The sequence below is a fragment of the Daucus carota genome, chromosome 2 (genome assembly GCF_001625215.2).
Source record: "Daucus carota subsp. sativus chromosome 2, DH1 v3.0, whole genome shotgun sequence".
Lineage (NCBI taxonomy): Eukaryota > Viridiplantae > Streptophyta > Magnoliopsida > Apiales > Apiaceae > Daucus > Daucus carota.
In genome coordinates, this window is record NC_030382.2 from 54,446,357 (window position 1) to 54,517,893 (window position 71,537).

General features: G+C 34.0%; 9 protein-coding genes across 12 annotated transcripts; 7 read left to right on the top strand and 2 right to left on the bottom strand.

Moving 5' to 3' along the window:
* The first annotated feature begins 3,806 nt into the window (after positions 1–3,806).
* On the top strand, positions 3,807–7,041 carry LOC108206955 (cold-responsive protein kinase 1). Of its 3 annotated transcripts, XR_010289246.1 has the most exons (6): positions 3,807–4,139; positions 5,118–5,328; positions 5,409–5,646; positions 6,233–6,383; positions 6,471–6,538; positions 6,662–6,753. XR_010289246.1 is itself a non-coding variant. In XM_017377408.2 (5 exons), exons 1-5 carry the CDS (start codon positions 3,885–3,887, stop codon positions 6,869–6,871), a joined length of 1,065 nt encoding a protein of 354 aa, XP_017232897.1. In that variant the 5' UTR covers positions 3,808–3,884; the 3' UTR covers positions 6,872–7,041. The 3 variants fall into 3 exon arrangements, 2 of the variants coding, with proteins under 2 accessions (XP_017232897.1, XP_017232898.1); XM_017377408.2 differs by lacking the exon at positions 6,471–6,538 and having other exon boundaries at positions 3,808–4,139; positions 6,662–7,041; XM_017377409.2 differs by having other exon boundaries at positions 3,808–4,139; positions 6,471–6,805.
* A 419-nt stretch (positions 7,042–7,460) lies between these two features.
* On the bottom strand, positions 7,461–9,563 carry LOC108206362 (clathrin light chain 1). The gene is made up of 3 exons (XM_017376635.2): positions 9,131–9,563; positions 8,080–8,233; positions 7,461–7,974 (listed from the first exon to the last, which is right to left on the bottom strand). Exons 1-3 carry the CDS (start codon positions 9,442–9,444, stop codon positions 7,633–7,635), a joined length of 810 nt encoding a protein of 269 aa, XP_017232124.1. The 5' UTR covers positions 9,445–9,563; the 3' UTR covers positions 7,461–7,632.
* Positions 9,564–11,039: 1,476 nt separating this feature from the next.
* On the top strand, positions 11,040–22,615 carry LOC108209460 (wings apart-like protein 2). Its single transcript, XM_017380377.2, has 13 exons — positions 11,040–11,930; positions 12,412–12,511; positions 12,754–13,090; positions 13,491–13,603; positions 14,111–14,242; positions 14,351–14,444; positions 14,583–14,678; positions 17,631–18,244; positions 18,730–18,977; positions 19,804–19,951; positions 21,013–21,110; positions 21,198–21,279; positions 22,079–22,615. The coding sequence occupies exons 1-13, from the start codon at positions 11,206–11,208 to the stop codon at positions 22,160–22,162; spliced, it is 2,871 nt and encodes a 956-aa protein (XP_017235866.1). The 5' UTR covers positions 11,040–11,205; the 3' UTR covers positions 22,163–22,615.
* A 651-nt stretch (positions 22,616–23,266) lies between these two features.
* LOC108209541 (protein RTF1 homolog) lies at positions 23,267–27,375 on the top strand. 2 transcript variants are annotated; one of them, XM_017380500.2, is made up of 3 exons: positions 23,267–23,427; positions 24,391–26,413; positions 26,919–27,375. In XM_017380500.2, exon 2 carries the CDS (start codon positions 24,425–24,427, stop codon positions 26,387–26,389), a length of 1,965 nt encoding a protein of 654 aa, XP_017235989.1. In that variant the 5' UTR covers positions 23,267–23,427; positions 24,391–24,424; the 3' UTR covers positions 26,390–26,413; positions 26,919–27,375. The 2 variants fall into 2 exon arrangements, with proteins under 2 accessions (XP_017235989.1, XP_063944362.1); XM_064088292.1 differs by lacking the exon at positions 23,267–23,427 and adding an exon at positions 23,484–24,308.
* A 997-nt stretch (positions 27,376–28,372) lies between these two features.
* LOC108206582 (uncharacterized) lies at positions 28,373–30,218 on the top strand. Its single transcript, XM_017376928.2, has one exon. The coding sequence runs from the start codon at positions 28,584–28,586 to the stop codon at positions 29,949–29,951; it is 1,368 nt and encodes a 455-aa protein (XP_017232417.1). The 5' UTR covers positions 28,373–28,583; the 3' UTR covers positions 29,952–30,218.
* A 7,207-nt stretch (positions 30,219–37,425) lies between these two features.
* On the top strand, positions 37,426–39,505 carry LOC108206527 (polyphenol oxidase, chloroplastic-like). The gene has a single exon (XM_017376857.2). The coding sequence runs from the start codon at positions 37,501–37,503 to the stop codon at positions 39,286–39,288; it is 1,788 nt and encodes a 595-aa protein (XP_017232346.1). The 5' UTR covers positions 37,426–37,500; the 3' UTR covers positions 39,289–39,505.
* Positions 39,506–42,666: 3,161 nt separating this feature from the next.
* LOC108207793 (putative F-box protein At5g62660) lies at positions 42,667–43,872 on the top strand. The gene has a single exon (XM_017378223.1). The coding sequence runs from the start codon at positions 42,667–42,669 to the stop codon at positions 43,870–43,872; it is 1,206 nt and encodes a 401-aa protein (XP_017233712.1).
* Positions 43,873–51,272: 7,400 nt separating this feature from the next.
* LOC108206452 (polyphenol oxidase, chloroplastic) lies at positions 51,273–53,245 on the top strand. Its single transcript, XM_017376755.2, has one exon. The coding sequence runs from the start codon at positions 51,333–51,335 to the stop codon at positions 53,082–53,084; it is 1,752 nt and encodes a 583-aa protein (XP_017232244.1). The 5' UTR covers positions 51,273–51,332; the 3' UTR covers positions 53,085–53,245.
* A 4,463-nt stretch (positions 53,246–57,708) lies between these two features.
* On the bottom strand, positions 57,709–64,477 carry LOC108206836 (serine carboxypeptidase-like 31). Its single transcript, XM_017377251.2, is given in 11 exon segments — positions 57,709–57,978; positions 59,179–59,284; positions 59,375–59,402; positions 59,405–59,475; positions 59,625–59,755; positions 60,333–60,617; positions 60,858–60,940; positions 61,026–61,118; positions 61,284–61,379; positions 61,565–61,672; positions 61,928–64,477. Coding segments are annotated over 11 exon segments (1,422 nt in total). The 5' UTR covers positions 62,211–64,477; the 3' UTR covers positions 57,709–57,840.
* Between the last annotated feature and the right edge of the window lie 7,060 nt (positions 64,478–71,537).

Below are 71,537 nucleotides of genomic sequence, written 5' to 3' on the forward strand. Positions count from 1 at the left end.
TAGGCAGTAAGATTTGCATTCTTCTGTAAACTACCTTTAGAAGAAATTGACATCCTTAATTGTATCACGATCAAGTTAATCTGTTTAATCAATTTTTATAAACCGGATCCAAAAACATTAATCCATGTTTTTTAAAAGACAAGTAGTACAACTACAAGTCAGTATCGTCATTCGTCAGTGCTGACGGTGCAAAGAGCCAAACCCCTCCATACCGTTACATACAAAACAAGCGCATCGCAATAAATATTTATTCATAAAACAATCCGCGTATTCGCCGCGTTTGATTTTCTAGGAATTCTCAGCGATACCAGACCGATATATCTAACCTGCATGAATATGACAAATATAATAATCCACCCTTCTTGTCTTTTGTTATTATTATATACCAAACAATGCCTTATCCGTACATGTGCCCGATTCATCCGGTTATCTTATCTGTCTCTGCCAAGTGCCAACATCGCCTTTCACATGCTCTTGATATTTTGTTCATGGCTATCATTTCTTCGATTTTTTTAAATATTTTTTTATGGGAATATTATTTTTTGTTCGATAAGAAAGCTCGGCTCGGTTCGATAGAAAAAAATTTAAAGCTCAGCTCGGCTCGATAAAAAATCGGTTCGGCTCTGTTCGTGAACAGCTCTAAATTATTCATTTCTTTAGTTTTTTTAAATATTTTTTTATGAAACCACGAATTCAACTCTTTCACGTCTCGATTCTTCACGGCCAGATCCGTCGAAACGGAGCTGAAAAATATTAGTCAACCATGCTGCATCGGACCCAAATTAGAAATATATTTAAAATGTTGAATTAAGATTAACTTTTTTATCGTGTACATAAAAATTGCAGTCTTGGTTATAAGGTCCTGCCACTTGACAGAGTCGCCGTCGCGAAAAATATAGAATGACCGGAGACTTGTAAGTTCTAACTACCCAAAAAACTACAGTACATTCCAACTACATATAAATAAAAAGTTAATAGTAACGTGAGATTACTGAGAGATGACTTGATTAACGATGTGAAGTGGGGAGGTGACTCCATTTGCATGTCCAATTTTTCCGCGACAAACGTATCCACCTAACCTTAAATATTTGCAATTTGCATATGTATTTATAATGTGAACAAACCTCAAGCGTCATTTTCATATTATATTCTTATGTGAGGGTTGTTTATCGAACTCTAAAACTTTTCATATCGATGCTTATATAAAACTTTTCATATCAATGCATATGGTGTGTCCAAAAATGGGTTTTAAAATTTGGTCTCCTAAAATCGGATCACGTATAATTTTATTTTGTTTCAACATGTATCATTTCGGTAATTTAAAATACATAAATGTCACGTTGACATGTTTTAAGTTTAAAAAAGCATATATAAAATCACACTAAAAGATATCGAAATTTGAAAAAAAAATATATGGGCATTCAAATAAGTTTAATTTCTAGATGGCATCGTGCAAAAAAAAAAAAGTTTTTTGCTAGGTTTGATATTTTGATATTAATCAAATAAAATAAATATAAAAACAAATAGCAAATTAATTTTTAAATAAGAATGTGTTATCTTAAAGACCACAATTTTTCTATTTATTTGTGTTAGTATGTTAAAGATAACGTAAAACTCGACAGAACTATTTTTACTTCCAAAATATATTTTGACACACCAGTATAATATTTTTTATGACGTTTGTAATATCTCGCTAAAATTGATGATACCAATTTAATATATAAAATTGATAATTTAATTTTTTTTTCTATTCTTGAAATAACCATCATGTTATCTGATAAGCTTTCGTCAGTGGAAAAATCCAATCATTTTTTCTTTTCATTAATTTTACTTAATCTCTTGTTTTTCTTTAATAAAATCTTAATTTATTTAGATTTGTTTTGCACACCTTATGAAAATTTGGTTTGTGTTTTGGTATTCGTGTTCATGATTACAAATTTGCACAATTTTTATGATGTTAATTTAAAAATAAAAATATATATGACGATCTATTTACAAATCGATTATTCAAAACACTACTAGAACAATCGAGTAATGCAATGGAATTTAACAACACAAATACATCCGTCGTTAAACGGAAAAACGAGGCTTTGTGAGAGGCAATTCGACCATGCATACTATTTATAATTGTAATATTAACTTAACGTAGCAGACTACTTGTAACTTGTAACCTTAAGGAATTCATCGACAATATTGTGTTTGGTTCAATTATTTCCAAAGACTTGTATTGGTCTGTTGTTATTAATTAGTGTTATATTTTGTTGTTAAACTGTTGCTGATTCGTCGCAACTATTGTAGATGGGGAAAAAATCGTCGTAATACATTTCCTACCGCGATTTATGTGACGGAATTATCCGTCGCAAAGTGTGCGAAAATTGTTGTAGTGAAATAATAGTTGTAGAATTACAACATGTACATATTTTTTCAAAAAATTATTAAGTATTATATAATTATAAAGAATTCAACAACAATATGATTATATGTTTGTTCAATTTTCGATATACATACATGTATCATCGTATTATTTTTCACTAATGAATTATTTTATTTTTTGAAAAGACATTCAGAATTCAATATTTAACCTGAGACGAGAAAATGTGCACCTGGTGACCACGTTGATGCCTTATGTATTTATTTATAGTATTTTTTTTTTTTGGTTACGTGTTAAGTTAAAATTTCGGAAACCTATTTTACATGTGTGGTAATAGCACCCACAATGGGGTGCCCATTTCTACCTCGGGACAGGAGAAAGTGACCCGGACTCTTGTGTTTTTTAGAATTGAACGTTGGAGCAATAAAGGTGGACTGGCCGTGGCCACCAAGCCGGGCTGCCCAGTTGATGCAGCTTTTCATTTTTTTTTCATTGTTTTAATATTTCTTTTATGTGCAGTCACCTACATGGGAAGGGTAACTACTTGAGAAGCTGCAGAGGCGGATCTTAGAAGGGGCAAGAGGGGGCAACTGACCCCCCTTAAATTTTATTTTTTTTAATATTATACATATTTTTAGGTTGTAAAATTGAAATTGACCCCCCTTAATTTTTTCGTGACCCTTCTTAGTATTTTTTACAAAAAAATTGACCCCCCTTAACTTTATAGTCAGATCCGCCACTGAGAAGCTGGGTACTTGGATGGAGTAGGTTGGCCAATTTATTTCCAAGCCCAGTTACATCTACGTGGCCTGACAGTTTTGGCAGTAAAATGGAAAGTGGCCATCGCTGCACTAGAGGTGCTCTAAGAGTTGACGGTTTTAATACCTGCCATTGAGAAATAATAGGTGTAATAATATGTTTAAAAGCAATCATCCGTTAAAGAACTTTCGAGATCTCAGCTCATTACACTTAAGCATATAATATCGTAATATTAGTAATAACGCATGTCAACTACTTTGGGAAGGTTCTAGAAATCCATCTATTAGTCTCTGATTAATTTATTATATGATATTTTTTTATTTAAATTATAAAATCTGATTAATTACTCCAAATTATTTCTAAATAATATTTCATATATAATAAGCTAATGATATTTATAATTATAATTATAACATATTCAATTTTCAATCTGATTAATCCTCCCAGCTAATCCTCCAAGGTTTTTAACAACCATGCTGGGGAGGACATATTCTAATATGCAAGCGGTACAAGGAAAAAAAAGAGTTGACACTTGACATACGGTGTGTTAAGTTGAAGACATATTTTTGATATTAAACGTCTTGGTCTCCCATGGGCCAGGCTGAAAAAGGCCCAACAGTATCTTGTCCAAAAACGTGCACTCCCCGACTTGTTTGAATATGATAGCTCGCGCTGTGGAATTCTTGGCGCTCATGAGTCTCACCTACCCAATTAATGCCTCAAAACTAAGTTTTGCTTTTTTACACACACTTGCATGTGTGTTTCTGTGTGTAATATATATAAACTTAGTTCGTATGTGTGGCTTTGTGTCTTACACGCTGTGGATATTTCAACTGATGAAATGAGGTGCAGTTGCTTTGGTGGTTCATCAGGGAGCAGAGAAAAAGATGATGAAATCGTTGTGTCTGGAAATATAAAGCAGCTGTCATACAAAGAACTCAAAACAGCTACTGATGATTTTAATCCAGATAATAAGATTGGCCGAGGAGGTTTTGGTATTGTTTACAAGGTACTACTTGTATTTGCTTATTTTGACTTATAAGTCAGCTTGATTTTTTGTTTTTTGGTTTTAGATACTGTACACTAAGTTGTTGTTTTATGCATGTATCTTATGAATACTTGTTGGAGAATGAATATATGTCATATGTGTATATATCTGAATATGAATTGATGTCGAAAATTGACTATGAACAATCTAAGAAAAGCATATATGTTTGGTTTTCGGAGTGTATAGTTTGATGAATATTGATGGAAGTTTATACCTGATGATGAGGGTATTCTTGGATAGCTTGTTTAAGTATCTTGAAATATATTGATTTCAATTTTCAATACATGGACGGTAGAATTACACATAGCAGCTCAGATTTCAGCTTAAGAATTCGTGTCGGTAGATGCTAAATTGAATTTCTACGACACTGCCTAAACAATTAGACAGTCACAAAACAAAGGCCGTGAATCTGGTGTTGTACTGGAGTCTCTACAAGTGATGTTCAATAATTGTGTAGCTTAATTATGAACTTTTTTTTTTTGTTTTCTTGTCAAGTAGACGAAGGGATGAGTTGAAATGCATTAATTACTACCCTAATGCATAGGCTACATTTGGGGGCCAAGCTTTTCTACCACAAAATTTAGCTACCTCGATCCTTAATACTGGCCCAAATTATCATATTAGATGTGAATGTGAGGCATATGTATGGATGCGCGAGTCTGACATGTGTATATTTTGATTATCTTTTTTTCAAAAAATCTATGTCTTAAACACGCATGTGGTAAATGTGTTTCCCCTCTCTTTTGCACCAGACACATAAGTTACTTCCTACTTGTTGTGTTCCTCAGCATTCTTTCCTCACAGAATATACTGAATGGTGCGGTGAATTAAGCTTTTGTTGTCGTAACAAGTATTTCAGGATTATTGCTGTAATCATCCGGTTTACTTATCCAGCTTTACAATATTTTGCCCGATATAAATTTTTTTGCTCTTCATTAGGGAGTCCTCAGAAACGGAACACAAGTGGCTGTAAAAACACTTTCCACTGAATCAAAGCAGGGTCTGCATGAATTTTTGACTGAGATTGAGATTATATCCAATGTCAAACATGTAAACCTTGTCAAGTTGATTGGATGCTGTGTTCAAGGAACAAATCGGATTTTGGTGTATGAATATCTTGAGAACAACTCTCTTGATACTGTTCTGTTAGGTATATAGAAAAGTTGGTATAAGCACTTGAATTATGTGAGGATCTCCATACAGAGAATGATAATCAGTATGGTTTTGCAGGTTCAAACAGCAAGACCGTTAAATTGAACTGGGAAAAAAGATCTGCTATCTGCAAGGGTACTGCAAGAGGTCTTGCATATCTTCATGAAGATATCGTGCCACCTATAGTGCATAGAGATATCAAAGCTAGTAACGTTCTTCTTGATAAAGACTTCACTCCAAAAATTGGAGACTTTGGGTTGGCCAAACTTTTTCCAGACAATATCACTCACATTACCACTGAAATAAGAGGAACCACGTATGCCTTTTACACTCTCTTCTTATGGCTAGTACTGCTTGAAGCAACATCTTCCTTCTTTGATAATTCAAAAAAGGGTTGTCTTGGTTGGGCAACAGTCTGATTCTCAAGAACCATGAATTATCATGTTTTTCCCTTGAGGGGCTACTTCCAGTAGTAATGAATTGGCAAATTAGCTCTGGGATTATAAAAACATAAAATACAGTAAGTTCTAAAATTGTTTTCTAAGTCTGTCAATACCTCACTGGTTGCTGTCAGTAGTGGAGTTAGTCGTTTTCACTCAGAGGTATTGTTCTCTGTTTAAAACATTGATATGCAAACGATAACATCCAGCATAGGGTGAACACCGAGGCACTAGACTAGTTTTCAGTCCAGCACTGTGAATCCGTGGCCCGTGTTCAAATTTATAACCTCTATAGCAGTGTATATGTGTCTACTGAACTTGTGCCTGCAAGAGCTAAATTATGTGTTGTACATTAAATTAAAAGCTATTTCTGACAAGTTAGGCTATGTGACATTCAATAGATCCTTCATCTGCTATTATATAGAGGAAAATTTTTGAACTTATTCCTTTGTTTATATCCAGAGGTTATTTGGCACCTGAGTATATGTTGGGCGGAAAGTTGACAAAAAAGGCAGATATTTTCAGCTTTGGGGTTCTCATACTAGAGATAGTAAGTGGCAGAAGCAGCGGAAAAGCAAGCTGGGGAGAAATTCAGAAGCTCTTGTTGGAATGGGTTAGTCTGTACTTCCCTAAAAATTAAAATGGCACAAAACTGTGCATGTTCAAGTTATAACTCACCCAATACCATAAATATATACAGAGACATCTATAGCAGGAATTTTGATGGTAGTTTCTCATAAACAAATCTGAGGTGCCTCTACATGTGAGGTTGTACTCTTCATGACAGAATCAATATGTCACCAGACGGAATTATATATCTGAAGATATATATTATATATTCCGAGTAATACTTCCCTGCACCGGATATATGACCATATTTTGCTTACCTAGGCAAGGCAGCTCTACGAGGAGGGCCAACTCTTAGAGATGGTAGATCCTCAACTCGAAGGATTTTCCGAGGACGAAGTCACTAGATACATAAAAATAGCTCTTTTCTGTACACAACCAACAGCAAGCAGGAGGCCGATGATGAGCCAGGTTGTTGACATGCTCTCAAGAAACACACGTCTCAATGAGAAGGAACTCAAGGTAGCGGGCTAGTCGCCTAGTCCCAGTAGAAAGGGGCTTTCATGTCATAACCTCTATTACTACTGGATGAGCTTTGTCACCGAGTTTCCAGGAGATTAAAGTTAAGGTTCTTCCAAAAAGTTGATGGCATCTTCATACTGGACAAGAGAAGAATTTTATGTGATTATTATTTTTTATTATAATTTATTTTTGGCGGGGGGGTTTGTTTGAGAATCGGAACAAGGTTTTAGCAAACAGAAACTCTTGCAATTTATTTACAAATTAAACCTTACCAAGAAGCATAACTAAATTTTGAAACAACTATGAACTATTGAACTAGCAGAGTTAAATGCCAGAAGTCCAGAACATTTATTTCTGCAGTCCTGGATTAAGGATCATATATATTCATTCTTTAAACAAATATTTCTGATGACTAAACCAGCAGTTAAGAGACCAGCTACTTGACATTGAGAAGCAAAAATAAAAATTGCCTGTTAATTAATTTTAACATCCAAATGGGCGATAGAATGATCATTCGAGAATTAGATTTTTGCAGATATGCTTTCTAGTTGGCAAACCAGAAAAACCAACTGTAACTAAAATGACAAGGAAACGGCAATGGTTTGATAAAAATGATATATTTCATACCAAACATTAAAACAATAATAATATAAAAACCTAAACCAAAATCCATGTCCAGGTGTGATGTATGAGCAGGTTTCTAGAACAGAGTTAGATATAAAGAAACAATCACAGGGTAACTTAAAGAAAATTGGAAAGTAAAAGCCCAGCTGTCAAACTAGTATAGCAGTTTGGCCAGCAACTGCAGCAGGAGGTGCAATTCCAGTTGCATTAGCTGATACACCTTCTTCCTTGGCTGGAGCAGTTGGAGGTGATATCATGTGAGGTGGGGGAGTGTGCTTTAGCTTTAGCAATAAATGTCGCATCCTAGCAAGATCAGTAGGTTTCCCAGGCTTGGGACCCTGGACGACCACAATAGACGGCTTCTTGTCTTGATCTTTCTTGCCTCTTTTCTTCTCTAAATTCGGCACCTCACGGGGAATGATATCTCCAATTGTTTTCCAGTACTCTTTGTCGGCCTCTTTGTGGAATTTCTCTTGATTGGCCACATACAGCTGCTCCAAACCAAGCAGGTCATTATGTGACAGTCATCAAAACAATATGAAAGTGTTAATAGAATGCGGCGTAATCACTTTAAGGTAAGCAAATGAGGACATTACCTTCTCTTTCTCTCTGTTAGCACTTTTGCTAGTCTCAATATGAATCTTTCTTTTCTCATAGAAAGCATTCTTGAAGTCTATGGCTTCTTCAATAATCTGGTTACGCACTTCCTTTTCCTTTTCTTCTTTTTCTCCGATTCTAATTGCATTCTCCCTGAAAGCAATATTTGCCCAAGGGTTAAACATTGTCTTGCACAGTAACCTCGTCTGAAGTTAAAAGGAAATGACAACCATTAAAGTAAAATATTTTATATTGATCGACAAAAGAAGAAAATATGAAATTCGCTCAACCTACCAGGTTAAATCTGTCATCTTTTTCTTTATCAGGTGATGATATGGGAGTCACTGAGTCATTTCAGGCTAACACATCCCCCTACCATTTTTTCAAAATAATGGAACATAACATGCAACTAAAAGTCGGAAGATCAAAAGTAAAAAAGTTTACTGTCTTGCTCCCTTTACGGGATGTCGAGGGTGCGTGAGTGTGTTTAACTATCAACAAGAAAAAAGTTTACATGAGTCTGTTTACTAAAATCTTGAGTTTGGTGCACAGATCTTCAATATCAAAATACATAGTTCGATTCCATCATCAACCTAGATCGAAGTAGAATTGTGATTAACTTGCAATAGTTAATAAATCAATCATCATCCTAGATCATAATAAAAGGTTCAATGTAGCCTACTAATGCTGTATATTCCGAAGGCCTATTCAACACGCAAAGACTAGACAAACACTACCTACCCATCATTAAACTACCTCTTCGGCTCTTCCCACATCAATACACAATGTTACAACAATGAGCAACAGAAATCATAACTCTATTGTGGAGATTTAACGAGGCAGATATTACAGCTTAACGGATCAAAACACGATAAAGCTTTAAAAAATCGAACACAGCAGAGAATGCAAAGAAATTAAAATGCCTATACACACACATTCAATCAATGCCATCACTGCAATCAGCTGTGGTAAATTACATAAAAACACATATAACACTAACTGAAAGATATATATAAACACACACAAAATTGTAAGTATAAAAAGGCTCACCGGCGCCACTCACGAAGTGCGGAACCTTCCTCCCGCATATCTCCCGGCGGCGGGAGCACCGGACCGTCGGAACTGAAAATTCCGGCGTCTTCTTCCTCAATTCCGGGCGCTGTGCCATTGCCGTTGGACTCCGAGAAGCTCGGGTTCGGATCCGCCCCGAATCCGAAAAGATCGGATCCGTTCACTGAGTGAGAGACGTGATCGGCGGTGATCTCGTCGTCCGGGAATGATTCGACGGGAGCGGTGGATGATGAGAAAGTGGAGTATGCTGAGTTGTCGAAATCTTCGGCGAATGCATCAAACGACGACGACATTTTCGGTGAAATCTTTGCGTCGTGGATTTGATGTTCAGACTGTTATACTGCCCTCGCCCCTCTGCGTCGCTTCAATTTATCAAATACTCCTACTACTGTATATTACAATTAAAAGTTGCCATATATAAAATATAAAACATTTTAATAAATATTATATCTATAATAAAATAATATAATAATATAATAATAATCTGTAACACAGAAATGGCGATGATGCATATGATAATTGTTTTTTGTTGCTTTGGTAAAACAAATAATCTATAATCTCCCGTTGTGTTCATTTGGATGGGATGGAATGGAATGAGGGGAGAATGGAATGAAAAATTATACAGAAATTTTATGGAGAAAGAAGAAAGTATGAGCTAACAGTGATTAAATATGAATGAGTTAAATTTTTTTGTTATTAAGATTTGATTAAATATGAATGAGTTAAATTTTTTTGTTATTAAGATTGTAAAGAAATATGATGTAGAGATGGAAAGAGCATTCCTTCCAAAACATGTGGGATAGATATTTAGTTAAAATAGTAGGAATAGAATGATTGAAAGAATGAAAATTGTATATATTTTCTTTGATCAACACTACTTTTGAGTACAAAATTCATTCCATTCTCCCTCCATTCCATTCACTCCAAGTGAACACAATCAAAGTATCAAGCTAACACCTTATGTTTATTTTATTTTAAAAACTATCTTGTTCCGGAACCGAACAATCACCAGCATGATTTTTAAATTTTTTTAAAAAAATACTTTAAATCAAAGTAAAAAAAATAATCAGAAAGAGTTAAATGCATCCGATCCGTGATCCTAATGAACCCGGATATGAATCACCTGTAAAAAATTCGGTCTTAATCTGACTTGAATCCGAATATGATAAAATAAATGGATACTATGTATTTAGGCTGATCCGATTTGAACCCGATCTATTGACAGCACAGAGAGTGCTATCCCCGTCCCCGATCCCAAATATTTATACCGCTCCTTGAACCCGCCCCAAATCTCGAAGGGGAGATTTTTCCCCTAATCTCGGTCCCGAACGGGGAAATGGGATCCCGTCGGGTTTTAGGAAATTTTATTTTTAATAAAAGAATAATAATTTATAATATATGATATAATAAAAAAAAATCTACTAATTCGGATGCCCCTGCAACAGCCCAACGTCAAGCTTGAAGTCGGATTTTCGCGATGTACGGGCCTGTTTGGCCAAGAGAAGCGGAAGCTACTTCTGGCTTCTGCTTCTCTTGATCCCAAAGAAGTAGAAGCACTTTTAAGAAGCCGAGAACAGCTTCTGCTTCTTTTCCAAACACTTTATTAACTTATTTATTTCTCACTTCTACTCCACTTCTTTACCATAAGCAAGAAGTCACTTCTCCACTTCTTTACTATAAGCAAGAAGTCACTTCTTTTGAGTTAACCCAAATGACCCCTACGTCTCATCAGTAATTATGGATAAAAAAAATGAAAAACTGTCATTCACGCAAAGTATTTTTAGATAAATAAATAAAATTAAACACAACATTTAAAATAATAATAACTGCATTGACATATATACCCCTCACCGGTTATCCTTGAAATTACCAACCCCAAAACAATCGTACTCGTTCTAGGTCTCTTTGTCTTTGTTTCAGCTCACAATCTTCACTTCTCAATTCAAATCTTCAGCAATCCCGAACCTTGATTCAGTTTTCCAATTTTACCCCTGCACTATATTTTAATTACCAGAGTAGACAGCTCTTTGATGAGAAAGATTTGAATTGGTAAAATGATCGTTAGAAAGTACAATCGGCGGAATAGAAGCTTGACGCGAAACTGTTCTGATGAGTACGACGCCGTTTCGGATGAGTACGACACTGTTCTGTCGCAAGAGAATAGTCAGGACGTGTTTGGCGTTCCGTTTTCTTCACAGGGGTCGTCTTCGCGGTGGAGCTTCGAGTCGGATCTGTTCGGGTCGAATTGTTCCCAAGATTCGGGTCAATTGGGGATCCGGACACGGGGGGAGATAGGGGTGAGTGGAATTGAGGGGGGTGATTTGGGTGGGAGTAGGGTTTTGAAGAAGCCGAGAAATGAGTTTGATTTCGAGGCCTATGGGTTGGATTTCTCGCAAGAATCGCAGGAATTGGCGATTTTGCCGCCCAAGATTGGTGGGGATTTGGAGATTGGTGGTGGGGTTTTCGGGAAATCGAAGAAAGTGGGGAATGGTGGGGAATTGGGGATTGATGGTGGGGTTTTTGGAAAATCAAAGAAAGTGGGGAAGAAGGGGGGGAAAGTGAAGGAGAAGAGGGAGGTTTACATGCCCGTGGTGGAGCAGACGAAGACGTTGATGGAGACTCAGGAGTTTGGGGAAATGATGGAGCATGAGGATGAGGTTTATTTTGCGTTGGATGGGTTGAGAAAAGGGCAGCAAGCAAGGATTAGGCGCGCGAGTTTGTTGTCTTTGTTGGCGATTAGTAAGACTGCTCAACAGCGTCGGCATTTGAGAACTAATGGGTATGTTGATTTTCAAGATTTTGTGTAACTTAGTATTGGGGCAAAGTATAATGTGCAAGCATCTTCAGCTGCTGATATTTTGATGCTATATATTTTTCAAGATTTTGTTTGATTGGTTAATCCATTTTGGGCTGTTCGTAATTTGATGTTTTCTGTTTTAATTGTCGTTTACGAGCTGATTATAGGGAGGCATGCCTATTACAAGTTCAATGTTTGAATGGACGTCCAAGAGAGCTCATCTCTTGTAGTTTACATATATTACTTTACTACTGGTACAATTCAAGTTACATGGTTATGAAGGATTCTTGATTTTATATTTTTGCGTCTTCTAAGAGAAATAAGAACTACTATTTCAGTAACTATTGCCACTTTTAACAAAAAATTAGAAAGCCAGTCAAGTATCCTATTGCTAGAACTTATCAGCTCAGTGTATGAATTGTTATCCTTTCATATTCTATAACGTGTTCTTATTTATTTTCAGGACAGCAAAAACAATTCTAGATGCTGTCATGGGACTCAGTTTGGATGATCCACCTAGCAACCTTGCTGCTGCAGCTCTTTTTTACATCCTTACCAGTGATGTAAGTTTTCGGTGCATTAACATGGTGATATCCTCCATTTCCTAATTACCATGGATAGTTTTTTCCTTCAGAATATATTTAAAGAGGTTTTTTGGCACTGGACTTCATAATTTTCTGATATTTATGGCCTATTGATTAGATTACATAAGATTCTGGATATCTAGGATCATACTTTCCGAAAAGAGTTTGCATGCATACTATTATTGTAAACTCTTGTCATAACCGAAGCTCACTGGTCACAGGGTCAAGAGGATCGGCTTATTGATTCACCCAGTTGCATTCGTTTTTTAATGAAAATGGTGAAGCCACTCTCCACTAACACTTCTAAAGTCAAAGCTCCATCCATTGGCTCCAAACTTTTAGCATTGAGGAAGGATTCCTCCTGCTCACAAGGTATTAATGATGTAGAATCGACATCTAGTGCCATCTTTCTAAAGGTTCAGGAGCTTCTTATCAGTTGCAAGCAAATGAAGCCTAGAGATGGGAAAGATAATGTAAAAGAAAAGCCAGAATTGAGTCCAAAATGGATATCTTTACTAACAATGGAGAAAGCTTGCTTATCTACCATATCTTTTGAAGGTATGCGATTCCCTCTCAGGGACCCTATAATATATTTTCAAAATCTTCAATTACATCTTGTTATCATCCGGAAGATCTTGTAGTATATGTTACTGGACAAATTTATATCCCAGGGAGTCTGTATAACAGCACAAGCTTCCTCATTTTAAATTTTTTGTTGTTTTAATTTACTTGCAAGTGATGGCTTAGCAGATTCTAAAATATATATTTGCATCGATGTACAAACCCTTGTCTATTTAAATTTGTGATTAGATATACAATATATACAGCATGTGTTTACTGATACTAGGGTGTTTCTCTGCTCAGTGTGCTAATCACATTTTGTTTACTTGTGAAATATTTCCTTCTTATTTCCATGGGTTGCTCACTCTGTCGGCTTGTCAAATTTCTATGTATGCAGAGACCTCAGGGAATGTGCGAAAGGCCGGGGGAAACTTTAAGGAAAAATTCAGAGAGCATGGGGGACTTGATGCAGTATTTGATGTGACCAGACAGTGTCATTTGAATATGAAGGTGCAAGCCTGCCATGACCTTAATTGTGTTATATAGTATTTACTTACCTATCTGCATCTGGGAACTTTTACATAGATGATATAAAAACAGGAGCAATGGGCATAAGGTTTAGAGTTTTCATTTGTAGAGGGTCACCTGAAATGGGCAAGCGGCTTGCATTCTGTCATCTATTAATCTATTAATAAAAGCTCTAACTTATTGGTCAAGTTCTAATTTTTTTACTTGTTTGTTTTAGCTAAATACGTGTGTATATAAATTCACCCTTCTAGAAAAGATTTGTAACATAATTCATGGTGTAGGACAGAGCCAGTAAGGGGAAATAGAAGCTATATTCAGAGTCCCAAACTTCACTCTGTAACTCTGTTCCTTTTGTTACTAACTATAAATATAATTAGCTAATCCTAAGGTGATGCATAGTGCATACAGATGATTCCTGTGGAGTCTTGTCTTTCTCTTCTGGCTGGAATACCTGGTCGATGAAATAATAAACTAATGTCTGAAATGCAGAGATGGTTATCAGATCTTGCATGTCAAGTTCTTGAAGAATCTAAAGATGATGTGAACTTAGAAAGTTTGATGCTGCTCTTGAAGTGTCTGAAGATTATGGAAAATGCTACGTTTCTTAGTCAGGATAATCAGGTGAAGAGAATAATAAGACGTATATAAGACAGCAATGGCACATGTATAAACACAAATGATAATCACCTTTGTCTATTGAAATTGCTAATATTTTTGTACAACTTCTAGAGCCATTTACTTGGGATGAGGAGTAAACCTAACTCTGAACATCAACCACAATCTTTCACAAAACTTATGCTAAGCATTATTCAGATTTTATCAGGTATCTCATTTAATTAGTTTTTAATTTCTTTGAAATTTTTGCCTGAATGTACAACTCTATAATTGCAGGCTGCTGACTGCAGTTTCCGTCTTTAAACATATACTTTAGAAACTAATGATTGCTGGTGTTGCTTTTCAGGAATTTCTTTGCATTTAAACACTTCAGATAGTGCTGATGATGAAATGTTGTGCAGTTCTTCAGGAAGACCTGCAGCAGAAAAGCACAATGATAGCAGTAAGTTCATAGCAATATGATATCGATTTGGCAAATAAATGGTTTTTGTTCATTTAATCAATTGTTCAGTTGTGGTCTTGTGGAAATATGTTAATTCATAATTTCCAAAAACAGAAGCCTCAATACGTGGTATATATAATCAACATGCTTGTTCATTGAAGTAGTGTTATATCTGGCTAGGTCTGTCTATAATCTCAATATTATGCTTTGAACCTGTATATAAAAAAAGGTAGTTTTTCATTTGGCTTGTGTCCTATGCTTCTTGCACTCCTCAAGCTAACAATATCTAATATTGCCATGTACAAGTATATGTGTATGTGTATATATATAGGGTCGTTTTTAGTGAGAACCAGTACCGGGTAACCTAGTAACTTACATTTTAACTATCCACAACGTGTCAGATTTGCATGTGTATGTATTGTGGACAAGACGTATACTAATTAGCTCCAGGCAGTTAACACAAGTGCACATCGCCATTTGAATTTTAAAACATGAAACTTAACTCAATTACTAACATAGTGTTCCACTTTTTTTCCATTATGTAATCTAATTTTTGTACCTTACTACCTGCAATTTATTTATTTTATTTTTGTTCTGTATTTATCTTTACTTGTGTTATGTATTTTTTATCACCTACAAAACGTAGTACATATTTTTTACCTTTTGATAATATAATTTTTTTCCAAATATTAAAAATAAAATAATTCTAAATTTAAAATAAAATATATAACATATTCGGGAACATGTCATCTTATAATTTTTTATTTTTTTATATTACAGAACATAGAATTTTTTCAATAAAAGAGAACAAAAAGTTAATTTTATTTTATTTTCCATCTTTTTGAATTTAATAAATGTAAGGTTCTGTATTTTTGTGTTCTATACTTGTGTTATGTACCTTGATTAACAAAACACCAAACATATATTTTTTAATCCTGTTTTTATAATATAATTTTATTATCATTTTTTAAATATATAATTTTTCTAAATGTATTTTTCATATTCCAGAAATTCATGTTATGTATTTTATTTGTTATATATTTTATTTGTTATATAATGTAATCTTGTTGTATGTTTTTAAATATATAACAGTTTTTATATTTTGTATTTTCTTGTATGAAATATGTTTAGATGTTTGGAATGACCTGATTTTGTTAAAAAAGATACTATGTATATTTGTTACATGTTCAATACTTTATTTGCCTTTGTTTATATGTGATTTTTTTTATTGTAGTTTGTTTTTAATTTTCAACATGTTTCATATTTTTAACTGTGGCTATATTAAATTTTATATTTTTCTCCCAGTAGTTTTGTTTTTGTATAATTTATTTTTTTTGTTTGTTCTTTTGCTTTGAACTTTTTAATTTTCTAGTATTTTCATGTTTGAAATATGTTCTCAGTTTCGTAAATGCATCATATTATTTCTATTTTGTAGACTCTGTTATTTTAATAGAGCACTTAAAATTATATGAAGTACATAACGTAAGTTTCTTAAATATGAAAAATAAGACAAATGAGTAATAAATTTCTGTAACTTTAAAGTATGTCTGTCTCGTTTTTCATGTATTTTAATAGAAGTAACATAAATCAAGAATTGAACAAAAAAAATGAAAAATTAGAGCATAATTATATTGTAGTAAAATAAATTAAAATCAAGGAAAATAAATTTTATGAAAAATAAAAGCAAAACTAGTGTGGGCCACGTGTCTAGGGATTATCAACATCAAGTCCAGTGTGTAATATCATTTAACAACTTTAATCATCCTGCGGATGAGATTACAAGTTACCGAGTTCCCCGTTGAACTCTCCCCTATATACATACATACATGCGCGCGCGCGCGCACACACACATATATGTTTATATATATATAGGCTCATGATCAAATAGAAACCAATCTTAAAATAAAAACTAGAAACTAGTTTCCCTACCACTATTTATAACTACGGGTATCACTAATTTATACTGCACTAATCACTGTTTTTATACAGTATGCAAACAACGATTTTCATTATCAAAATTGAGAATATCTACTTATCTAAATTATTGATAATCGATTATAGATGATAAATTTCATCCGTGGGAAGGTTCTTGGTGGTAGGAATCCGCAAGAGAAGTTGTATGATGATGGTAAGTAGTCGTTAGTTTTATAAGTTATAATGGAAAGTGTATGTGACTATTGGTGATGATAGACAATGGTGGCAAGTCATAGAAACGTTTGGTAATGGTGGTAAGAGGTCCATTATTACAATTTGGGTGAAGATGATGGTCATATACGTTGCTTATATGTGTATATATATATTTATATTCGCGAGATATGCTATATATAAATTAGTAATATGTTATGTACAAATTAGTGATTTCTGTAGTTAAAAATAGTGATAAAAAACTGTCCAGAAACTGGTTTTTAGTTTATAGGCTAATTTGGTTTCTATTGGAGGAGGACTATATATATATATATATATTCATCTATGCTTGTACTGGTCATTTACAGATTTTTCAATATCCAAACACCATACCTCTCAGTTTGAACCCTCGACTGGTATCCGGTTGGCTGCAAGCCAAAGGATGTATATTTTATCTATAATAGTTATTGTATGTTGATATTCAAATTTAATTTAGAGGGATGTATATTTATATTATAGATAATGGTCATTGCCTGTTGAATTATTCAAATTTAATTAAGACCTGCAGGCATTGAAGGCAATTTCGTGGTAGTGACCTTGTTAACTGAATTATTTTCTGTAAATGGGAATTGTGATAGTTTTCGAGCTATTAAAAAAGTGGTTACAACTTACAAGACTTGAGTTAAATTTTTTTTTTTTGCTTAAAGCGCATCTAAATTCTGAAAGCAATACAGTATTAAGCAATTTGTTCTTTCAAATACTTACTTTTTCTGGGTTTTAATTGGCATTAGCTTCCCATAAAACTATATACGTTTATCCAATCTGCAGACGGGAACAATGAAATTGTTTATATCAGCTCTTCTACGGAGTTTCCTAGCACGCAGTGGACTTCTTCTCAAACCAGCTCCAATTTATCCCAAAACAGTAGACAGTTGGCTTCCATTCAATTAGGGAGTTCCAAATCCATTTCTGATACCACCACTAAGTGTCCAGCGGAAGCTACAATGTTGAAGATTAGATCTGATTCTTCTGCAAATAACTCATGCAGTGGTGCGGTAGGATGTTCAAATGGGCAAAATCGGCCAAGTAATAGCTCATGGCTAAAATTTGCCATCTCCAAGACATCTGACGCCTCCGAAGGTACCCGAATTGAACTCCTGGAGGAAAGCCAAGATCCTTTTGCTTTTGATGAAGGTGATTTTGAGCCATCTAAGTGGGATTTACTATACGGGAAAGAAAGTGTCTCTCAGAATGAGAAAACAAATTTAGCAGATGAAGAACATAAAAGTGTATGCCAACCTCACCTGAGTTTAGGCCATGAAGAATTGAGTAGCATGGAAAATCAACATTCCTCTCAAAGCTCTCCTCAGGCCTCTTGTTCTTCTGCTGTGGATGAAGAGAAGTCCAGCCTTCTGTCAAATTGCCTTCTTACAGCTGTTAAAGTAAAGTTCTGCTCCTAAATTTTCATAGTTTTAGCCTTTGTTTTCTTTTAATTATTGTACATCATACAAATTTGAAACTCCTGAAAGTTTCCCTTCCCATTTTATGTTATATTAGTTCGCTTCTTATAGGCTATCCCTCCTGGAAAGGTGTTTGGTAAATATTTTTCTCCTAATGTTTATTTAATTATGACTGTTGAACCTTAAGAAATCTTATAGGTTAGTGATGTTAATACCATTTAAGGAGATGTACTTGAATCCCAAACGTACTAAGGGTATTGATGGCGTAAGTGATATTAATAGTCCATGAGAGTATTTGATGGGTTAAGTTGGAGATAATTCATAAATTGTCCAGTTTTGTATTGAAATGGTTTAATTGTCCTATTACGCTCTTATTTGTATCCGTCACTGGTGTTTTAAGTAAATATATGCTTTATTTAGTTTGATGAAATACGAACACTTGAAAACTCATGAAACTTTGTCTGCAGGTTCTGATGAATTTGACAAATGATAATTCTGTTGGCTGTCGGCAAATTGCTTCCTGTGGAGGCCTAGAAACGTTGTCATCATTGATAGCTGGACATTTTCCAACATATAGCTCACATTTCTCTCCTTCCACTAATCCACAAAAGCATAGCTTGTTGTCGAACAAAATTCTAACAGATGATGAGTTAGATTTTCTTGTTGCTCTCTTGGGCTTGCTTGTGAACTTGGTGGAAAAAAATGGCGAGAACAGGTATCGTATCATCTTCTGATCTTCCCTTTTGGTTTTTGAAATAACAAATTTACAACAATTTTTTCAACTTTAATCCTCGGACTTCATGAGCAATATATCTATAAAGATCGCTATCATCATTTTGCATTGTCCGGAAATAGTGAAAACTCTTGTACTCTGGTTGGAAGGAATGAATGAAATACAATTCAAGTTGTGGACAGTTCATCGATGCTTAAATATCATGCCATCGTCCATTTCGGTTCACAAGTTTGAACTAGTGGTCTTTTTACCCCATATCCGAATTTACGATCAGTTCCTAGCTCTCATGTCCTTTACCAGTCTTTTTATAGTGTAGTTACACTACTGTTATTTCTTTCACAATGACCTCTTCCACATCTGAGTTCTTTTCCATATCTATCTCAAAATTCATTATTGCCTCCGTTTTAGTCAACCAACAAGATGAATCACAGTTACATGTAAGGAAGAGATGACCTACAAACTTGGACTTGATTTATGTTGAACTCTTATATGGAAGACAGCATCTGCATTTAAAGACAAGGCTATATGGACAAGCAATAAAGTCATCTGATTGTTAGGTGTCAGCTCTGAAGATATAGAGTATAGTTTGATCAAATCTTTAAAGTTATGCTTCACGTTAATGTGATGAAACCCTTGCGTTTTTGCTCTGATTCTTGATTGTTAAATTCAGGCTTATCTTTATTATGGTCCTTTTAATAATTAAAATTGCTATGCTGACTTTATTTAATATACATTTGTTTGTGACAATTTGTAGTTTATCTGCTATGTCAGTCTGAAAGATGATGCCTGAAAATTTTTATTTTTGCAGATCACGGCTTGCAGCAACTAGTGTTTCATGTCCTGCCTTAAAAGGATTTGAAAGTGAAAGTAGGGATGTGATTCCACTATTATGCTCCATATTTTTGGCCAACCAAGGTGCTGGAGAGGCAGCGGAAGAAGGGAGAAATATGCCTTCGGTAAGTTTACAACTCGTACAAATGTACAGCTGGTTTACATTAATTTTTTGTTAAGTTCCATATTGGTTGCTGAGATTCTTTGTAATATGAGTGCGAATAAACCTTGTAGTCTTGATATATGGTCCTTTACTCCTTTTACTTGAATTATGTTAGTAATTGTCTTTCCTTTTGCTATGGTATGTCATTTTTTTTAGTTGGGCATCAAGAATCAAGATTATGAATTGTATGGAAGATGCTTGTAAGGCTGTAAATTGTGTGCTGTTAATGGCCAGACTGCATACTATTTCAAGTTGAAAGAAATGTATAATTATATCTATGAGGCATGAGAATATGAAAAATAATCCTTTACTTGGGAAGGGAAAAAAGAATTAAGGGCCAATCGTTTCTCACTGAGATCCAATTTTAAACTTTTTTGATATTTACAAAATAACTTAAAAGTTAAATGAGCTGGTTCGAGATGAGCTTCAGTTTCTTTCGTACTTGGCTTATCAACTGAATATGTGTGCTCCTCTGTGCTGTGTCAAGCTGGAGCCAACTTGGACTTTACATTGGTTATATTTTTTTTGTACTTGCAACTTTTGTGCAAGTTGTTTATTTAGAAGCGTAAATAGATCAATGAGCTTGATCGGTATGTACTTAAAACGTGTTAAATCTGGCTTATTAAGCTTTATTGGATCATTGGTTCTCGCCAGTCGATCCCAAAGGAAGATAATTGCTGGCTGCTTGGCTCGGAGATGATCAGCCTTGAAGATATATGTCCATATCACTACAAAGATTTTTTTTTTTGGATTGGATTTTGAAAGTGGACTGTTTAAACACTCTTTCATGTGAATTTATCATTATGTGCACCGTCTTTGAAAATTCAAAAATGTAAAAGATACTTCTTGTCTAATTGCTGGGTGATGCCAAGGTACTTTGGAGTTTGGGTCCCATGTTTATTTTGAACTGTAGATTATCACATTTTGAGATAGCTGTAAACAGAAAGTCGAGAAGAGGATGCTAAACAAATAATTTTGTTATATTAGAATTCCAAGAATTTTAATTAAATTCACAATATGCAGGATGAAGAGGATGTGCTATTACAGGGGGAGAAAGAGGCGGAGAAAATGATTGTTGAAGCTTATTCAGCCCTTCTTCTGGCATTCCTTTCGACCGAAAGGTTTTGTACTCTTATGATGCTTGTGATATCTCAGTCAATTGATTTTATTTTTTTTCAATTGTTAATATTTCTTTGTTTGTCTTTCAGTACGGACATACGCAGTGCAATCTCTAATTGTCTCCCAGATCACAAGCTGTCCATTCTGGTTCCTGTGTTGGAGAGATTTGTGGTAAGTAGACTGTCTGTAAAAATTTTGTTAGTATGGCATAAATATTACAGAATTACTATCAAGTCTATCATGATTCTCTTTCTTTGACCCTACAGACAGGGACTGAGTTCGTTTATCTAAAAGATAGTAATTGGCTTTGTTAGAATTTCGAGGCAATAATCTGCTTCATTTTTTTATGGACTTCTGAAGACTTTTAGTATTTTTTTTCCTTTCTCTATGCCTTTGCCAGAGCCAGATACTCTTAATGTTCCTTCTTGTCTTTATATTGATAACAGCCATTTTTACAAGTAAACTTGCACCCGTTATTAGACATCAATAAACAGTTATGTTACCAGGAGTAGGCTAAAAGTGTCTAGTATGGATATGTGTCTGAGTTTCGGATTAGGCAATATTTTGAAAATTTTACAAGCCCAAAATAAGTGTCGGAGTGTCCTTATTGATGTACGAGTATCGAGTGTCCGACACAGGTACTCAAGGCTAAATGAAGAGTCGGGGTGACATATATAAACGGTACCCCTATTAGCATAGCTTCTAATATTACCTGTGCTACTGCTTGATAGGGAAGTCAAAGCTCTTATATATGAACTTGGGTGTCATATTTAATTTGATTCAGTTAACATAACAGGTGCCCATCTTAAGATGCATCTAGGTGAAGGGCTAAAGCTATATGGTGCTGTATATAGATATATATTAATTATGATAACATTAATATCAAATCTCCTTCCCCCATTGCAACTGTATAAAAAAATGTTTGAATGATCCGATTATCACATCTACTTGATAACAATTTGGTCTGCAGGAATTTCATTTGACACTTAACATGATTTCTCCGGAGACCCACACAACAGTGCTTGAAGTTATTGAATCATGTAGAATGCCTTGAATGATCAATACTTGGATGAGGAGAGGTCCGCCCCTCTCAAACACAACCATACTCTGAGATTGAATCATTAGAGTGATTGTAAACCAAGATGGGACATTACACCAGCTTCAAAAAGTCGGGAATGCTTTACCTGGCTCCATCACAGCGAAACTGACCACAGGCTTACAGTAGTCTTAATAGTTTCTTCATCTACATTGTGTTTAGATAGGAAGACTGGCACATTTTGTTTGTATCCTTGTCTCTGTATCTTTTATATATGTTTTTGTTTTCCCCCCCATTATTTTCTTCAAGTTCTTTCACCATCTCCTGTGAAGGTCTGGAGGCTTATTCTTGTATACCGAACAACAGTAGCGAAATTTAGTTGCTTATGATGCATGTGCTGTGTAATTTGTAATCTGACCCTTATATGAGTGATTTCTAGATTGTATATATATAATCCTCTCCTTTCTTTTCCTCGTGTGAGTTCTCATATGGATCAGGTCATGTAGTCATTTTCATATTTCTGATTGATAAATTCATCAAAACAAATATTAAGTGACAAGGATAAAATGAATTGATTTTGTTTTTTCGACCCTCTGCTTTTTGCACTTGTTTTTGTTGTATTGTTGTACATTCGTGCCTCTGCCTCTGTAGTGTTTGTATAAATAAAAACAGTTCCATGGCTGTTCATGGGCCGAAGAAGCACCAACATTTTTAAATCTTTCCGGGCGAAACTCGCCAAAACCCCGGCCAAATCTGACTGAATATATTAGAATAATATTTTAATGATTTAATTTCTCTTTTTAAATTGAATATATTTATTCCAACAATTAACAAAACACATCATATTAGATATTAAACCTTAAACTCATGCTAATTTAAATTGGTTACTTCTTCGAATCTCATATCGCTAATCCAACTATTCCTAAAAATATCAATGATATATAAAAAAATACAGATTTTAAAAATCAATTTTAAATGATAGATTCTATTTACAATAATCGAAAATAATAATAAGTTATTTTATTTATAAAATATAACGGATATTATTTCAAAGATCTGACCACTTGTGATCGATTGTAAATTAGAGATATATCCTATCAATTCATACTGAACATAATATTTTACCTATTGGGCCTATCTGTGGAAACCCCCGGACGGCTAGCGAAGCCCAATCGGGTCTTTTTTTCGGGTCGCACAGCAGTTTCTGACAAATATATAGCATCTTCCGTCTACATCTCGAGACAATCAGACGAGGTTGTAAGTGGAAAAGCATCTAATCAGAGGTACACTGGTTTTCTTCTCTTCACTCTGTCAATAAACATATGTATCTGTTCAGATTGAATTAATCATACAATGTTCTTTATGCTAGACTATACCCAAGATTCATACTATTCTTTTGCTGAATTTGTTATATTTAAGTTTTTGATTTGATTGTTAAGCCTAGTCTTTTTGGTTCTTGGTATAAAGATGTGAATTGAATTCTTTTGGTTTGAATTCTGGTTGTTTCTTGCTAGTGATAATCTAGGGTTCATCTTTTCAACTCAATATTCTTTCTTTTTTTTTTGCTAATTCAAAGTTTTCGTGTTTATAATATATGGTTCAATACAGTCTTTTGATGCTTCCACAGTTCCACTCGATGAAAAATGCTTCAATATTAGGCTACATATGCAAGTGAAAATTAGGTATTAGGTTTTTTTTTAACAAGCTTGTACCTGTGAACTTTTATTTCTTGGTAGTGATAATCTAGGGTTCATCTTTTCGAATCTCTTTTTTTTTTTTTTTTTTTGTGAATTCAAAGATTTCATGTTTATAATATATGGTTCATTACAGTCTTTTGATGCTTCCACTTGTTGAACTTTTTCTTCAATTTTAGGCTACATGTGCAAGTGAAAATTAGGTATTGGGTTTTTTTTGTAACAAGTTTGTAGCTGTGATCTTTTATTGGCCAATTCTTTTGCCCTGGAGACCGAGATCTTCTGGTGGTCAGCTCAGGTCTCACCGTGCTTTCGTTATAGGAACGATTTTCTTCGCAATGATTAGTGATTACTTCTTATGCATATATTAATATTAATAACGCAGATGTACCTTCCTGCTTGCTGTCCTTGGTGAAACTTGGTGCATGCCATGATTTACCTGCTGAGAAATTAATTTCTGTGTCTTTTGAGTACTAAACCTGCTAACTTTTGCTCTCCTCAGTTGTCGCATTCTCTGGAATTTATTGTAATAACACTTTGATATTGAGGCAGATTGAAGTCAAGTTTGTACCTGTAATCATTGAAAATGGCGGACCTTGAGAAATTACTACTTGAGGCAGCTGGAAGAACAGGCGGATCTGGGAGGAAGAGGCATTCACCGCCATCACCCCGAAGACGACGCGGGGGTTCATACTCGGACAATGGAAGTGACTCAAGGGAAGATGACTCGGATGATGACCGTGGGTATGGAAGCAGGAAGCGTACTTCATCACAGGTTCCTTTGAAAAAAAGGTTGGATCCCTTAGAAAGAGAAGAGCATAGCAGCCAAGAAGAAGGTAATGATGGTTATGGTCGGGAAGGTGATAGCGATGATGACTCTATCGGAAGTGATCTTTACAAGGATGACGATGACAGACAAAAGCTGGCACAAATGACAGAACTTGAAAGAGAGATGATATTGTCAGAGAGATCGACAAAGATAACTGATAAGAAGATGCAGGAGAAGTTGAGAAAGCAGAAAGAGAAGATGAACCAATCCAGAAAAGACAGCCGTCCTCACCTGTCATCTCGCACAAGTGTACGATCTTCTGCCAGATCTGCTGACAGGGCAACTGCCAAAGATGATGCCTTAAATGAGTTAAGAGCAAAAAGATTGAGGCAACAGGATCCTGATGCTCATAGAAGACTTGGAGATTCAAGTAGGGGAGGCTCTGGAAGTCGTAGGTATTCTCCTGTTAAGCGGAGATCTTTTGCTCCAGAAGCTGTCAGTAGCTCAAGCCAAAGTGGCAGTGGCTCCGGAAGTGAAGATGAAGAGTCAACTGGTGATGGTAGAAGAGGTGATAGTGATTATGACAAGACTTCACCAGAGTCAACTATTCCAACATTTGAGGATATAAAGGCCATAACTATTAAAAGGTCAAAGTTGGCTAAATGGCTAATGGAGCCCTTTTTTGATGACTTAATTGTAGGCTGCTTTGTGAGGGTTGGAATTGGGAAGTCGAGGACTGGACCAATCTACAGGCTCTGTGTTGTCAGGAATGTTGATTCACAGGACCCAGACAAACCATATAAGCTGGATAACAAAATGACACACAAATATTTAAACTGTGTATGGGGAAATGAAAACTCTGCTGCTAGGTGGCAGATGGCTATGGTTTCAGACTCCCCTCCACTCGAGAAAGAATTTGAGCAGTGGGTTAAGGAGGTGGAGCGTAGTGGTGGGCGGATGCTTCACAAACAGGATGTGCTAGACAAGAAAGATGCAATTGAAAAAACCAGCACATTTGTCTACTCAGCTGCCACTGTGAAGCAGATGCTCCAGGAGAAAAAGTCAGCCACGTGGAAGCCACTAAATGTTGCAGCTGAGAAGGACCGTTTGAGAAGGGGACTGGAAGTGGCCTCGAGTACGAATGATGAGGCAGAAGTTGAGAGGATTAAAGCAAGACTTTCAGAACTGGAGGCTTCCCAACAAACTCAAGGGAACGATAAAAAGGCTATCAAGTTGGCAGAAATGAACAGAAAGAACAGGGTTGATAATTTTAAAAATGCATCTGGTCTGAAATCAGCTGGTGGCTTAAAGGCTGGTGATGCTGGTTATGATCCATTTTCAAGGAGATGGACGAGGTCGAGAAATTACTATGTTGCAAAGTCAGGTGGAGGAGATGAGGCAGCAGTGGCAGGAAATAGTGATCAGGTTGCTGCTTTGGTAGGTCCTGGTAGCAGTGGAGCAGTAGGCGTGGTTACAACTGAAGCCGGTGCAGTAGCTACTGCTGCAGCATTGGAAGCTGCAGCTGATGCTGGGAAATTGGTAGATACAAGTGCTCCTGTGGATCAGGGAACAGAATCAAATATGTTGCACGACTTTGAACTACCAATTTCATTAACTATGTTGCATAAGTTTGGTGGCGCACAAGGAGCCCAAGCGGGATTCATGGCAAGGAAACAGAGGATAGAAGCAACAATAGGATGTCAGGTCCCAGAGAATGATGGAAGGAGACATGCTCTAACACTCACTGTTAGCGACTACAAGAGGCGTAGAGGACTGCTTTAAGAGATGATGCTATACGAAGTCCTGGTAAACATTATTTTGTGCTTTTTTAGTAGTTTCAAATAGTGTTACTTCTTAAGGTTAGGTTAGATGTTGAATGGTTTAGGGGTTTTGGTTGAAACATTCTGCTTAATTAGTAGATGCAGCATGTTTGTTTAGATTAAAACCATTTTGTTATCATCTGCATGATTTTGCTTGGGTGAACAATACCTGATCCAATTACAATGAACCTAGAAGGAATCAGGGAGTAAACCTCGTTCTTTGTGGGGATCTTGATGTGATATGGGTTTGCTATATAGGTGTAAATTGACATTCACGAGTTAGTTTAGTTCGTGATCCTAATGTTTTCTTCTCCAGAAAGCTTGCAGCATATGTTGTGTGTGTGACTGTGTGTGCATGTGATTGTTTTTGGAAATAGCTATTTCTCTGCCTAATAGATCTCGCATGTCATCATTTTTCCTTTCTCCTTCCATTTGAACCAAATTGTTATTTGACCTGCATCTTTAAGTATAATGCTGTGTTTTCTGATCAGGTATTATAACTTGCACATTGTCTTGACACAAGGGAGGATCTGTGAAAGCGAAAATCGATATGGGTTGTGCTGTAGCTGATATCCGAGATGCGTACATCTTGATGGACAAACAGCTGGAATGTTAGCCTGAATAAAGTAATATGAACCAAGTGGAGTACACTTTTGTATTCAGTTGCATTAAAACATGTTATGGAAAAAAAATGATGGAAGCAATTGCCTTTTTCCCTTCGACTTGGCTCTTTACAGTTTAATCTTGGCAAGCTGTCACTACATTATATTTTCTATGGAGAACATGAGCTATTTGCTGTAACTGTTAGGTTGACTATGGATGAACTTGAATTGTCAGGGTCGGGTCCTACCCCCAGTATCCAACTTGGCTAGTAATCAAAGTGGCATTCATATGTTTGTGTACTTTATCCCTGGCTTTTCAGAATAATAACGATCTTTTCTTTGTGTATATGATTAGTGATGACAGATAGATTGTCACTTAATCGTGAATTAGCGATATTTTATCTACTAATAAATTCAAAAGTTTGAAGAATTTGGTGGTTTGAGAGGTTTATAGATATAGTGCCTGTTTGTTTTGCAGAAGCAGCTCTGTTTGTTTTGCAGAAGCAGTCTGATTTCTGCTTTTCTTGACCCGTTTGTGTAAACAAGTAGAAACATTTTTAAGACGTCGAGAATGTTAGTTTTTTTGTTTCAGAGCTTCTACTTCTTTTTCAAATACTTTATCAATCTATTTACTTCTCACTTCTACTTCACTTCTTATTTTAGCACAAGTCACTTCTTTTTAAAAAATATAAAATGGAAATTTGAGATTGGGAGTTGGGAGAGCAATTTATGAGAGCTGGTTAGAAGGAGCTACCCATTCATATGTAAAGTTCATAAAGTAGAGGAGAAGTAGGTGTGGTGTAATTACTGATATTGGCACCAGAGAACACTTTTGTATGCTTGTATCCTTCTCTTTTAGGCTTTTAGCTGATATTCCTGATTTGCCGGTGCTTACTAATGTTCATCAATATAGTTTGGAGTTTGGTCAGTATTTTATTAAATGGAGTTTAGTTAGTTTATTCTTGTAATAAAAATCGAATCATTCCATGACGATTATGTTTGTCGGAAGATGACTTTTTAAAGTTTGTAAAATTCTGAATAAGTGTAGTTTTCACTTTTTACCTGTATTCAAAATATAAAAAAACATGTTCTTATATATTATCTTTTAAATATTTTTTCTGAATAAAAATGTAGATGTTAAATTTTTTATTTAAAAAAAATGAAAAATAATATGTCGAGCTTTTTCTTACACTTTAAATTAAGTGTGTAAAGTCAGAATAATAATAATTTTTAAAAATATAAGAAAATAACATTAATTTACCAACTTTAACCAGACGAAAACTTGCATACACAAAAATCAGACCTTCTATTTCTATTATTTATTCTTCAATCATTCACTTTAATTTTGCCTGTCAGTGGCACTTTGAATATACAACCAGCCAATCTCTCTCTCCCCCGTCTCTCTCGAGTAAGCCCAAAAGCTAACAAAAAACAAAAACACTTTTTTGATTTTTCACCATTTTTTGCCGCCATCAAACCTCCCTCAATCAAATTTCTCTGCAACTCACTATCTTCTTCTCAAATTCAAGAACAGCCCAATCCAAATCCAAATCTATGTACACAAGTTTACATATATTTAAGCTTATGGGCAGTTCCAAGAGCATTTTTAGTTCAATTCAGTTTCACCATTTTCTCTCTCTAAACCAATTTCAAAAACTGAAAAGATCCATCTATGCTCTGCTCTCCTTGTTCTTGCTTCTCCTCTTAGCTTGCCATGTAACTTCCATCTTCTTATTAAACCTACCCCTTACCGCCAAAACCCCTTCAGGCACCTCGCCGGAAAATGCTGCCGGAAAATCAAGAAAATGGGAATACTCAAATTCCGTCAAGCTCACTTCTTTTATGGTTTACGCGATAAAGGAAGAAAACCCAGTTTCGAAATTGCAAAAAGAACCACCCCTTTTGCATAAATCTCGAAATTTGGTGTCTTTGAGTGAAAATCATACGGAAGCTGTATCAAGAACACAAGGAGGAAATGTATGGAATGTGGTCAAGATTTTGAGTGCCAGGAAAAACCCGAAAAGGTTTTCGAATAAAGTGAAGAAGTTTTTTGGTGAAAGATCATGTAAGTTTCGATTTTTCATGACTTGGATTTCTTCATTTGATTCATTTGGTAATAGAGAATTATTTGCAGTAGAGGCTTTGTTTAAGTCACACCCTAATGGCTGTTTGATAATTGTATCGAATTCTTTGGATTCGATTAGAGGAAAACATATTTTGAGGCCTTTTGTGGATAAGGGGTTTTGGGTAACTGCAATTTCACCAGATTTCAGTTATTTATTTGAGAATACTGTGGCTGAATCATGGATAAGTCGGTTGCGTAGGGGAAATATGAATACTGGGGAAATTTCCTTGGGTCAAAACCTTTCGAATTTGCTTAGGCTTGGTTTGTTGTATAAGTTTGGTGGAATTTATATAGACACTGATATTGTAGTTTTGAAAAGTTTTAAGAAGCTAAGAAATGTGATAGGGGCACAAACTATTGATGTTGAAACAAGAAACTGGAGTCGGTTGAATAATGCTGTAATGATTTTTGATAAAGGGCATCCATTGCTGTACAAATTCATTGAAGAGTTTGCACTTACATTTGATGGGAATAAATGGGGTCATAATGGTCCGTACTTGGTTTCTAGGGTTGTGTCAAGGGTTACTGGTAGGCCTGGTTATAATTTTACAGTTCTACCGCCAATAGCATTTTATCCAGTTGATTGGAGTAGGATCGGCGAATTCTTTCAAAGGCGTAGATATGATAGTAATTCGACATGGTTAGATGCTAAGGTGAGGCATATTCATAAACAGAGCTATGCTATGCATCTTTGGAATAAGCAGAGCAGAGGGCTTAAAGTTGAAGAAGGGAGCATCATTAAACAGATTATGTCAGAAAATTGTGTCTTCTGCAATGACATTGTTAGAGTAGAATAGAGATGTCAAACATATGCATCAGCTCATTGCAGCCTCGCAGGTGCTCATGTAAAAAAAATTCAAACCTTTACTGTGTGTGCTTATGAATCCACTCAATTCATTGCACGAGTAGTCTAAAACCAAATTGTACATTCTCCATTTCTATTAGAAATTTCAGTTAGCTGTTGTTTGAATATTGGACATCTTCTAATTATGTTCCATTTGTACTTTCTTTGAGATCAGACCATTGAAATAGCAATATAAAAAGTTGAGCATATTTGTATTCTATCTGTATGATATGTTGATAATTTGTTCATTCGATGCTGCACGAATTTCTTCCCTTACACTCACTGCTAAGCATGTGTTCTTTACCTGATAGATCACATTAATTAGGAAGTTCCGAGCTCATTTCTATCTTTCTTTATACATTATGGTTAGCGGTAAAAGAATTATCATGTACATGGTATTAGTATGAGGCACGGCATAACTTATAATGCTTTAGCCTTTACGATTGCATATGATGACCTTTAAGTGAGTCTGTTTGGTTTCATCGTACCTTATCCTCTATATCCTGATAGAAGTATCTATCATCATAGTCCTCACCATGGCATGAGAATCTAGACATGATAAACTAGTCAACCAATAACAGAATGATCACTCAGAATTGCAAGTACTAGAATGATTCCACTTCATCTATAGTTTCTGAGTCATCTTGATATCTATAAATTCGTTACTCTACTGGCAATTAAGTGGATATTCAGATCAGGTGGAAGATTGGAACCAACTCCCAGCTCACTTGATATCTATCTGTTTATTAACAATATTACGAGGTAAGGAGCCTGAAGCCCTTACATGAGAGTAGCTGAGATGGCGGAGATGGCAGCGGGCCCTTGTGCCTAGGTTTTCCATCAGTGCACGAGACTTGTTACTTTAAACTGGTGATTGTTGTGATGACTGTATGAACCTACTAACCAAGAATCAGATGCTTCAAGGCCTACAAGAATGTAAGGAAAAGGGAATGTGATCAACTACCAGGTAGTGATGTTTGGTGGGTATAGTATAAAACCTTTATGACTTTTTATTTAATTATTGCAATGCCCTTTAGTGCATGTGCATGTGAAATGTTTCTTCATTCTGCTGAGGAATCAACAGTTGGCAACTTGGCAGGACCGCTTTCTTGTGAATATTTACCAGAAGAATCCTCTGAAATAACATCCTCCATAACCATCCATAACCATTGAACCTCGTATTGAGAAATCTGATCTCGATTTAGAAGGGAGGGGATAGGAGGCCTCCATCCGAGCCCAAAGAAGAATCGGATGAATCAGGTGAAGATAATGTAATAAGATGGGAAGGTCTCATGTTTAAAATGAGTAAAATTGTGTGATTATGAAGAATAGATGGCAGCTAGGACTGCAGATGTTAAGATGGGAAGGTCTCATGTTAAGATGAGTAGAAATGTTAAGATGTTAAGTTCACTCTGTTAATTTCACAGTCTATAGCCAAAAACAAAACTCACAATACTGTACGGAAGACTTATGCAAGACTTATTTCATTATTATTCAATCTTTCTTTCTTTTTTTTTTTTCCACGGAAGTAAAGATTTTATTAACGAATCAAATCTTTACAAGGAACAAAATTAAATTCCGGGTGGACATCTCCCACCCTCCATTTACGATCAGCTATTGAACAGCTGTATCTCGCTAAATAGTGAGCTACTCTATTCGGCATTCGCAGATCGCTTAACAAACCTTAACATAATGTTTTGATTTTTCAAACCTGACAATAGATCTTTGCATTCTTTAATCACTCTCCCTAGATAAGAATGGAATCTTTAATGAGAACATCTAGTAACAGGCCCATCAGATTACACAGTATTTATATCAATGAACCCCAAGCTAATCGCCCAAGGCCCGAGTGTTTCAAATAATAAAAAATACTTTTAATTATTGGCATGCTTTCGCTCTTCTTTCTTCTCTCAGCTTCGCCATTATATCATCATCAACCTCGATTTGAATCCAAGAAATAATAATCACACGCGCAACTATGACGCCAGCTATCCAACACCACGTCTCACCGCGTCGGCGGAATTTATGTTATGTACACTACTACTGTTACTTTTAATAGCGTGGTTACTGAGGTTCAACTCTTTATCAGTTATTGTAATGTCATTCTATATCTGTTGTAAGCTGTTTCTGTATCTCTAATGTGAGAAAAAATTAATGTGAGAAAATATTAAAATTTTGTCTGATTGGAAGTTTTAGAGCCATACAATGTGTGTTCTATCACATTCCATAATCTTGCAATACTTTTACTTTCAACTTAATGCGCTTATTGTGTATATAATTTGGATTGAATTGGATTGAATATAAGAAGCAAAGAATGAAATATAAAAAATTATAAAATAATTTATAAGAAAAAAAGAGAGGACGAGAAATAATGACTGAAAATGAGTTGGAAATGAAGAAGGAAGAAAAACTACGATATTACAATGAAATGAGTATCAGTTTTAAAATATGTGTGTTATATTTTTAATTTAAATAGAAATTAACTAATTAGAAAAATCAAAACTATTATCACTTTCTTAAATCACCCCAATTCAAACGATATATCTCATTTTATTACTTCAAATTTTATTTCATTGACCGTAGTTTCACAATTATATTATATTTTAATTAATATATAATCTAAACCGTTATTTTTGATTTGTTTTGATAGTTGTAAAAATAAACTAGAAATGACCCATTAGCATAGTATTTCGCTATACAGTTTTTGAACAATATTTTTATATATTTTTTTGACCTCATATTTATAGGGAGGCAGCCTAAGTCTTGGATTAAACAGGAAATGAAATGTGTATGATTGTAGTAATGCGGGTTGCATGATATATCATTATATCTTCGTATATAATATAAATTTTAGTTACGATTTGTGGAAAGGTACCCGAATTTGTGTTTGAGTGAAATACCTTTGTCAAAGTATATATCTTAAGAAACTAGAGTAAACTAAATTCTATTTATATATCTATGTTGCAAATTGATAATGTATAATCAAAAAAATTATATAAAGCAAATAAAATGATTATATAAGATCTATAAAAAGATATGGTTGTTAATGTCTCTAAAAATATGGTTGTTAATGTCTCTAAAAATGTCTCTGAAGAGTTATTGACAAATTGGAGTCGGACCATTTTTATGATTCTCTTAAAATATCCATCAAAATTGAGATAAACATGAATTCTAAATAATATTTTTTATAAGAAAATTTTCAGATAAATATTTTCTTAAAATATATTTTCCTATAAAATGTTTTGCATGGAGTATATATATGTCTAGAATTACTTTTCTCTATTTCTCATTATTTCCTGAAAAAAAGTTACAAGAAGTATTCGAGGGAAGTTTTTCGAAAAATATCCCGAAAAGTTTCCAAAAAATTCCCGAGAAAATTTTCTGGAATTTCTTCAAAAGGTTTTTGCCTACAATTTTTTCATATATTTTTCTGAACCATGGAATCCAAAATAAATTCATAACTATATTCAGGTTTAAAAGTGGTTTTTTGTTAGAAGCAAAATTAACTCATTACAAGTTTAATATTCCCTCTGTTAAAGGAATTATCTACAAATATTTAAAATAAAAATAAATCTAACACTTAAAAATATTATAGTAACAATAATTTTTTTCAATATTTTAAAGTGATTAAAGCTAATAACTTAATTTTCTAAAAAAACTAAATATATTTATTTCAACACTAAATAAAAATATGATATTAAATATTATAACTCAAATCCAAACCCTTAACCTGAATTCATTCCAACCCATATAACTCAACAAATCAGACCATTCCTAGTATTTTTGGAATTTTTCTGGAACCAAGCTATTCCTAAAGTTTTTCTAAGTAGTAATAAAATAATTGTTGGTTCAGAAAATAATTACAGAGACTACTAGAACCTGGGATCCCTCACGTTACCTCCGCGGCTACGTAGTTTCATATTATTCTTACGGGTCTCGTTCGATTCACTGAGGGAAAATTCAGTACACTTACGTACCAAGTATCAACTACAAGTTTGCTGGACTTTCTTTATACACTTCTATTTCTACACATTATCGCTTTGTTCTTGTCAAAGATTTTGATCAATCTTCTTAAAATCTAATCATTCATAAAACCTTACCGGTCACGAATTGGCGCACTGAGTCTCGCTACTTTATAATAACTTATATAGATAGTAGGGTTGTTGCAATGTTAGACCTACTTTTTTAGGAAATAATCTTATTTTCAAATTCATTTCTCTTCATATATAATATCTTGTAAATTTCTTGATGAAAAATATCTTTTTAATTGCTAGCATAAGTCACATGAGGTGTTACGATATTCTCCTTGGTCCTTCCATCTTATTTGGTATCATCCCTTTCTTTACTTTCTTTAAAATTGTTCGTAATTACCTAATAATTAATATGATACATGATATGTTAAACATGTCAGATTGATTCAAAAAATTACAAGAATAATAAATATTACTGATAATATATAATATATTTATTTATTATAGTTTAATTGGACAAGAAAAACGTGATAAGAGAAGTTTATGATTACTTAGTAGGGTCGCGCTCATAGAACCAATGTTAAAAATTGAAGGAGAGAACTATTAAAATTCTGCTGTAGAATCCTATATTTTACATAGATTTTTAAAGTCTATTATATGTATATATATTCTTCATCTTCAGAAGTAATTTCAAAATATAATACATAAATAAAGTATTTTTTTATATAAAAGTGTGCTGCAAAATCCCAACTAATAATAAAAAAATTTTGGATTCACTGTCTAATCGTTCCTCTCTTAACATGACCCTTGCATAGTACTGTGTATATCTTCTCAAATGATTTAGAGAAACAAACATTTTAGCTTATGAAATCAATAATTTCATGGCTAGCCGTAATTTTCTGCTCCTAAATTCGATGCGTCCCACTAGGCGACATTAACTCTGAAACCAAAGAATGATCATCATTATCCTCGAAATATGATATTGTATCAAGTGGAGAGCAACATTAGCTTTAATTCTGAACATGTTCGGAAACGACTAGAGCTCTAAGTTCCAAGCCTCAGATAATCTTGCTAGATTCGTCTTTAGCGTAGCCTAATACGATGTAAATGTATTCTAAGTGTTGATTTATCTAACGTGTCCTAGATGTAAATGTAAATCGTAGCACTTTTCGTGTTTTTATTATTTATTTATTTTTAGTTGACTAAAAGAAATGGTGAAAGTTGAATATTCAACTTAGTTCCGTTAAGAAGATGTATATAAAATTATGTAAGTTGGTAAGATTGGTATGAAATAGCAACGACAGATGGATACCACCGCACGAGTTTTGAGTTTGACGAAGAGGATAATTTTGTTTAATCAAATTTTCCAATCTTCAAACCAGGCGTTCACATATATAATCACTCAAATTTAGGAAATCTGGATCTATCAAGTCTCAGAGTGGAGTAGTTTTAAATAATGCTACTTATAACGTTCTCTACTGGTGTGTTGGTGCATGCACGCATAAGTAGTTGTCGTACTTTTGTTTTTAGAATGATTATATATAAAATATATGTTGCAGTTCAGCAAGCTAATGACGATGATCCTTCAAAAAAAAAAAAAAAAAACGCTAATGACGATGAGAAAGGTAATAATATAATTGAATTGCTATCTTTGTGGGTTTGGTTTCACCAAACCACCACATGTTGTCACGGGATGTATTATTGGAGCGACTTGATAGGTTTCTCTTGCATGAAAATTGCAAAATACGGCTATTCCCACCGGTTTCAACATGTTCTTAACATTTTTTATGATATTTAAACATGAAAAAATTATATATATAAAATGATGAAATAATTAATTTAAAATAATATGGACATACACATTTATTTAGTGAACTTAAAACATAAGTTCCCTCGCTTAGGGGTGTGCATTCGGTTAACCGAAACCGAAACCGAATTTTTTTTCGGTTAACCGAAACCGAATTTCAATAAAAAACTCTACCGAAAACCGAACCGAATTAAATTCGGTTTTTAACCGAACCGAAATTTAAATTTCGGTTAATACCGAAAACCGAAATTATTAACCGAAAATTTCAAAAAATATCCAAAAAGTGAAAATTATAAAAATAATCTGAAATAAACATCAAGCTAATTGAGTCTCTGAGAGTCTGAGACTGAGTCACCAATTTGCGATTGAAGACAGCAGACCAGAGAGTAGTTAAATGCTTGTTACATTCCTAGTTGATAGAAAAATGATGGCACGCAAAGAAACAATACCAGAAATCGATTCAAGAATATACTGGATACATGGAGGCTGGACACTGAAATACATCAGTGTGTTTGAAGCTTTGAGCAGTAGCCAGCAGGGAGGGGTATTTAGGTTTAGGTGATATATACTCTTAGTAGTTAGTAGATACACACTTATAAATTATAAGAATATGTATATTATTAACTGAAAATACTATTTTTTTTTCATAAAATATATAAAATTCGGTTAACCATTCGGTTTTCGGTTAACCGAGGTTTAAAAACCGAATAACCGAATAACCGAAATATCAAAATTTGGCTACCGAAAACCGAACCGAAATTTAAAATTCGGTTAACCGAACCGAAATTATTTCGGTTATTCGGTTCGGTTTTCGGTTAACCGAACCGAATGCACACCCCTACCCTCGCTCACCGAAAGTCTATTCCCTATTATTCAAAGATCAAACCCTTTGGACAAACCATACTTGATTTTCATCAAACTAACTAAAATGATAAGAATCGATATTAATCATCCCTCCATCCCATTTTAAGTGTCCTATTTGACTTTTGAATAGTTAAATTGATCAAATTTTAACTGAGATTTACACAAATAATATAAGTTTTAATAGTGAAAAAAATTATGTCATTATAAAATACATGCAATATACTATAAAATGTAATTTTTAGTTTTTTAAAATAATAACGAATTTGTTTTTTATGCTTGGTCAAAAATTGATCAATTTGACCGCTGAAAGTTAAAACAGGACACTTAAAATGGGATGAAGGGAGTATAAGAGGGAATGTAGCTTATAAGCTTTGTACTCAGTACATGCAACTTTCATTGTAGATAAATATAACTTCATAAATACCTAATTAGTGGTCGTCGCTGCGCACTTTCAACTTTTGTGTTATAATATTGCACGTCTCGCTTAAAAGTACGTACATTAAGATATGATGTTAGAGCCGCCTTCATATACTATGCCAGGAGGGAGGGTGCCACTTGTATCATATTCAAGATTATCCCCCTGCTGCTGCTTCCATAATTCATTGTACTAATCAGTGATATAAATATTAAATTAGTAAATATAAATATATTATCAGCTAAAATAAAATGACTTGTTGACAAAGAGCTTAAGTTTCTCACGTGGGTGATTGTACATTTGACAATTGACATTATTTAACGTTTCAAACTTTTGGTGGTAACTTGGAACAACCCTCCCTTCGTGCTGAAAAGTCTTGACCACCTTTGCATTATATAAACACTCCTCTCCACCCTCATATTTTATACCCGAAACCATCACATAAATGGCTTCTTTGTCTCTTCCAACTTCCACCACCACCGCCACCACGGCCTACTCATCTCCCTCCTCCCCTTTTCTTGCTAAACCATCTCAGATCACCGTCACCAAAAGGTCATCTCAAGGCCTCAAATTCACATGCAAAGCCGCAAATGGTGATAAAAACTCCGAAGACAACTCAAGAAAGGAGCAATATAATGCTACTAGGTTCGATAGGAGAGATTTGCTTATTGGCTTAGGTGGACTCTATGGAGCTACAAGCCTTGGCTCTAATCCTTCCGCATTCGCTTCTCCTATCAAGGCCCCGGATCTCGCAAAATGTGGGGAGGCTGATCTGCCAGCCGGGGCAGCTCACACCAACTGTTGCCCTCCCTTTTCGGGCACTGTACTGGACTACAAACTCCCCGTACCACCAAAGACTCTGCGTGTTAGGCCCGCAGCACATTTGGCTGATAAGGCCTACGAGGCTAAGTTCAAGAGAGCTCTGGAGCTCATGAAAGCACTGCCTGACTCTGATCCTCGAAGTTTCACTCAACAAGCTAATATACATTGTGCTTATTGCGATGGAGCTTATGAACAAGTAGGCTTTCCTGAGCTAGATATCCAAGTTCATAACTCCTGGCTGTTCTTCCCATTTCACAGATGGTACTTGTACTTTTTCGAGAGAATCTTGGGGAGCCTGATCGATGATCCTACATTCGCAATCCCTTTCTGGAACTGGGATGCGAAAGAAGGAATGCCAATGCCTTCGATGTACACTGACCGGAGCTCTCCCCTATATGACCAATTTCGCGATGCCAAACACTCAACTAGCGGATTCATGGTTGATCTTGATTATAATGGAAGGGATGAGAATATTACTAAAGAGCAGCAGCTGAATCAAAATCTGACTATCATGTACAGGCAAATGGTCTCGGGCTCCAAATCAGCAAGCTTGTTTCTAGGAAGTCCAATAAGGGCCGGTGAGTCCGAACAAGGGGGTGGTAACTTCGAGAGCACGCCGCATGGTCCGGTTCATATATGGTCCGGAGACAGGACTCAACCGAATCTCGAAAACATGGGTAATTTCTACTCTGCCGGTCGAGATCCCATGTTTTATGCACATCATTCTAATTGTGATCGAATGTGGAGCGTATGGAAGACACTAGGCGGAAAGAGAAGGGATTACACTGACAAAGATTGGCTGGATTCTGAGTTCGTGTTCTACGACGAAAAGGCTCAGTTAGTAAGAGTAAAAGTGGGAGATTGCTTGGATAGCAAGAAACTGGGATATGTATATCAGGATGTTCCGCTTGCATGGACAGGAAGTCGGCCCACACCGCGGCTCAAGAGAGTGCTGAACAAGCTTAAGAAAAGTGACGTGGCCAATGCGGCTGAATTTCCTATGGTTAAGGATGTTTTTCCTATCAAGCTCGACAAAGTAGTGAAGGTTTTGGTTCACAGGCCGAAGAAAAACAGAAGCAAAAAGGAGAAAGAAAACGAGGAGGAGATTCTGGTGATTGAAGGTATTGAAGTGGAGAGGGATGCTTTCGTGAAGTTTGATGTGTTTATTAATGACGAGGATGAGGCTGCAAGCGCCGCGGATAAGACTGAGTTTGCTGGAAGCTTTGTGAATGTGCCACACAAACATAAGCATGGGAAGAACATAAAGACAAGGTTGAGGTTGGCTTTAACTGATTTGTTGGAAGATCTGGGAGCTGAGGATGATGATAATGTGTTGGTCACTTTGGTGCCTAAACCTGGAAGTACTGGTTTTGTTAACATCAAAAGTCTGAAGATTGTGCTTGATGATTGATGAGTTGATTCAGGGGCCGTTTGGGTGAGTTTATAATAAGTGCTTCTTATTTAAAATAAATAAGTGGAATAGAAATTAGAAGCAAGATAGAAATAAGTAGAAGTCCTGGAACAAAAGGTAGCATTCTTAGCTTTTTATAAGTGATTTTTAACTTTTTATTAAGCTACATATAATTGGTCCGTCATTTATTGAATATATCATACTCCCTCCGTCTCAATTTATAGGTCCACTTTGGGAAAAAATTTTGTCCCAAAACACTTGTCCCTCTCTTTTTTCAATACAAATTTATCTACATATTAATTGTGATTTTTTTGAAACTCAACATTATTCTCATTTTTCAATGCACTATATCCCTATATTTATTGTGATTTTTTTGAAACTCAACTATATTCTCATTTATCAATGCACTAATTAATGATACATGATATAAGATTCCATCCAACCAACTTTTTTCTTAATATGCGTGTTTATTCCAAAATGGACCTATAAATTGAGACGGAGGGAGTATTATAGTATCATTTAAATGTTTGATTCAATCAGATATCAACCAATAAGCTGTCTAATAGTGAGGTGCAAGTCCAAAATTCTAGAGGCAGTTAGACCATACGGAAAAAAATATTGATAGTATTGGTTTTCTTATGACGTGCTCACGACCACATGCTAAGTACGGAAATTTTTGTGTTGAAATCATTTTGATTGACTCCTATTTCTTAATAATGGTGGACCCCCTGCATATACATCAACCATATCAATTAAAATAATTAAATACAAAAATTTTCGCGCAGCATGTGCTCATGGGCGCACAAATGGACAACCCGTTTATGTATGAGTAACAATCACCTATTAACCAGTGCTATCATATATGACATTCTGTGTTGTATTCTACTAGCATGTTTGAGAGAGCTAGAGAGCTAAGTTGAATATGAGCACTTTTGTCATTGCTTCTTGTTGCCTTCTTTCTAGACACTAATATAAAAACTAATGTTCCTCAATCATTTTTAAATAATAATATAAACTGTGGTTATCGGTGAGAATCATTGGGAAACGTGAAAACCAATATGACTTTTTATACTTAGTTTTATATTCATACATAATATTTGTTTTATATAAATGTAACTAAAAGAGAGAAGATTGGAGGCAAATTAATATTATATTCATAAATAAAAAACTAAGAGGCTCTTTAATTAAAAGAGAAGAGAGAGTCTTACTTTTTAAATTTAGAGTTAAAAGAGGAGACTTGTATCCTAGATCTGCCGTTAACTTTAACTGTTTGAGATAACTGTTTGAGAGGTAACAATGTGTATATTAGTTTCTAACAGCTACTTTACCCCCATGTGACCCCTTAAAAATTATGTATTATATTTTGAAATTATTTCTGAACACACACAACGATATAAAAAAAATTTAAAATAATTTTTAAAATATGTATTTAGATTTAGAATCTGAAAATTTATTTTTTTGACATAAACGATGTAACTTATTTTAAAAATGTTAAAACAAATACATATTTTAAAAATTATTTTAATTTTTTTTTATATCGTTGTATGTGTTCAGAAATAATTTTAAAATATAATACATAAACTTTGAGTGGTCACAGGGATAAAGTAGCTGTTGGAAACCAATATACACACTGTAATCTCTCAAACAGTTAAAGTTAACGGCAGATTTGGACGGAATAGTGACGAGGGGTTATAACTTGCACAGGAATGTTAAGTGTAGGATGCATATTGCCACGTTTTAAAGTTCAGGTACTAAATTGTGTTTGGAGCCAGGGTTATAAAGTATATTTAACTCATTAAAGTGTTTGAAAAAAATAGAATTCAAGAAATAAAAATTAAAAATCTTTTTACACCAAAAATATGAATAAGTGCTTCAAACTTAAAACTCTGAAACGAATAAAAGGTTTAAACTTAAAACTCTGGAAGCCTCCAAAACACCCACGTATATAGTGGGTGTTTGTTTGAGACTTATAAGTCCAGCTTCTGGATTATAAGTTATGAGCACTTATTCATACCGTTTGTGTAATAAGTCAAGAAGCACTTATAAAAAGCTAGGAATGCTAGCTTCTGTTTCAGGGCTTCTACTTATTTCCCAAACACTTTAATCACTTATAAGTCTTATCCTGCTTCTAACTTCTACTCCACTTATTTATTTTAAGCAAGAAGGACTTATTTTAAGCTCACCCAAACGACCCCATAGATTGATGTGATGATAAAAAGTCAGATGCACGGACCAGGGACCGAGGGAAAGCTACTTACATCCAGCCGAACTCGAACTAAGTTACCAGATCGAATGAGCACGATTGGATAGCGCGGTGGTTAAAGGCTTATTCTCTATTGGCCCAGGTTCTGGGTTCGACTCTGGCTCACTTCGAGATTGTCTGAGAACAAATACTCAATTGTAAGGCTTATAAGCCATATTAGTAAAAAAAAAAAAAAAAAGTTACCAGATCGAATGTGTGATGTTGGGGTAAACAGAGGTACAGAGTAACTGGCTATTGCAGTCACTTATTTGTGAGAGGGGGATTCAAAATTGGAAATTGGCCCGATAGCTAGCACAAAAGTTAGGGTTCACAAGGCCTTAATTGATCCAATGAAGAAGAAGAAGGTGAGGCTATCAGGCTTTTTCCAGGCTCAGCTCCGGAAGCTTAAGGGCTCATTTGTTTTGAACTTAATGGAGCTGAATGGGTGCCAGCTTACCGATTAATGTAAGTTAAGTTTGTTTGGCTATCATTTTTAACATCCTGAATCATTCATATATTGCTGACTCGCTCATTCTAAAATTCGTGAAAGAATCATTCGGCGGCATGCATATCCCACTCTATGTCAATTTTCAACTGTGAATCTTATAAACTTTCTATATTTTATTTGTTTGCTACATTTGATATATATATATATGTTAAAATATTCCAATTTTTATTTGTAATCAACTGAAAATAATATAATCTTTCAAAAAAAATTAAAAAATATATAATAATAATCAATAAAATTTTCAACTTTATAATTATTTTTGAATAATAATATGTGTAATATTTTTTTATACATGCTTAAATAAGTTTTCTTCTTATTAAAAATCAAGTGATATATATTTCATTCAAATTTGGATAAAAAAATTTTATTAACAAATTATCATATTTATAATATATTATTCAGATTTTTCAAAATTTATTCACCAAACAATATTATTCATTCAGAATTCAGACGATTGATTCATTAAGATCATTCAGATATATTAATCATTTAGTTCAGATTTGTCAAATGACCCCTAAGTCCTAAAGGTAAGTTAACCTCCAACACATCTCTTCACAATCAAATTTCGAATAAGATTAGTACTAGTGGTAATACTAATACTACTACTTGTCAAATTTCGAAAAACAAGATGAGTCAGATAACCTTGTTTCAAAACCGTTTTCCGATTCTTGAAAAACACAGCAGTATACCTGAAAGTATGCGGAGTATTAACGACTTACCTGACGAATTGCTAGCAGAAATTCTCAAACTGCTTCCTGTAAAATATATCTTGCGGTGCAGGGGCGTCCAGAAGTCGTGGTATTATCTCGTAGGATCGGAGATGTTTATCTCACTTCAGTTAAATTATCAGAAGATTCGTAATGATCATTATCCTAAATATCTGTTTTTCGAGAATTCCTATACGGATGTGTTAACACTACGGTATGATGATGTGCAATGTGAAGAATACTGCAGGCCAAAATATCCTCCGGGATTGACTGACAAGTCTGCCTGGCGTGCAGTATCGTATGGTTTAATCTGTGTGTCAACTATGATTTTTGAGTTTCATGAATCTACTAAGGAAATATATCTGTGGAATCCTCTTGTTGAAAAATACAAAACTCTTCCAGATTCTCCTCTTTTAAATATAGAGACTCGGTGGAACACTTTAGCTTTTGGGTTTGTACCAGAAATTAATGATTATGTTGTGGTACATGTTGTCAAACCTCGTTTGCATTTGGGACGCGGTGAACCTGACCCCCACTCGGTCATCATTGCTGTTTATAGCCTCAACACTAATTCCTGGAAGAAAATATGCCATGATAAGGTTTTTGTTCGTCACATTAACTGGTTTGACGTTGTTTTCATTAATGGTGCCGCATTTTGGGCCGGGATTAAATGGGACAGGCGCAAAATAATTTTGTGCTACGATACCAAGACCGAAAAACTTCGTGAAATCTCATTGCCTTCATATAGTCCCGGTGATCACATTATTCACACTATTCATCAACTTGGTCAATCTATTGCTTACTTTGTCTGGGACAAACGATATGATTATTTTGATATGTGGGTATTAAAATTCTATTCCATAGATGAATTTTCTTGGGAGAAGAAGATGAGTATTCGTCCAAATAAAGATATTCGTGTGGAAGTCATGGGTGTAAGGAACAATGGTGAACCAATTCTTGCAAGATCATTTAACTTGATTACATATAATCTTGATAACCACATGGCAAAGAATTTCGTTGATTCATGGGATAGTTGGACTCCTTATCCATATTATGAGGAAGACTTTGCACCACCCTTTTTCATTAGGCCTTTTGTGGAGAGTCTCGTCTTACTTAATATTGATTGAAGTGATAGAACAAAATATCGAGTTGGAAGCTTTCTTAGAGAATATGGATTCCCATGGAAAATAACTTATGAATGTTGTGGGTTATGTTTTCAGTTTGTTTGATAAATTCTATTATTGTAGGCTCCGGGTTTGCTATTGTGTTAGTTTTGTGAGTGACTAATAGTTACTCTTATTACAAAGGTTATCAAAATTTATTCCAAGTTTTTTTGTTCTGTTATTGATCAACAATTGGGACAATGGTTGTCATTTGTCAAGATACTTTACAGCGAAGGTTGAAGATGATTCCTGGTTGGTGCAATGACTATATATCTTGTAACTATAGGTATGTGTTGTGTCATTTTTTTTTGTCGGGATATGTGTTGTGACATTGATTTTCCATTATACTTAGATAGCCGGCTCCGTAGCTAGCTTATAAAGGCAATCGCCAAGGCCTCCACTTAACTAAAATGTCATAAGTGTATATTGTTACATGGAGTCTCTTGTTCTTGCTGGCATAAAAAAGGAACACTCTTAAACGTTTTTCATAATTGAAGAAGAAGTGCCTTAACCTTGCTCACCTAGTAAACAAGTGTTTCAATCCGGAATCCCTTTCTCTGCAGCAGAAACTCTTAATCTATTGATTCCATATCTCTATTTACAAGTCCTTCCTTATTTCTTTAGTCTTCCAACATTTTCATATTTTATCTCTAGTTGTAAACTGTTGTCTTTCTTCGATCTAGATAGAAATGAAATGTTCAATTTGATATAGTAAATCATTTAAATGTTATTCTAAATATATTTTCACCAATAGCAGATTTATTATAGAGATTGCGGAGAAGAAGCCAATTCTTATTAATATAAAGAGAATGAGGAATTGTTCCACTTGAGTTTACATCATAAATGGTCTTTTTTGAGGGGGGTCAATCTCCTACAAGATGTGCTAAATAGGAATGCTGCTTACCGTGGTGCCGAAAATTTGAATATTGAATGTCACAAAAATCCAGAGCTGACAATATGAGACTTAGGACAAATTGAGCACCGGGAGGGAAGACAGGAGCAATTGAAGAGATTACTCGATGCACCAGAGCTGAAAATCGAAGATATAAGACCATCTGGGCACTGGGATGGAAGACACAAGAGGTTGGAAAGACTACTGGTTGATAAAAGGATCAAAAGGTCAGATGAAGGTCCTAACCTTGGGTCTGATCCACATTCCATTAACTTTGCATTGTATACAGCGGCAAAGAAAGGTGATGTTCATTGATTCATTGCTACTTTACACGCTCCTCTATGGTTAATTTACAACCAGGCGAATCACTTAAAACAGTCCTTATGTTTGGGAATAAGGATCTTGCAGGGTTTCTTGCTCACCACTTCTGGTGCTTTCTCAGCAAGAGAAATATAGTGGTGACACAGCCCTTCACCTGGCTGCTATCGGCGGTCACCTAGGTGTAGTTGAAGTTCTTGTGAGACTTCAGATTGACCAATGAGATGGGAGTCTTCTAGATGTTGATGTAGAGAGGAACAATGGGACATTATTAGGTAAGTTTGTGGATAGGGTGGTTGTAAATGATTATGGTCATACACCTTTGCATGAAGCATCAAAGATTAGTCATGAAAAGCTAGCAGAGTGCAAAGATAGAAGATGCCTATTATGTAAATAAGCAGGGAAAATCCGCATCATACATGGCAATTGAAGCTAAGAAGATAAACTGCGTTAAAACTTAATTAAGCACCAGGATATCCTCTACTGATCAAAATATTCTAGGTGAAGAAATTGCGAAGGGAAAATCTTTAGTCCATGCCACGATAACAGCTAGGAATATAGGTACTTGAACACACTTTTAACATCTATTTTTGTACTTATTAGTTAAAAATATGGTTATTATCAAAATGCTTCAATTGGTTGCAATTGTCAGTATTGTTGCGAAAAATTGCAAATATAAAACCTGTAGTTTTACATGTTCGAGATGAGAATAGGCAGACTACCCTTTATCATTCAGCTTTAAATATTTTTTTGGAGGGCATCTACTTCTTACTTGACAGTTCTAAGATAGACATATTTGAAAAGGATGCTAAGGGGTTTAATCCTGTACACTGTGCTTCTTCAAGAAATGGCCATGTTGGAATGCTAGAGAAGTTGCTTCGCCATTTTCCAGATGCTAGGGAGTTTGTGAGTGAAGATAATCAAAATATTCTTTATGTTGCTGTTATGTACCGATGGGGAAGGTTCTGTGACCTGTATTAGATTATGATATAGACCTTGAAGTTATCTGTTCTTCTCGTGGTTCTGGATATTTTGGATTCCTGAAAGCTGTTAAGAAGGTTTGGGGTTCGTTAGTAGACGGAAGTTATTCAACACACAAAACTGTTGGTAAAGATGTCCTATCTACAGGGGGAGTGTATGAATGCTCATGCCACTACACCATATATGGCCTACCGCAATGGTATAAACGTGAGTGTTGCAAAATTATGTTGCATTAAAGTCACTAATCCATACCTACCGCAACGATAACCATTCATGTCCGTTCGATGTTGCAATAGCCGAATATATGTGTTGCATAGAGTGTCAGTATAATAATTATTTATAATATGACAATAAAATTTACATAAAATAAAGCTCAAATAAGTTTAAATGATAAATTGGAAAAATGTAATATATTAAACATAAAAACACTTAATTTTGGAATACAAATATTATTTTTTATATCATCTCTTTAACATAATTAATTATATTAAAAGAAATAATTGATTCAGGTATGATAGTTTATCGAGAATTCTTAATTCAAATTGTTTTAATTTCTTGTCTGTTGATGAACTGGTCTTACTCAGCTATTTGGTTTCATACAGCGGAGTCAAAGTTAATGGAAACTGAGATTGAAATGTAGTTAGGGATCCCTGGTTTTGATATACTTTTGGCTATGAAGTTGAGCATGGGAATATTACGGAGAAGAATGATTAGAGATGCTGTATGTATTAAGTTTTTACTGATTGTGGTCCACTTGTGACATATAGAGTACTGTATATACAAAGTTATAGACATATATCACATCACCATAATATTACAGACTATCACTATCTTTTAATAATGCTAAAAAATAAAACAATGTTAATAATCAAATACAAACCTAACGTTAGTGACTAAAAAAGAATCTGAACCTAAGATTAGCGTGAAAAGGGAAAAAAAAATTATAGTTCAATGGTAAGATTCTAAATACACAATAAGTTGAGTGGCGAAAAAATCTATTATACCTTATTTATTTGTTTTAATCGAATAGTTAAAATGTTGAATTTAAACAAAATTCTTCTGTACTCAAATTTTAAGACATAAAAATTATTTTTAATATAAATTTAAAAATACAACCAAAATATATGCATAGAAATGTCGAGAATATTATAAAAAATATAGGTTCTTTTTGACAATTAACGCTTAACTGTCAGTGGATTGAATAATATAATTTTTAGATTTAAATCACTATTTTCACCGATACTATATATTAATTAGATACCGTCAATATATAATTCAAATCCCTTTTTTTTTCCGCAAACCTTCAAAGAGGGTCTTAAACTCCCTACATAAAAAACAATCAAATAGATCTTTGGAATAGAAGGTAAGGGTTTTAAAAGGGTGCTGATTTATGCACACTTTAAATTTATTTATGCACATTCTTTTATCTATTTTGTACTAAATTATCTCTTTGAATTGATAAAATATTTGGTTGAAATGATAAAAGACAAGGATAATTTGGTATAAAACAAAATGTAAGGTGTGCATATATTAAAGAGATAATTTGGTATAAAACAAAATGTAAGGTGTGCATATATTAAAATATTTGAGGGTGTATTCTATTGCGATTTTAATGTATAGGTTTTAATCTATGAATTTTAATAGATTGTATATGATTTTCATTTTGTCGCAGAGTTAATATGGATTCTTTGGGATTTAAGTACAATGTTTCGAAATCTCCTGGATTTTTTGGTGTGATTTCACAAAACATAAAAAATACATTAAAAAATTTCACAAAATCCATCATTTTATGAAATCCAAAAAAATTCATTATCATTTGAATATCATCATATTTTAATAGATTTCAAACAATCTCAATCGAATAGCAACGAATTTTAAAACATAATTTAAAATCCTAATTGAATATCATCAGATTTTGTTGCATAATTTAAAATCTTAATTGAATATATTAAAATTTTAGTGGATTTCAAACAATGTCAATCGAAAATCTCAAGATTACAGTGAATTTTAAATCATCCCAGTCGAATATCTTCAAATTTCACGAATTAAAAAAATCTTTTAAAATCTCGATCACAGCCCCTTTCCACATACGTGCACCAGAACGCGATCATATTAATAAATTCAATAGTTGATATTATTTAGCAGAACGCCATCATATTCATAAATTCAATAGCTAATATTATTTACTTACGGTAGAAAGATCACGCATTAGCTCTCTCTGAGTTTCATAACAGGTACGATCTTTACTTCTACCTCTAACTCTGCACATTATTTGTATTTTTAGTTGTATTACAGATGTTTAATGAATGTTCGTATTGAACTATTCTACAAGCAACAGGTAAAAGTAAATGGAAGTTAAAGGTTTATAACATATAATGCAATTGATGTTGCGAGCTATATTTGATCGTCTAATGGTTCTGAAAATGGACTGGTATAAGCGGTTATGAATTGCCTTCAATTTTAGGTTTTCTCGTCAAACTGGATAAAAGTGTTATGTGGTAAAATTAAGGATATAAGTATCTCAACTGCAAAGCATAATGTGATAAATTTGGGAAAGATTTCAGTTCAGTTTTATGTGGATTTTTTTTCATTGATTTTTGTGACTTCTGACCGTATTGTAGGTTGATTTTGGGGATATATAATGTCACTTGCCTTTCACTTCACTCCTGCTAGTAGTTTTATATTTTCTCGTCTCGATAATGGTGGGAGATTATATCCGATACCTGGTTTCCCGGAGAACTTAGAGTTGGTTTATAAGAAGGATTGCTTGCAACTATTTGGCTTAAGATATAAAACAAACCAGTTATGTTGTAAATGGAGAGTTGGGTTCAGTTATGCTGCCTCAAGTTTTAATTATAGTGTAAGTGATTATGAAGACTGTGGGAGAATGGAAAGCGTAGGGCTAAAGATGGCTGTAAGTGATGACGCTTCATATGCCAGTACTGGGTAAATTTCAGAAACCGTTCTTCAAAAATAGAGTAACTCTTCTAATTTCCCAAATGGTTTGCAATTGTTATTTCACTTGCTACACAAGGGTGATTAAGATACAATTATGTTGAAGCTAAAAATGGCAGTGTTTTGTACTATAAAATATAAGGCTGTAGAAGGTCATCTGCGTGAAGTTAGTGATTTTTTTAATAAAAAATGTTTGGTGATCAAACTTGTTCTGCCTGATTGCTTGTTTTCTTTATTTTATGAGTATATCTGAATTGTTGAGAATATATGCAGCAGCTTTGGTCATGGGAACAGTGATAGCCGAGGTGGAGGTGCTAACAGTGGAAATGGCAGCGGTGGGCTAGATGAAAGTGCTGATTGGGAAGGGGTGAGATGGTTTTGTTGGCGGATATTTCAGGCATGGATGGACTACAGCAATTCAACTAATCTGAGCTCTTCAGAAGTGGCACTATCAAGAGTCGGTAGTATCCTAGTTATTATAGAAGAATGTCTCAAAGTAATGGCAGAACCAAATTTCGGCAAACGCCTCTTTACACTCTTGGAGCCGGTGCTTCTGCCACTATGTGTGGTGCTGGCTTTACCTTGTTTTTTGCTATCAGTTGCAGTGTGCGCTGGATTATTGGCAGAGGTATTACTGTTGGGTTGTGTAGTAGCGGCGCTAATTTTGTTTTGGTGGTTTTGACAGCACGCTTATGAGTCTTTAATTCCCATAGACCATGGTACCTTGCAGAACTTCTTGGTATACACATAGTTTGAGCAGAGAAAGGTGATGACTGAAGTAGTATTCACTAGCATTGCATTGAAACATTATGGAAATTAATAGTGGAAATCTGTTTGAATCATTCTGTTCTGCTGGTAAGGATTTTAGTCTTTGTCAACATGCCTTTTCTAGTATAATATTCATTTTTCTATATTTTTGTCTAATATATAGGTTTTTTAACTTTATAAGCGTTCTAATATCCAATAAGTTAAAGATCAACAGAGCTTTAACACGGGTTCATTCTGTTTTTTAAGCTTTGTCAAAAACAACCTAAAAGTACTGATCTACTGCTTATAGTCAATTAAAATTTAACTTTTCAAAGAAATGCAATCCGTTCAAATTTGCTCAACAAAAAAAAGGTCTAGTGTGACCCGTAGAAAAGCAGAGACTTTAAAGAGTATGATTTTGCAGATTAAAATCAAGTTGGGAGGCGAAACTGAGCAATCGGTATAGGTCAATGACATAGTATCATCTTGTACTGCATTTACTGGCAGGTTCAATAATCAGCAAAATGATAAAATTAAGATGCTGTACCCTTTAATTCTTCATTTTTTTTTTCTTACAGTGGTTTAATTTTCGCTGCCGCGTCCATGTAAGTGCCACGAAACAATGAATTTTCTTTTGTGAGCATCTGGTTTGAGATTTTTATGATGCCATAATTTGAGATTCTTGAGGTCAAGGCAAGTTAACAAACTTTGTGAACTGAGAGATGGTTTCAATTTTGATGCTCCAAGCTATTGTGCAGCTGCAGGTGATTTTAAAGATTCTGGAAGAGTTGGAGGCTTAAGGTAGGAGGCTGCCGATGGTGATACATTTGATATATGATGGAAATCTGCTTTGTCTAGGAAGACAATTGAGTTGAATCTTTAGGCCAAACTGCTGGGCAATGATGAATCTTTAGAAGAATCGTTAACCTAACATGATATCAAATCTCCTGCTGACAGACACTACAAGATGACTCGAGTTCGACTGCATTCAATAATTTACGAGGACAAGCATCCTAGCTAATTTCTTGAGGTTAAGTTTCAGAAGAAATGAAGAATAATAACTTAACAAAAAAAATTTGGTCTCGCGGGATCTTTTCGAGATAGATGTCCACAACAGGAACATACATTAATACATATATGCATCGCACTTGAACCAAAGACATTCATAATTAACTATATATCCACAAAAATGACATTTGACATAAAAAGCTTTAATGTGGTAATAGCGCATGTGATTTCATTCGCTAATCCAATGCAGATAGTAGATTATAGCAAGTGCATGTGATTCCATTTATGCTAAACCAAAGCACATAGTACAAGATTTTTAAAGTGATTTCAATTAAATATAGTTTAAACCTGCTATCATTTATCCTAATGCTCACATGGTTGATTTAAATTTGAATAACTAAACGCTAACAAACTTTTGTTACCAGGTTGGAACCCACCGATCAAGAAAAATGTTGGCCACCTTGAGTATTATATAAACACACCTCTAACACACCCTCAAACTCACACACTAAACCATCACAAAATGGCCTCTTTTACTATGCCAAACCCTTTTCTTGCTAAATCATCTCAAATCAGCTTGACTAAAAGGCCAAGTACTACTCATGGCTTCAAAAACTTCACTTGCAAAGCCACAAATGGTGAAGAAAACCCTAAAGATGAACTTATTAAGAGCAGTAGGTTTGATAGGAGGGATTTACTTGTGGGCTTGGGGGGACTTTACGGAGCCACGAGTCTGAGCTCCAACCCCTCCGCCTTTGCCTCTCCTGTCAGAGCACCGGATCTCTCGACGTGTGACGAAGAAACTGTCCAACAAATCATTGGTAATTCGGCTACCAGATGTTGCCCTCCGCTGTCCAAGACGATGGTAGACTTCAAACTGCCGAAACCAGGGACCATTCGTGTTAGACCCGCGGCTCATTTGGTTGATAAAGCATACGAGGCCAAGTTCAAGAAGGCGCTTGAGCTCATGAAGGCATTGCCTGACGACGACCCTCGTAGCTTCACGCAACAAGCTAAAATCCATTGTGCTTATTGTAGTTACGCTTATGACCAAATCGGGCTTCCTGACGAACTTGTTTCAGCTCACGGATCCTGGCTTTTCTTCCCCTTCCATAGATGGTACTTGTACTTTTTCGAAAGAATCCTGGGAAAATTGATTGACGATCCTACATTCGCCATGCCATTTTGGAACTGGGACTCTGCAGGAGGAATGTCAATGCCTTCCATGTATACTGACCCGAAATCCCCTCTTTACGACAAGGTACGTGACGCGGTCCACGTAGCTCCCGGAGCAATGGTGGATCTTGATTACGGTGGAACTGACGAGAAGATCACTAAAGAGCAACAGCTGAAACAAAACCTCACTATCATGTACACGGCGATGGTTTCGGGCTCCAGTTCCGCGAAGTTGTTTCTCGGAGATCCGTATGAGTCCGGTAAGAATGTAGAGCAGTCCGGTGGTGGTAGATTCGAGAGCGTGCCGCATGGTCCGGTTCATATGTGGGTGGGTGACCGAAAGCAACCCCCTGGCCTAAACATGGGTGCTTTGTACTCGGCTGGTCGAGATCCCGTGTTTTATGCACATCATTCTAATTGTGATAGATTGTGGAATGTATGGAAAACCCTAGGCGGCAACCGAAAGGATTTTTCTCATAAGGATTGGCTGGATTCCGAGTTCGCATTCTACGACGAAAATGCTCAGTTGGTAAAAGTAAAAGTCGGAGATTGCTTGGATTCCAAGAAACTAGGGTACGTGTACCAGGATGTTGAGCTTGAGTGGCTCGGGAAGCGCCCTACGCCGCGGGTGAAGAGAGTGCTCGACAAGTTTAGGAAAAAAGACGTGGCTCGCGCAGCTGATTTCCCGGTCGTGAGGGATGTTTTTCCTATCAAACTCGATAAAGTGACGAAGGTTTTGGTTCATAGGCCGAAGAAAAACAGGACAAAAAAGGAGAAAGCGAAGGATGAGGAGATTTTGGTGATCGAAGGTATTGAAGTCGAGGTGGAAGCTTTCGTGAAGTTCGATGTTTTTATCAACGACGAAGATGAGGCTGCGAGCGCACCAGATAAGACTGAGTTTGCTGGAAGTTTTGTGAATCTGCCGCATAAACATAAGCATGGTAAGACCATGAAGACAAGGTTGAAGTTGGCTCTGAATGATTTGTTGGAAGATCTGGGAGCCGAGGATGATGATAATGTGTTGGTCACTCTGGTTCCTAAACCTGGAAGTACTTGTTTTGTCAACATCAGAAACATCAAGATTGAGCTTGATGATTAATCATTTCGAGTTCTCAACTCAAGGGCTTGGCACATTCGGTCTATCCTTAATCTCATCTTTTGTTGTTTGGCACTGCATTAATTGTTGTTTTGGTACCTTAATTGTGATGTTCTTGTTTGATTAAGAGTGTTTGAGAGAAATAAAATATATCATTAAAGGTCTGCATATATCCACTTACCATCATTATTATATAAAGTTACAAACAGATGGTCCAGTTGGCATCTTCATATTGTAATAACGAAATCGAACCAATACAAATTTATATACACAGCTTTGGATGTTTAAAATTTGTTATTGGGTCAGGTTGGCAGTATATTATTTGAAAAGTTTACCTTCTACGTTGATTATATTAAGTCTAACATTGGATTAGTTAATGTTAATATAATCCCATCACCAACTAAAGCTCCTTTTATCTCACTGATAGACTCATGGGTGCACTGACATTATTATAATATTATTATAATATCACGGTCAAGAGCAGCCGTCTTTGGGCTGCGCTTTAGTTCCGGCCTGAGTCAAATTCTAGGTGCCCAATTACATATAAGTTATGACCTATGTTTAAGCCCAGTTAAAAACAACGTGCAGTCTTGCTCATATGTTGACATGAATCAGTCCGGTTCATGTCATTGATACATCATCAATCAATATATCAATATATATATATAAAGGAGGATGCGGGCGTCTCTGGAATTGCTCGGTTCAGTCTTCTAATTTTTCTTAAATTTCGGATAGAAAATATAATTATAATTCAAAAATTCATGTTTAAGAATTCTAAAGATAATATAATTCCTTTTTTATTGGGTTCTAAAAGTAATACAATTCTTCTTCTTATTTAAAAATCATAAGGGTAATACAATTCTTATTGAGGAGTGACACTTAAACATAATTTTATATTAATTGAGGGTAATTTATATATTAAATACATAAATTGTATTTTATCACATAAAATTTACCTTGGCATATTTTAAATAAAAAAGCATTCGAATTTATAGGAAAGAATAATGTTCTAACATATTCCATGTAATGTTCTAACATATTCGATGTAGAAAAGGATATCAATATATATAAAGGGTTTTTAGACTCGAACTAATATCTATATATATTGATATTTTGTTATATGTGCTTGACAAGCCCAAATTAATTTTTATCTAAATAATAATAAATTTTCTATTAGTATTATGTTTGACGGGAAAGCGGCTAAAACAATTTTTTATCCAAGTTATAATGTATTTTCTTATTAAATCCGGACCATGGCTTAAAATAATTTTTATCCAAATATAACCTTTAACTTTATCATAATTATAATAATTTTTTATTAGTATTGTGTTTGACGGTAGGGCGATTCAAACTAATTTTCATCTATATTATTATATTTAATTTTATCATAATTATAATAATTATTGATCAATACTATTTTTGAAGGGAGAGCGGTTCAAACAATCTTTTTTATTAGTATTGTATTTGACAGGAGGGCCATTTAAACAAATTTTTATGTTAATTATAATATTTTTTTATTAATGACATGTTTAACGGGAACATGACTCAAAATAACTTTTATGCAACTATAATATTAATTGGTATCAAAATTTATAAAAATTTCATAAGGCCGCCGCGAAGCGCGGCTTTATACACTAGTTGTGTAATAAATCAAGATTGTTCAGATTTTTATTGTGTTTTCGTGCCCTCACAATACATGTCTCTTTTGAAAAAATTATACATACCCTTAATAAATGTATGAATATAGATTATTATTCAACTTTTATTAATTGTTATACAACTTTCAAAAAAGATAATTTTGGAATAATATTAATATATTTGTATTAGAAACTAAAAGTAGACAAGTATTATTAGACAAAAATTCCTTTCAAAAGACGCATGTATTATGGGAGGGAGGGAGTACTTAATAAATCATCATCAGAATCTTTTACACGCTTATTTTTTGTGACGCGTTTTTAATCCAGTGTTTTCATTTATTTTTTTTATTGAGTATTCGCCTTCACATCCTATTTTTATATTTGTTATGTATTTCTAAGCTAGTGCGATTATTTATTTTTCTACTTAGTTTTTACCTCCATGAAAAAGGTTATGTGTTCAACGGATTCTTTTAAGTATTATTCTTATATTTGTTATGTATTTTTAAACAGTGTCATTTATTCTTTTTCACTGATTTTTCGGTTTCACGGAGAAACTTAATATAATTATAATTCAAAAATTCATGTTTAAGAATTCTAAAGATAATATAATTCCTTTTTTATTGGGTTCTAAAAGTAATACAATTCTTCTTCTTATTTAAAAATCATAAGGGTAATACAATTCTTATTGAGGAGTGACACTTAAACATATTTTTATATTAATTGAGGGTAATTTATATATTAAATACATAAATTGTATTTTATCACATAAAATTTACCTTGGCATATTTTAAATAAAAAAGCATTCGAATTTATAGGAAAGAATAATGTTCTAACATATTCCATGTAATGTTCTAACATATTCGATGTAGAAAAGGATATCAATATATATAAAGGGTTTTTAGACTCGAACTAATATCTATATATATTGATATTTTGTTATATGTGCTTGACAAGCCCAAATTAATTTTTATCTAAATAATAATAAATTTTCTATTAGTATTATGTTTGACGGGAAAGCGGCTAAAACAATTTTTTATCCAAGTTATAATGTATTTTCTTATTAAATCCGGACCATGGCTTAAAATAATTTTTATCCAAATATAACCTTTAACTTTATCATAATTATAATAATTTTTTATTAGTATTGTGTTTGACGGTAGGGCGATTCAAACTAATTTTCATCTATATTATTATATTTAATTTTATCATAATTATAATAATTATTGATCAATACTATTTTTGAAGGGAGAGCGGTTCAAACAATCTTTTTTATTAGTATTGTATTTGACAGGAGGGCCATTTAAACAAATTTTTATGTTAATTATAATATTTTTTTATTAATGACATGTTTAACGGGAACATGACTCAAAATAACTTTTATGCAACTATAATATTAATTGGTATCAAAATTTATAAAAATTTCATAAGGCCGCCGCGAAGCGCGGCTTTATACACTAGTTGTGTAATAAATCAAGATTGTTCAGATTTTTATTGTGTTTTCGTGCCCTCACAATACATGTCTCTTTTGAAAAAATTATACATACCCTTAATAAATGTATGAATATAGATTATTATTCAACTTTTATTAATTGTTATACAACTTTCAAAAAAGATAATTTTGGAATAATATTAATATATTTGTATTAGAAACTAAAAGTAGACAAGTATTATTAGACAAAAATTCCTTTCAAAAGACGCATGTATTATGGGAGGGAGGGAGTACTTAATAAATCATCATCAGAATCTTTTACACGCTTATTTTTTGTGACGCGTTTTTAATCCAGTGTTTTCATTTATTTTTTTTATTGAGTATTCGCCTTCACATCCTATTTTTATATTTGTTATGTATTTCTAAGCTAGTGCGATTATTTATTTTTCTACTTAGTTTTTACCTCCATGAAAAAGGTTATGTGTTCAACGGATTCTTTTAAGTATTATTCTTATATTTGTTATGTATTTTTAAACAGTGTCATTTATTCTTTTTCACTGATTTTTCGGTTTCACGGAGAAACTTATTTCTGCCCGATAGAACTAAGGGGCTGTTTGGTTAGAGGTAACTAACAAAGCGAAAGAGAAACAACCAGTTTCATTCCCTTTGTTGCTGTTTGTTTGATAAAATATGTCATTCCTTTCCCTTCTTTTAGTTTTAGATTTACCCCAAATGCCTCATAATCCATTCCCCACCCACCATGGTATTTCTTTTCCCTTTCCTGAATCTTTTCTATTTTCATTTATAATTTGTTTTAGAAATCATTAATATTAAAAAGTAATATGTGAAATATTTTTGAAGATCAAAAAATAAATTTTAATTTAGTTTTTACATATTAAAAATAATTTTAATATAATTTATAAGTAATGATATTTATAAAATTAATGAAATTTTTAAACAATAAAATATATCAAATTATAAATATAAATATATTTGACTCATGAAACCTTTTTTAATATTTAAAAAATCAAATATAGGGATAATCATATAATTCTTCATTCCGTTTCCGGATCAAAACCAAACAGATAATACAATTCAGCATTATTCTTTTCCTTTCAGTTCGTTTCCCTTTCTGAATTTCATTCCGTTTTCTTGAGTCGAAACCAAACTGCCCCTAAAAATATGGGTCCTCCCCAATCACCGGAAACTGATTCGCTACAAAATTCAAAGTTTTGGGCTCCAAGAACCCGGTCCGGGTTTAATAAAAGGAACTAAAAAGAGTCCAAGTCTACAGTTTTTTGAAATAATTTTTAAAACGAGTACAAAAAAATGGAGAATTTTGATAGCTACATTTTATCTATTAATCCAATTTTTAAAAAAAAATTGGACTCTTGCTCACCAGGAAAATATTAGAACAGATATCCATGGATAAGACATATAAGCCCAAATACTTGTTTTTAATACTAATTAAGAGTTTTGTATACAACCCTGGTGAGCAGAGGAAAGAAGGTACAGTAGACACTGTCCAGCTCTATATAACATCATTTATTTAAGAAGGGACTGAGAATCTCAGGTACATGAGGTGATTTCCACACTAAATATTTTGATCGTTTTCAGCTATATTTTACAAATACTAAAACTGACAGTACTAGTATGTCGCAACAGCAAAGATCATATTCAGTGGAAGCTCAGATTAAGGTGGAGATTCATCATTGATGAATGCAGCAAAAAATGCAAGTGACTCACTTGGCTTGAATAACGGCACTGCATGGCCAGCTCCTCTGAATGTTGCAAAAGTCAGTCCTTTATACTCTTGAACCCACCCAGCAACCTGCAGATTCTCAATTAGAATTACATGTCTCTTCTTAAAAACAGGAAATAAATTTTGTGCTACATAGTCATGAACCAACTGCACACAAATATTATCCTACAAGCTAATCACACAGTCCACTTCTTTTTAATACAGATATACAGGGGCAATCACTAACATCATTCAATAGTACAAAGTAATCTGCTAGACAATTTACCACAGTCAATTAGACACACTTAGACAATTCACTATAAACAGACAAATCAAAACAAAAAATTTGTTCAGAAGTGCGATTTTGGCAATTAATCCGCGGATGTAACTAGTGTGTAGTTTTTGTTATATAAAAATCTGTAATTCTAGCAGCAAGGCACAAAATAGGGTCATGTGGAGTTCATTTTAATTCTTGAGCTTTATTTTCTTGCTTTATAACACACACACACACATATATATTTATATATATACACATGATTATTGATATTTCTTGTAACCCAAAAGAACTTTTGCTGTTCATGTAATCTTTTTTTCACTCTTGAATTTTGCCAACAAGTATAGTCCAGCTTGTTCAGCAGCCTAACAACTAACAAGTGATGGGCGTACATTCCAGCTGATTAACCTTAACTTCAAGTGATGCTTTTTTATAAATTCTTGGGCCTAATCCTTTCGCTCAAAATTGAATTAAAATAATTCAGATGTTGATTAATGACCATATATGTGTGATCAAACTTTTTTATTCAGCATTATTATTGCTTACCACTAACTACAGATATTTGCTAGTTGTTTTACTTCAAGAGGATATGCAAGCAACATTATTCTGAGAGAACTAGGTATAGCTTCTCCTCACTAGAGGTAATTATAAGTAATAACCATGGGAGCTGATTGGCATTGATTATTTTCTGCTAATTAAATGATTGGGGCTTGTTGTCCCTTCGTGGGGTTTCTCAAGTCTTTGTAGGATTCAAGGTAAAATAATTTCCCACTATAATAGCTGCTGTAACAAGTCAGAAACCCTACAGTTATAACTACCTCCTTGGCAACCATTAAGAAACAACATTTATTTAAATAAGTTGCTCGTCATATATCCTGTTGTCATAAAAATTAACAGCAGCCAGTAACTAACTGTATCTGCCATAGTTTAAACTCTGGAAGTAGATATCTGATTGTTTAACAAGATTGTTTCAAATATCAATTGTAAATAAACATAGCAATGGACATCAATCTTGCCTGCTTCTGGTGGTACCACGGCCTCCATGCCCTAGTGATGGGAAGGCCTAGAGAGTTTAAGCTGTATCTTGTGGATAGTACAGGAAGTCTTCCATCTGTGTCTCCACTGAATAAACGCATATTAAAGTTGAAAAAGGTGACACAAAAACTCGCCGTAATAAAATGAAAAAGCTGTGACCAGGATTATAATATATACCTGTAGACCCATATCTTAAGTCCGGCAGTATGAGATCTTTGTATGTAGGAAGAACCGATTCCTTTGATTCAGACCACAACCAGTTATTAAAAACATCCATACTGCATTGTTAAAAGAAGTGAACTAGCATTAATAAAGATTACTCATCCTTCGAGAATATCGTCTATTTGGGACACAGATTTAAGAACTCTTCATGTAGTACACGACCTGAAAAAATAATCAAATGAATAGACATGCCAAAAGATCTTACTTGCAGATGCTCCAATTCTTTATTTGGTGACCATCACTTACATGGAGTGCTTTCTGAACATCAGGCCTGTTGTAATAAGCTTTTGCATAGTCATCAAGGCATGGATCATACCCACCCATTATGCGAGGCATCTGATACACATTATCGATTAAAAATTGACTGTTTTATTACATTATAGATAACCACCGGTCTCCATCATTACTTAATGTACTCCCTCCGTCCCCTTTTACTTGTCCCTTTTAAAAAAATAACGCATCTTAAGAAAATGTTAGTTGGATATCTTGTTTTCATACATATCCCTAATAAATGTAATGAATTAGATAGAGTTGTGTATATATATATGCTAGTCAAACATTGGAAGTTGTTATTTTTTGAAAAAACATACAAAAAGTTGCTTTGAAAAGAGAAGTGGACAAGTAATTTGGGACAATTTTTTTTTTCAAAGTGGACATGTAAAATGGGACGGAGGGAGTATCATAATATTTTGATCAATTATATTTTAAGAGCTTTTTCTTCTACCAAGATCTCAAAACCACAAAGTGCATCTCCTAATTAGGTTCAAAGAAATCACCTATTTGCTTGTATTATGTAGCAGTGGTACATCAATAATGCTAGATAAATGATACTAAAGGTTTCTGTTTCCTTCTACAGCTTTTGACTGCCTATTCAGAGTGGACCTATAGAAGAGTGATCTAATTAACAACTCACCATATTAGATGTGCCCCTGATCATGACTTGATTTGATTTGTATTCTGAACCTGCAGTATTGCTAGTACACACAGAGGTATACAGGCTGTACATATCTATCTCTTTATATTGTCTGTAGACCTCATCCGCAGCTTGAGCACAATCATCATTCCATGGTTCACTGCTGTAGAAATCACATGATTTTTTAATAGCTTTATGAGTCTCTTCAGATACTATGGCATGACTCCAAGCATAATCCAGAATACCTTGCCAGTCATCGGCATTAGATGTTTCAGGGTTACCTAGCTGCACTTCAACAAAAGGATACTTGAGGCCAATTTCATCCAGCTTTATACAAAATTTGCTAAGCTCGACTATATGAACAAGAAAGAATTCCAAAAATAGATGGCACAGAAAAGGAGTGAATGTAGAAAAGATTAAACACACACATAAAGAGCTACTCAAGAGTAACCTACACTTGCAAATATAATGGTTTTTTCAATAAACAAGAAGTTGTTTCAGTAAGCAAAGCTTGACAGACATTACCAGAATTCCCCGCAGATTAATATGTACAGAAGAGTCTTTGTTCTTATTCTGAATAAGGTCAGCTAAATCTGGGACATATCTTCCTGTAGAGTATAGGTGTATAAGTACACAAAAATGAAGACGAGTCTTCCCTTTGACATGGGCAGCATATAATACTGTGTGAAGTACCTGCATAGCTCTCCCCCGCGATATAAAGTATACGAGTTCTATAAGATGGGAATTTTAGGAACCACTTTTGGAGGAAAGCATAAGCATCATTTGCTGACACAGTAGTTCAGAGACATAATAAGAAACTATGTTAGATTCAGTAAAGTATAGTTGTTTACCAAATTATAGAACACTGAGAGAATTAGAGAAACGACGACATTTCACAAGAGCAAGCTGTTTATTATATGTAATATTAACAGAAAACAAAATGTTACTCACCAGCAAAATCATCTCCAAGTTTGCTATAGTCACTAGATGTATTAGAGTATGAATAGCCAACACCTACTGGAGATTCCAGGAATAACATGTTGGCCTCTGCTCCATCAGTGCATATGCAAGAAAATATCTTATGTTCAATCAGAGTATTAAGATAAAAGACCAAATATATGATAGTCAATCAAGGGAACAAATTTTATTTTGAAGTGTTGATACAGTAAATGTAATCATTAGCACAAACACATAAACCACACAGTTTTGTCTCTAAATGGCGGTAAACATACCTCTATTCCATGAGTAAGGATTAAATTTGAGTTCACTAGAGTGCCCATCCACAATGAAAGGTCCAAGCTCTTGTGTTGCTCCATATCCAACAGATGAGCAGCCAGGCCCTGAAACATGTATAAAGCTTACTGTCACCTTATGAGAGGACAGAAAATCAATGAAAAGTTGGGTAATGGTGAAGATTGCCTAAATATATGGGTTTAGAATAAGGCTTAACATTAAGAGGCAATTTTTTTATGTACCTAATCGATGAATAATGGACATCAAAATTTCTGTCTAAAGAGAAGCCAGAATGTATAGTTTACGGGTATCACAACAAACACTTGTTTTAAATATTAAAGATAGATAATATTCATTCTTACCTCCGTTAAGCCACAGAACCAAGGGCTTGTCATCAGGGAGAGTCAAGGCTTCATAAAACCAATAGAAGAGTGCCCTTCCATTATTTTCATTTACAGTAATGTGCCCAGCATAATGCCGGAAGTCTATGTTAGGCTGACCAGGCAAGTTGGTCACAAGATCATCACCACTAATAGAATTCATTTTAGTAGTGGGGAAGTGACCATGTCGAGTGCCCGAAACATGAGACACAGACAAGACGCTCAAAAAGATTATAGTAAGAGGAACCATCAGTATAAAAGCCATTAGACTTGTAACTTAATTCGAAAGATTTCACAATTATTCAGATGAAAGAAAAAAGACTTATCAGTCTCTGCTAAATTATATCTACTAGTTTAAGATTAAGGGGCTATATATAATCAAACCACTTGTGACACGTCCACTAATTTAAGAGATCAACACAGGGGACAAGATACCACATGGCAATCTTAAAGTTTTTTATAGTATAATTTGGCTACTGGATGGACTCTGACATAATTTAGATGGTTTCTAGAGAATATAGAAGTGTTTTCGGAAGCAGAAAGTAGTGGCCAATAAGGTTTTTCCATCTTACTTTATCTTTTCAAGTAATACACACTTAAATGTTTACTTTTTAACATGTTATAATTTGCAAGGGAATTGCACGACCTTGTCATTGTCATGAGGAAGGGAGAGGGGATAGCCTTTGCAACCGGCTATCCCGGATTTGTAAACCATTCTTTATTGTCATTAACGGTGAAAATGTGTCTATGATCTCTACTAAGAAATTAGTCTGTGCTTGAGAATAACTCTTTAGATTCATGATTTACATGACCTTAACTGCGTACTCTAAGCATATATTTGTATAACCTAGTTTGCTTTCATCTCTGCATCAATTTCAGAAAGGGTAAAGAGTTGTTTCTAATTTAAAGGTATATTATCACCCACTTCAATCTGAATGGTAAGACAAAAGTAAAAGAGCATAAGAACTTGAAAAATCTTGTGCAAGACAAATGAAATCTCAGGACTTAAAATTGTTGCAGCCAATGATGAAAACTAAGACAAGGAGTAACATTTAATGTAAGACTATCTTTATTTCTTTATTTTTCGGATAGTTGGGGGAAGGGGAGGTGAGAAGCGAACTCTAGACCTCTTCTTAAAAATAAACACGATTATTTTCTCTTCAAGAACTTGCATCAACTTATTAAAGGTTTTAAAACTGAATTAGAGATTTGCATCAGTAGCTTTTGTGTTAAAAGTTATAGCACAAAAAGAACTATAGAGTTATTGCTAACAGATAGGGACATTTAACAAATTTTATTCTAAAAATCTGGGGGAGAAACCCCATAATAATAAACCTATTATTGGGCAAAGACATACAACAAATGTATAACGCACGTTAGAGTAAAAACTGTAAACTAAAAGCTCGAACCATGTAGTTTGTCGCATATTGTTTAGGAAATAGACCCAGGTCGTTGACTGTAGGATTCATGTTACACACATTGAGTGCGCAGTAAGATATTGTTTAGCAAGTAGATCCCAGATCCTTGATAGTAGTATTCATGTTATTCACGTTGGAGTGCACTGTGGAAAGATAGTAAGACACAGTGACACATATTTCAAGATTATAGGGCCTTTCATATACCATGAGCTTTGCAAAACTTCATCATTGAAAGGATGAAGATTTTTCGTGGCAAACCTGCCTTTGGTCTGAAGTCAAGGTGGGAAAGAGACATGGTAATGAGAAATAGATTTTAATTGTTGTGCACCACAAATAAGAGCTAATAAAGAGGCCTGCGAAGCATGACCTGGATTCCAACTTAATTAGTTGAACAATGAGACAGAAACACTCTCTTGATTATTTGATTAGTATCTGTTAGTGTTTATCATCCTCATATGCATGAACGTTCTGCAATTTGGTCATCCATAACTTATTAGCATCTTTAGGCTTCAAAGTTTCCAATCTTATATCAAGTTGAGTAGCTTATAAACATTTATTTTGTCCCCAATACGTAATAGCTGGTAATGTTTTGCAATTCTTTCCAGCCAATGATCATACCAGAAGCTACCTTTAGTTCTAAAATTATGACGGGAATGCTTTAAATAACAATGGTTTAGAACAGTGCAAGTCAATAATACGATAAAGAAATACTATACACAAGTTTGTCATGCATACTGTGTATCAGAACAAAAGTTCGTCAGCAATACACTGAGCACTTGACAAGTGTTGGACAATTTATAATATTCTGACACATATTTGGCATCTGGGTTACTAGAAATATTATGATATCACTTTTATATTAATGCTGCTTTCATATGCAAAAGTATTAGGCCAACATTTACCGGGTACTTTTGGCACCAAAAGATCGGTTTTTCTACCACTAATCATCCTACACCAGGCACCACATAATTATATAAGTGTCGCCCAATATATTCCCACCTCCTTTATGCAACTTATCCACCACTAAGATCTTTTTACATAGAGAAAGGTGCAAGTCTGTGTTAAGGTAATTATAACTCGTATAATCATACACACGCGCAAACAGACACGCATCTTGAACACACATATATGTACCTGTGCAAGTAAAATAAATCTGCCCATCAACATAAGATTTTATGCTTGGATTTTCCTGTGCACAGCTCTTAACGGGAACCTGCACCTGCAGAATGAATACTCTCAGAAAGTTTGTGTTTCAAAAGAAGCATATACACGTACAGATATGCCTGCATGTGAGTGTTAGTGTGGGTGACATGTATCACAAAATGTAAATGTCAACAAATATGAAACATCCTCTTATTATGAATTATTTGGACACGGACTCGTGTATGACATGCATGTTTAACAAGTCCAGTTTCCATGTTCTTATGCTCAACTAGAACTAAATAAATTAGTGAAGCAGAACTGTAACAATTCTATAACAGAAACAAGATCATATCAAAGTGTTTTACCATTTACTTTTATTTAATTTGAAAATGTTTACAAGCACAGTAATAATCACCAAAAAGTGGCAAAGAAATCACTGAGATTTCTTATAAACTGCATGCATAGACTTTCAACTGTAGACCTAGAAAGGAAAACTAAGAAATCAAAGCAGTGCAGAAGATCATCATAAATCTATCTTTAACAGAATTAGAACATTTACTACCTGGTTTAGAATTATGTTTTGAATGCTATACATGTATACATTGTTTAGTTATTTTCACAAATTTATAAATAGTTCAGAAACAGTATGACGTCTTATAACTACAACTGTCAGATCCATATACTTAGAGATGTTTCAGCTGCCGTCTTAATTACTATTGTCAAATTATGTGCGTGTGCGTGTGTGTTTGTGTGTGTGATTCTACATCTTATAATTGATATGAGAAGAGCAAGAATCCCCTTCCCCCATGTACATCTTGCTTGTGGATCAGATAGTTGTCTCCCACTAAACCTATTAACACCGAATATATAACAGTGAGTCTTTCTTGCTAAATCGAATTAGATCTCCCAAAAATGCATTCTTACTAGACACTGAGTACTCAAGAGCTGTGACAGTGAGTAAAAGCTTATCCATAATTCAGACCTAACACCAAGAAGGCGAGAACTACATTAAAAAGGCTTACTGAGCACTTATTGTACATCATGTTTTTATGCATAAAGGATATGCAGCAACAAGATAATGTTTGCAATAACTGAACATGTCAAATTTCCTTGTGAATATAATACTTTACATGAGTGGATGGGTGGGTATGTGGGTGCCATTCACATTCTGTATACTCGTGAATGGTGTACTTTATAGTCTCCACTTACTAAGATTCAAGAGAATTATATGAAGCTTAATATCTACATGTTATATTTTGTTTAAATCATCTTCATAGAGCTGAAACCAAAATGCAAAATTCACAAATTACTCCATAAATTAGCGCTTAAACTAGATGAAGAAGCTTATTCCTTTTCTTGGGTTATCAAAAAATCATCATGTTCATATCATATTATTATTACAAGGATGTGAACGAATATAAATTTTTATGATTATAACTAAAATGTGCTTCATTGAGAAAGTCAGAATGCATAATGCTATAGCCTATATGTATAACCCATGTGTAATTAATTCCACCTTGTATATAGAGACAGATATTCACTATTTATAGTGTTATATTCTTGACTGTTGACCCAAAGTTGTGCACGACTATTATATTCCGCAGTCCCTACATATGTGAATAAGAGTAATAGCTCAAGTCTCTACAAGGTACAGGGAAGATAATTTACAAAAATACCGTGATTTCTTTATTATAAATATTGCTTCCTTGTTTCACACAGTCCCCTGATGTCCAATGCGAAAGTAGGGTATAGATTTTAAAAGTACAAAATGAAAATGCCTTTAGCCTATGCACTTGTAAATTCATTTTGATTTGTCCAGAGGAGTGAGATTTAGTACAAATTACTTTCTGTTTGTTTATCCGCTCCTTGGTCCTTGTACAAAATTCATTCATCTACCTTTTATCCATAGTGCGGTTTTAACTTTGAGTGGGTGACACTAGTGCTTCTATTCAAGTGGTAGGATATTAGGATATATTAAGTAACTCTCCTTTATTATATCTTTAAACCCCCCTCGACTCCAAAGCACATTTAGGGTTAGGAGTGGATCGCTAGGGATCCATCTTTTGGGGGCTTTGATCTATTCAACATTGTCCAGATTAATTATGAGAATTTTGGGGGTGGGGGAGAAGGGTTCAAACTCGAGACTACTCCCGACCTCAGCTCTTATACCATGTTAAGTTATGAGCTCTTCAACCTACAGGTGTTAGGAGGTCTAAACTGGATCATATTATATCTTTAACATGCAGCTTTAAAGTTTGGAAAAAGTTTTAGAAGAATACATGTAATGAATCAACATGCAAAGGTCGCAAGGATCATATATCGATCATGATATCCCCAAAAAAATTGTTATCCTGACTAATTCTTTTGTTTTGAACAGTAATGGAAGACTTCAAGTGAAGAAAAAGATTGCATACTTTTGAAATTTACATATCATTTTCGAAAGCTGTGATGCTGTACTGCACTTATTAATATGAAAGTAATTATCTTCACGAAGATAACTCTTTACAAAAGAAAAACTAGCAATAACAAGGAAACTCAGCTTCACAAGTATTTGAATGTGGTAAGTATGCGTCAAATGTTAGTAAAATGTTGGCTCATATTATATTATTACAGATTGGGGTTTCAGAAAACAACACCAGAGCAGACTGTCAGCCAACAAAAGATACAGAAGTTAGTTTCTAAGATCAGATAAAAATCTGAAATGAAACTTGTTTTACATCATCTAGGCTTAATTTTAGCACTCGACCCAAAAAATCATGTTAAAATTTTATATTTAATGGTTAAAACTGTTGAAACTATTTTTAGTTCTTATGTTCATTCCTTTCAGGTAGGATTGATAATTGAAAGTTGAGACCATACAATCAAAAAAGCATTGGTGGCCAGACTCTAGAATCCTTACCAGTGAAGGCACAAAACAGAACATACTAGGAGTACTGTAAGCTATTTGACCTATCTAGCATTACTTCTTGATGCAATGGATCCAACATTTTCACAGTTCGATAGCAGTGTGTTTAAAAGGGAATATATGACATTAATTATGATATGATTAGTATCATATCCTCAACACAGATACTGTTGATGATTATTTGACCAAGTAAATGAAATGTATCTCTATATGTTTCACATCTTTACTATGACCAACCATGTATTGTTGTCTTCATGCTCTTCTCTCGTTTCTGAATCAACTTTATCATATCCCAATATAACTGGTTTGGAGTTTATACCATGCCTCCCCCACATACCAGATAACACTATGTTCTTCTTTTATAAAGAATTCATATTTTGGTTTCTTCAACGGAATATGTGCCTCAATAGTTCTTGACAATGGATGAGGTTCCAACACTTAAACAGTAAATATGACTAAATTATTATACTGTGTCTCCCACTAGTTAAAAACAAAAAGAACTTTCTCCAGACAAGTTAGTCATAGATTCGTAATCCATTATATATCTTGAAAATCAATGCAACAATACGTAACTTCCGCGCATCTCTAGCAAAAAAAAAAACACATTGTGCATTTGGATACTAAACAAGTAAACATCGATGTAATTACCACGAAACCAAAAGAGATTAGTCATATCACATACATATTGCCCATAATTTCTTTAAACAGAATCCTATGCCCATCGATTTATCGTGTTTAAACACCAAAACGCAAAATGTGATTCTCATCGCATTTGTGGGGTATGGGAGTCACTACACAGTACAGCTTTTTACCCTAAACACTTTGCATACCAGTACTAAAAATTAATTAACTTGAAAAGGCCATGATCTACAACATCATAAAAAATCACCAAGAACGTAATAAATGCTAATAACATCATAAAAATCAAAACAATAAAAAAATATATAATTAAAATCTACAACAAGTACCTTAAAGAATCAGGGTTTGCATGAATCTTGTTGATCCTGATGAACCAAACAGGCCTTAACTACCCACTGAGTGAATTCGGAGTGAATAACTTCAACTCACCGGCCAGACCCACTAACAAAAAGCAGCTACAATTAACCCATCCATCCAACACTAAAATCACAACTTTTATTTTCAAGTAAACCCTCGTGGGGGAATGAATCAAGAACACTGGATTAAAAAAATAGTTACTTTTTGTATGATTAGTGTAATTACGATCAATTTCTCAAGAACGTTCGAATAAATCAAAATATATATTTGATAAATTATATTTTAAAAAGATATATGTTTCACCGATGTCCATCACTGGATGCATTTAATCAAAATTAAAAGTAAAAACCAAAACAAAACATCAGGATGTATTTTAGTTTTTCTTATCAAGAGATATAGAAAATATTTTCGGTATTATTTGATTCATGATTAAGGAGTTAGTAATAGCCACAATCTCATTCGTTGATTTTGAATTAATTTTTTTGTGATATTTTATGGGAAATTATTCTTTCCTCACGCTTGGCATACACATTTTCATGGGTGTTGCCGTGGTCCCAATCATCAATATATATATATAAAGGAGGATGCGGGTGTCTCTAGAATTGTTCGATTCAGTCTTCTAATTTTTCTTAAATTTCGGAGAGAAAAAATATAATTATAATTCAAAAAATCAGGTGCAAGAATTCTAAAAGTAATACAACTCTTTTCTTATTGAATTCTAAAGATAATACAATTTTTTTCATTTTTATTTAGTATTTCTTATTGAATTCTAAAGATGATACAATTCTTTTCTTATTTAGTAATCCTAAAAGAAATAGGATTATATTTAAAAAATCAGGTTCAAGGATTCCAAAAGTTAATACAATTCCTCTTTGGATTCTAAAGGCAATACAATTCTTTTCTTATTTATGAATCCTAAAAGGAGTAGGATTATGTTTATTTAAACTAACAATCATAGATAAAATACAATTTATATTTAGGATTTGTAGGGTAATACGTACAATTTTTATTTTTGATTTAGTCTTATAATTCTTTTAAAATTTTGTATAAAAAATAAAGGATTGTAAAGATATTAATCATTAAAAAAATTAGAACCATAAAAGAATAATAATTTTTAACCAATAAATACGAATCATAAAATAAAAATAATTAACAAAAAAAATAGGATACATAAATTAGGAATCATATATTGATTTTATAATAATGTAAATGATTCTTGATTAGTATTGTGTTTGACGGGCACGGGAGGCGGCCCAAACTAATTTTTATCTAAATTATAATAATTTTTCTATTAGTATTATGTTTGACGGGAAAGTGGCTAATATAATTTTTATCAATGTTATGATATTTTTTTTGTTAAAACAGTACCAGGGTTCAAAATAATTTTTATCCAATTATAATCTTTAATTTTATTATAATTTGAATAATTTTTATTAGTATTGTGTTTGACAGTAAGTCGACTCAAACTAATATCTAAACTATAATATTTTGTTATTAGTATTGTGTTTGACAAGAAAACGGCTCAAACTAATTTTGATCTAAATTATAATATTTAATTTTATCATAAAAATAATAATTATGGATTAATATTGTCTTTCACGGGAGGCTGGTTCAAACCAATTTTACTATTAGTATTGTGTTTGACAAGATGGCCACTTAAACAAATTTTTATACTAATTATAATATTTTTTTATTAGTAATAATATGGTTAACGGGAAGATGACTCAAATTTTTATGTTATTATGATATTAATTCATATCAAAATTTATAACGACGCCGCGAAGCATGGCTTTAGGTGGCGTCTCTAGAAACTCTCCGTTTAATTTTTCTATTTTTTTGAGAGAAAATAGGTAAAGTAGCTAAAATACACTAATCGTAAAAAGATATAATTCTAAGTAGTTAAGAAATAGGAATTTTAACAAAAATATAATAGCTAAAATCTATGAAATTCTAAGTAGTTAAGAAATAAGAATCTTAAAAGAAAAGATAGATAATTCTAAACAATTAAGAAATAGAAATTTTAAAAAAAATATAATATCTAAAATCTATGAAATTGGATATATTTATCCGAATATAATTATAATTTTATTATAATGTAAATGATTCTTGATTAGTTGTGTTTGAGGGGAGGGCGGCCCAATTTAATTTTTATCTAAATAATAATAAATTTTCTATTAGTATTATGTTTGACGGGGAAGCGGCTAAAATAATTCTTTTATCTAAGATATAATATTATTTTTTTATTAAAATAAGACCACAACTGAAAATAATTTTTATCCAATTATAATCTTTAACTTTATCATATCGTAATTATAATAATTTTTATTAGTATTATGTTTGACCGTAGGGGTAGGGCGACTCAAACTAATATATATGCTATAACTTTTTTGTTATTAGTATTGTGTTTGACAAGAGAGCAGCTCAAACTATTTTTATCTATATTATTATATTTAATTTTATCATAATTATAATAATTATTGATTAATATTATCTTTGATGGGAGGGCTGTTCAAACTATTTTTTTTTTATTAGTATTGTGTTTGACAAGAGGGTCACTTAAACAAATTATTATAATTATTATAATATTCTCTTTATTAATGATATGTTTAACGGGAACATGACTCGAAATAACTTTTACGCAATTGTTAGGAATCAATAATTTTTGATGATAACATAAACATTTTGTAACATGTCTTACTTAGAACCTTTATCAAATTTCAGTTGTAATTGTTATGTTTCTTGTCTTTGGGAATTATCAACGGATGGGTAGAATAGGATGGCTAATTGTAAATATCCAATGCCATGTAATTTTATCTAAGTGAAGGATATTCAACTGATGAGATGTAACTATTCAACTGATGAAGACTGGATGATGTTTCAACTGATGAAAATCAAGCATTCAACTGAAGACAAAGTGTTCAACTGATGATGCTGAGGAATTCAACTGATGAGACTGGAACAGCATTCAACTGATGAAGTTTGTAATTCATTCAACTGATGAGCCGGGCATTCAACTGATAAAGTCAATAGCAGTTGAAAGTAACCAGAACTTTCAACTGATGAAGCAAAGAGCAGTTGAAAGTGACTAGAGCTTAAGTCTGACAAATCACATGGATCGAATTACACTAAA

Bases quoted from the DNA above. Each gene is read 5' to 3' on its own strand.
- LOC108206452 (XM_017376755.2), top strand. From the start codon at position 51,333: ATGGCCTCTTTTACTATGCCAAACCCTTTTCTTGCTAAATCATCTCAA.
- LOC108209460 (XM_017380377.2), top strand. From the start codon at position 11,206: ATGATCGTTAGAAAGTACAATCGGCGGAATAGAAGCTTGACGCGAAAC. The intron at 14,243-14,350 runs GTGAAGAGAATA...TACAACTTCTAG, and splicing joins TTCTTAGTCAGGATAATCAG to AGCCATTTACTTGGGATGAG. The intron at 14,679-17,630 runs GTAAGTTCATAG...TCCAATCTGCAG, and splicing joins AGAAAAGCACAATGATAGCA to ACGGGAACAATGAAATTGTT.
- LOC108206362 (XM_017376635.2), bottom strand. From the start codon at position 9,444: ATGTCGTCGTCGTTTGATGCATTCGCCGAAGATTTCGACAACTCAGCA. The intron at 8,234-9,130 runs GTGAGCCTTTTT...TATTGCTTTCAG, and splicing joins GCACTTCGTGAGTGGCGCCG to GGAGAATGCAATTAGAATCG. The intron at 7,975-8,079 runs GTAATGTCCTCA...GGTTTGGAGCAG, and splicing joins CTAACAGAGAGAAAGAGAAG to CTGTATGTGGCCAATCAAGA.
- LOC108207793 (XM_017378223.1), top strand. From the start codon at position 42,667: ATGAGTCAGATAACCTTGTTTCAAAACCGTTTTCCGATTCTTGAAAAA.
- LOC108206955 (XM_017377408.2), top strand. From the start codon at position 3,885: ATGTGTGTTTCTGTGTGTAATATATATAAACTTAGTTCGTATGTGTGG. The intron at 5,647-6,232 runs GTATGCCTTTTA...GTTTATATCCAG, and splicing joins ACTGAAATAAGAGGAACCAC to AGGTTATTTGGCACCTGAGT. The intron at 6,384-6,661 runs GTTAGTCTGTAC...TTGCTTACCTAG, and splicing joins AGAAGCTCTTGTTGGAATGG to GCAAGGCAGCTCTACGAGGA.
- LOC108209541 (XM_017380500.2), top strand. From the start codon at position 24,425: ATGGCGGACCTTGAGAAATTACTACTTGAGGCAGCTGGAAGAACAGGC.
- LOC108206527 (XM_017376857.2), top strand. From the start codon at position 37,501: ATGGCTTCTTTGTCTCTTCCAACTTCCACCACCACCGCCACCACGGCC.
- LOC108206582 (XM_017376928.2), top strand. From the start codon at position 28,584: ATGTACACAAGTTTACATATATTTAAGCTTATGGGCAGTTCCAAGAGC.